General features: G+C 41.1%; 4 protein-coding genes and 1 long non-coding RNA gene across 7 annotated transcripts; 3 read left to right on the top strand and 2 right to left on the bottom strand.

The window, feature by feature from the left end:
• Nucleotides 1-763: 763 nt before the first annotated feature.
• LOC125316576 lies at nt 764-1,519 on the bottom strand. Its single transcript, XR_007199702.1, has 2 exons — nt 1,056-1,519; nt 764-969 (listed from the first exon to the last, which is right to left on the bottom strand). It is a non-coding gene; the product is annotated as an uncharacterized LOC125316576 (long non-coding RNA).
• Nucleotides 1,520-1,762: 243 nt separating this feature from the next.
• LOC115740879 (putative E3 ubiquitin-protein ligase UBR7) lies at nt 1,763-7,523 on the bottom strand. 3 transcript variants are annotated; one of them, XM_048285254.1, is made up of 6 exons: nt 7,185-7,523; nt 6,862-7,067; nt 5,355-5,513; nt 3,811-4,071; nt 2,269-2,922; nt 1,763-2,073 (listed from the first exon to the last, which is right to left on the bottom strand). In XM_048285254.1, exons 2-6 carry the CDS (start codon nt 6,940-6,942, stop codon nt 1,984-1,986), a joined length of 1,245 nt encoding a protein of 414 aa, XP_048141211.1. In that variant the 5' UTR covers nt 6,943-7,067; nt 7,185-7,523; the 3' UTR covers nt 1,763-1,983. The 3 variants fall into 3 exon arrangements, with proteins under 3 accessions (XP_048141211.1, XP_030530378.1, XP_048141212.1); XM_030674518.2 differs by having other exon boundaries at nt 6,862-6,952; XM_048285255.1 differs by having other exon boundaries at nt 6,862-6,947.
• Nucleotides 7,524-14,066: 6,543 nt separating this feature from the next.
• LOC115740792 (RING-H2 finger protein ATL20-like) lies at nt 14,067-15,997 on the top strand. The gene is made up of 2 exons (XM_048285445.1): nt 14,067-14,847; nt 15,597-15,997. The coding sequence occupies exons 1-2, from the start codon at nt 14,067-14,069 to the stop codon at nt 15,995-15,997; spliced, it is 1,182 nt and encodes a 393-aa protein (XP_048141402.1).
• Nucleotides 15,998-19,360: 3,363 nt separating this feature from the next.
• On the top strand, nt 19,361-23,956 carry LOC115740913 (putative RING-H2 finger protein ATL21A). The gene is made up of 2 exons (XM_030674563.2): nt 19,361-20,322; nt 23,287-23,956. Exons 1-2 carry the CDS (start codon nt 19,581-19,583, stop codon nt 23,700-23,702), a joined length of 1,158 nt encoding a protein of 385 aa, XP_030530423.1. The 5' UTR covers nt 19,361-19,580; the 3' UTR covers nt 23,703-23,956.
• Nucleotides 23,957-28,123: 4,167 nt separating this feature from the next.
• On the top strand, nt 28,124-41,689 carry LOC115740791 (putative RING-H2 finger protein ATL21A). Its single transcript, XM_048285443.1, has 2 exons — nt 28,124-28,838; nt 41,604-41,689. Exons 1-2 carry the CDS (start codon nt 28,124-28,126, stop codon nt 41,687-41,689), a joined length of 801 nt encoding a protein of 266 aa, XP_048141400.1.
• Nucleotides 41,690-72,089: the final 30,400 nt, after the last annotated feature.

The raw sequence follows: 72,089 nt of genomic DNA, 5'->3' as shown, positions 1-72,089 counted from the left end.
ATCGACGAGTTGAGATTGGAGCGAAAATGAGAATTTGAAAATTTCTGTAGAATTCGATCTATCTATGCACAATCACGAGAGCTTTTAAAATCACGGCATCGCCTGGAAAAATAAAATCGAGATCGAGAGGGTTATACCGAATTTTTTTTTTTTTTTATGCTTACAAGAAGATAAATCGGCTCATCTTGATTTTTCCTCTAGATTGAGTTGAGAGGATGGAAATTCAATTTCCCGATTACATAAAATCACGTCGCTGTCAAGTAGCGGCGGAACAATGAAGATCGATTACCCGACAGTCTGCCAAGTTTAGGTAGAAGAATGACTTGTATCACCCCCATTTATTAAGTGGAAAACCTTTGTTTTTGACTGTTGGATCACATGCCGACACGCTCATGCAGGACGGACGACCACCTAACAACTGTCCCACCCAAAATAAAGTCTAGAGATCTTCAATTTTAAATTGGGCGATGGAAAATGAATACTCCCGGATATGGTTGGGACTGCGTGTGAATGAGACATGAACTTGATATGATTCCACGACCATACCAAAAAACAATTATTAATGCATTTTCCAACATTTCGATCTTACCAATAATTTCTACGGTCACGACATCCTAGAAAAAAAAGCCAAAAACCGACATTGGCCTGGGTACGAAGACTACGCTTAGCCCCACCTCGACTTCACGATGCTCCTAAATTGAAAACAGCTAATCTTGAATCCTCTTTCAGGGACATGCCCACATCCGAATGGACGTTTTAAGCATTTAATTGGAGATTATGTTGTGTGCTAAATCATTATGAATTTGCATCTTCTATCTTCAACACATTTTCACAAACCTATTCAGCGTTTTGCATCATTGATAAAGAACCAGAACACGACCCCGTTTAACTACGCGTTAATTTGCTCTCTTATTTTGATTCTGCATAAAACGGCATCCTGCATTTGCTTATGTACTTGTATCTGCTTTCCTGAGATTCTGCCGAGCAGGTGAGCAAGTGATAGCAACACAGGCAGCTGCAAGCAAACTCAATAAGGTGCAGTTCAAAATTTATACCGAGTAGGACTTTGCTGTTGAAAGCCTGTTAAGCTCTAATGTGTGTCCAGAGTCTTAACACCGTCAAGCTTGTATTTATCCTTTCCTGACATTCTCTGCTTCTACGCAGCAACATTGCAAGTACGTCAAGCATGAACTTCTAATGAAACAACAAAGTCGGAAAGTGAGCCGCAACTCAGGAAATTGACATCTAACCAACCCCTTGGCTCACCTTCACTCAGTACAGTCACGACGAGAGATGGCCTTCATGGATTACTAATATGATTGGACACTACTTGGGTAACTCGTGGCCAGTACAAGATGCTGCCGTGGCTTCCGAGTTTAAGGGGCAAAGCACCTAAGGACCTAGTTCAAGTCACAACCAACCCTCCTCTTAGCTTACTTCACTGACCTAGGACTTAAAAAGAGAGACCCGACCAGTATGTGCTCTGTCGAGCCAATGGTATAAAGGCAACTGACCTTGAAGTTCAAGGAATTAAGAATGGGTCCAACAGAGAGATCTCTCCTTAGATTGGAGTTGGATCGAGTGATCAAAACTAGAAAAACCATGCAAGTTTCGTGGTTCTATTTTGACACATACACGAATTTGCATCCCAGTAAAGCACGCCCACATCTGGTCATGCAAGTCTACCCAGGCAACAGGCCCGGAGACAATGCCATATCAAACGCACCATCAACTGCTCTGAATAGTTGATGTGGTTGAGGAATTGAAGTGAAAATAGTCAACCTTACGTCAAGCAAACTGATTTTCTACAGAACCAAAAGTCCGCATTCCATGCGTGAAGCATTCTAACTTGACGAAGACTATATGTTACTCGCTGCATAGTTATTTTTAAACTGATCAAAATTTAAAACAGACCATGAAGGGATAATTTAACAGTCATGGCACTACCTGCTCTGCAACAGCCAGAGAAGACCCAACAAGAGCTCACTCCACACGCCTGCGTTTCTTGGCAAGATTCTCAAAAACCTGGTGGATATCATCAGAGGTGATCGGCTTCGATGGATCAAAGGACTCCTACAGAGGAAAAGTATGTACATTTAAGGCCATTGCTACAGTAACCTATGCTAGAAGGACAAACGTCATGAGGAAATGGTAATGAAGCAAGAAAGTCCCAACACACATTGCCTCCTGACAACTCTCCACTATGGACTCAATTGAGTTTCCAAGGTAGAATCAAATCAAGCTTATCATTGAGTTTAAATGACGTACCAGGAAATTACGCATCTCATCCTTCATGTCTGCAATGCCAGTCAAGATCTCCATCTTCTGCACATGACCTAACTTGTTTAATAAACTCTGTTCTACACCTTCCAGCTGCTGCATCTTTTCTTCCCTCTTCTGCTTAGCCATTTTCTCATACTCCATGATTGAGTCCTCCTTGTCAAGCAGAAAACTGATATTCTTCTGATTGTACATATCCTTGCACTCTTGACACTTACAGAGGACATCCCTCCAACTTTTGGAGAGAAAAAGTGGTTTGCAGTCTCCAATGGAGGATTGAAGATCCACATCAGAGCCAAAGAGACAACTGCCATGTTGATCATCCTCCTCCATAGAATTATTTGAGCATATACCATTTGCAGAACTTTCACCATTGCTCACATTAATTTCATGAGAGATGCTTTGAGAACTTGTCACAAAATCAGTTTTACAAGAACTGTCATTCTCAACTTTCTCTGACCCAGAAGCTGCAGGAGTTTGCTTCATAACATCTTTATCCTTCCTAGCATTTGGTATAGCATCACAATGCCTCCTTGAGGCCATTATAGCTTGAGGATATCTTTTCAGAAAGGAACAATTAGCTGAGCATGATTGGCATATGAAGTCCTCGTATAAAGGCTCTCCCTCTTCATCACGAGGAATCTGCGAGTTTGAGGAAGGGTACGTAGTTAAGCGTTGCACATCATTCAATCTAAACAACTATAAAATATCGAAGTACAGGCATGAGAAAGGTTGTCATGTAACACTGGAGAGTGGAGACATTGTCAAACATATAATTCTTTATTCCTCCAAATGAAAGATTTCATTGAAAGCTTAATTCTAAAGGTGGTGTTAATAAGAGAAGATTGGCTATTGCTGGAGGATGCTACATTGAGGTTTTAAATGTGATAGCAACCAGAGAGGAGTAGAACTCGAGAATCTGAAGATGGAAGCCCCTAATTTGGTAAACCATCGAAATGAGATGAAAGGTCAGAAGATGCTAAATGACAGAAAACCAAATGCAGTCACTGTCCTACATCACATCACCAGAATGGCATTTTCTTTTTATGGTAGGAATAATCAGTGGACCAAATGCTACGTGGAGTGAAGAAAACTTTTCAAATCTGCAAACTTACCTTCATATAGCAAAGATGCAATATGTTCAATGTACCATTCATAATTCTAAGGCTGGGCTACATTCACAAACAAAGCAGGAAGTCTCCACTAAAGCAGTCCAAGACAGCAATGATAATACTCTACCAAGGGAATTTGGACAGTCTATGGGTTGGCTCGCTATGAACGGCTCAAGTTTTCATAGAAACTGCTAAGGAAAAAATGAAAGTTCCCAGGATAAATTGTAGTGTAGGTACTCGACAGAACAGCTGAGGTATCATCTTAAAACAATAATACACATTAGTCTGGTTGCCCGATCTCTGTGAAGAAACACGTGATATTGACATCATGCTCAAAGATTATTCCTTTTTATAGTTTTATCATACTCAAAGATGATAAAGTGCATTAAATCCCATCAGCAACAACCCCATTAGTTACCTCATGAGATGAATCTAGACCAATATGCTCCTCATGAAACCAGTCCTCGCATACACAGCACTGTATCATCTCTACTTGATCTTCAACATCAGGATCAGGATAGGGCCGACCACACGTGCAGTATGAACCCTTAAAGTTGTGATTATATGAATTCTTGACATTTTCCACATCCTTGTTTGCAAAAAGCTTGCAGAAAAACTCTCCAAACTTTGAATTTCCACAATCACACCGAAAATTTCTTTTGGTCCAGAGCTCCAGAATCTTGTGCAAATGGAAATAGGAGTGTCAATTCCATAGAAAGAATTTAAAAAAAGTTTGATATCCACTAAAAAGAAGATGTTCAGTGGTTCGGGAGGCAGGATCTGTGTCAGTGAGTCACTGGTTCAGGTACAAAACAGCAAAAAAGACTAAAAATTATACAAATCGTTTGTATCTGCCAGAAAATAAACTCAGCCAGCACAAGAAACGCAGTTGTTACAGTTTCCACTTTTAATGAGCAGGTTAATTTTAGCCATCTCAGAAATGGGATTTCAATTGCCCTTATGAACATCCAACACCAGTAGAAAGCCAGACTCATGGAAAAGCCACCATATTGCTACCCAAAAGAATGGACCCAACATATCTATTTTCACTGCAAACTTGAAGTTAGCTAATTCACTGCAAAACGAAAAAAAACCCATTTATAGTTTATTCGTCAGTGTTAAGTAACATGATATCTATATACATTGTGGACCTATTTCCTAATCGCTCAAGCTATTGCAAATAACAATTTATCTCATGCTACGAGTTTTAATCCCCACGCATCTTCTCATCTTTGTTATATTTGTGCTTCATGCTAGCCTCACGGATAATTTCATCACCCTCATGATATGTTTTATCACCTCACATTGTTTGTTTTTTGTGGTTACATCAACATATCCAACGGCTTTCACGCCAAGAGGAGTATTAAGCAATGTGATGTATACATCATTGTGTGTCTAAGGACAGCCAACTTTTGGTAAAAAAGTTGTCTACAAAAGATCAAGTAAAAAAAATTGAGTAATATCAGCATAGCAAGTCAGAAACTCCAATACTATCATAGCCAGAAGGAATTAGAGACACCTAATTCCAATGACTAAAAGGAGGCGACCTCAATAGGGACAATATTGGGAAAAGCGACTGCAACACATCATGTTAATAAGCAGCCTAGCAGTCTAGTCCAAATTAAATGCCAAATGGTGTATTTAGGATGTGAGTGGATGTTGTTAAAGTTCATCTCTAGCAGGCTATACATGATATTCACAGTAAAAGCTCGGAACGTCAGGTCACATAAGCAAGATATTTATTACAGAAAGGCATATGAGAGCTTCCCTTAGCGATGTCGAAAGAGAATATAACTTCGAAACGACATAGAATCACAAGTAAAATTACTGCTCAAACATATAATCTTTGTTCTTTACACTAGAAAAGGCAAGACAAACTGAACTAAGATCCATATATACACTAATGAAGTAATTTTACCATGATAAACTCTAAAACTTCCAGGACAATATAAAAAGAACTACCTCATGCCCATCGTGACAAGACAAGCTGCAAGCAGTGCAAACTCCAGCATTTCCATCCGGTGTGCACGTCAAACATGAGAAAATAGCCTGCCTCTTCAAATAACCTTGGGAATATGTACAATCCTTACCCTCATCACCACCCAATACCAAATCCGCTTCCTTGCAAGAAAAGCATGAACTCATGGAAAATCAGTGATGAGAATGGATATTGCTAAATATTTAAAGGACAACCCTGCAGACCAGAAAATTCTGATCCCTAATACAAAAATTAAACAGCAAACCAGGTAACATCAACAATCTCACAACTACCACAACAACATCTACAGGTAGATGATAATTACGTGAGTATATTTATCTGAAGCCACAAAGCAGTGCTTATTGCTCAGATAGCCAAACTACCCTCTAACCTAACCAGCTAATGAGGCAACTATGCATGATTCAGATTCAAGGACCATGTTGAATGTCTCCATTCCATCAAACCGATGTGTGATACTAAATAAGTGCAGACTACAGCAAGTGGCTCGCATATATTTTCCACAATCCTCTCTGGAAACCTCAACTCCAAAAGCGTAATAGAGGATTAATAGCATAGGTATATTTATCTGGAGCCAGAAAGCAGCACATATTGCTCGAATAGCAAAACAACCCACTAACTGGGGCATCCTAAAGACCTAGCCACATTCCATTAAAACGATATGTGATACTAGTTAAGTATCGACTGCATAAAGTGGCTGCCACATAATTTCCACCATCCAGCCTCAAGTCTGAGAGCTTTATAGCTATCAATTTGCCTTTTGAGGTGACCTCAACATCGACCACAAAATGCATCTAGATGCACAGAGCTAAACATTTTGCACCATTTGCAACATAGCTTTCTAGTTAGGATATAAGGGCCGTGATATTCTTGCCATCAACCTATCCACTGATGGTATTCTATAGTCATACTCTTGCCATCAACCTATCCACTGATGGTATTCTATATTGACAGGATAGATTTTGTTCATGATGATAATTAAGCACCTCAAAAACTGGTGTGCCTCCTAGTATCAAATATCTACTCTAAGTTTAGTTAACCAGACTGATTCATGGTATGACTATACAGGCAAAGTTAACAATTGAACAGATGATGCAATCTGAAATAATATAGATTTAGCGTTCTGAGAACATCATAGCCCAGAGTGAAATTGTGTCGTATGTTAGCCACAGAGCATCATACCCAAGAAGCCAGATTTTACTCTCCCGATTCACTGGCTTGCATACCATTGAAAACGCCGTAACTTCTATTACTCCTCAGTTTCCTCTTTCTTCGTCTCGACGTGTCGGGAGTTTCATTAACCAGAAAAGATTCGAACTTGCCTATGCAGTCTCCCAAAACATGCATCACGGCGGCAATTAAAAGCAAGAGAAGGAAAATAGTCTGAAACCACGGACGCAAAATCAGATGACCCCATGATCAAAACAACAGCTGATGATTTCGCACGAGCAGGAAAGAGAGAGAGACACTCACCAATTCCTGCTCCTCCACGTCCTTGAGGTACTCCTGGATTGTGATGGTCTGCTCAGCTTCTTCCTCGAACGCGCCGGCCATTTCCACTAGACTACGAAGCACATCAACGACCCGACATCAGCGAAATTACCCAAAAACTCAATCTTCAACGACCCGCAAATCGAAGCGACGAACCCCCGAACAAGCAATCGAAAGATAACCATCACCTAAAAAATGAATAAAAAAAGGAGAACATTCCCCGGATCCTTGAACACCAAACGGAAAAGGGAGGGGGCAAAAGAACAGAAACCTAAGATTGCGAAACAAAAGGTAGCGTAAGTTACCGGGTGCCGTTCCTTGAGAGAATTTGCGAGGTCCGAATCGATAGATGACACGTGAACCGCTAGGGATCAGAGGAAAACAAAAGAAAAGGTGAAGATGGTGGAGTTCCCGGTTCGGAGAGAGAGAGAGAGAGAGGCGCGGGTTCTAGGGCTTTATTTATTTTTTTGGGGGCGAGGGAGGAGGAGCGTACGGACATTTTCCCGCCATGTTGAGATGAGGGACGAGCATCTATCTCACTTTTGCCCGAAATCAAAATCGGTGGTTGCACCCTCGTTTCCCTCCAAACGTGAATCGCATTATGGTCCGTCGATGTTTCGGCCGGAGGATTTGAAATCGCACCCTCTTTGCTTTGCCTCGTGGATGCGTTACAAGCAAAACCTCGGATGGTTGCCCGAATATTGCGTCGCTTTTTGTAGCAGGTGATCAATTGGTTTCGTGAGCGAAGGCGATAGAAAGGGAATCATTGTGATATCCGTAACGTATTCATTAAGTTACTTTTGCTACAGGGTGATATAATAGACTTGATTCGGTAATTGATATAAGATTCGAGTGATAGAGTCGCGATAGATATAAGATCGAACGGAGAAACTCTCCTCCGAGGCGAACCTTCTCAAGCTTTGAACAAAGCATGAAAACCGTACATATCTAGTAGCATCTTGCTTTTTATTTAATAATCCAAAGGCATTGAGTTTAGAAACCGGGCTACAGAATATTTCAACTTCTAATGAAGAGGGTCGTGAAGAATCGTGTCTTAGTTTCTTTTGGAAAAAGAAAAATCTCATGGATTTACAATTTATTTAGTCTTAACTCGAGCATTTAATGTAAAGTAACTTACTCTATAGGCGACACGTTTTATCTTTGAATTTAAGTTACAAACCGATAGACGATTTCATAAGTCACTCAAATTAAAAAAAAAAAATAATGCATTTGGAACATCGCAGTCTCAATTCGCATCTCGCTTTGTCCATTAGAAGCATATTTGATTAAAAAAAATAGTCAATTGAGTATTTCATGGAGTTAAAATTTATCTAACTAAAATGAGTTTATTTTCTATATGACGTCAAAATTTTACCGTAGTAATTAATCTAAGAGTTTTGTATACCATTGGAATCAACGCGTTGACTCTCCACTTGGGGATAGCTTCTCGTTTCTACTCAATCAATAAATGGTAATAAGGGATTTCTGTAGCACTAATCAGCTGAACACCAATCCATCATTCCAAATTTGTCTCCTTCTAGAAGCTTCACCTTCTTCATCGCCTTCTCAGTCCTCTTCCCCTCGCGTGTTAGGAACACGAATCATTAAAGAGAAACAATAAAGAAGAAGACGCACAATTATTTACGTGAAAAACCCTTTCAAAATTATAAAGGGAAAAATCACGGCACCGTACTAAGCAATCTCTTCACTATCACTATTAGTATAGAGTTTCAATGCCAAGGTTACAACTACAAAAGATATTACCCAAATATATAACATGAGTTTAGGGCATACATAGTTGTGATGGAAATTACATGTATGCTATTAGCAACAATAGAAAAGCCCTATTCTATGCTTCAACATGAAAGTTATTAGCGGTGTTTGAGCTTTATTATTACTTTTCTCTACAGACTTTCCAACTCTATCGATCTCTCACTTGGAGGCTGATCTTCAAAATATTAATAGTCTTTCATTGCACTTGTCTTTATGTCCCAAATTGTCCTAGTGTGAGAGTCCTTCATCACTAGCCATGGATGCCAACTGAGGCAATGCACAACCTCAAATTCAAGTGGTGACAACATTTGTTAACTTATCTATTGAACTTTTTACATCAAGAATCTTCTTTAATGACAATGTCCCACCATCTATCAAGTAATGAATGTGACGATATTTCAACTCAATGTGCTTTGTCCTTGAATGAAATATCGGATAATTTGCAAGACAAATAACACTCTGGCTATCACTAAGAAGAACACCGCTATCTTACTCTTTGTCTATTTCCTTCAGAAAATTCTTCACTTAAATCTCATTGCCAGATTTAGATATAGCAACGTACTCTACTTCAATGGTCAAAAAGGACACACTTTTGAAGTTTAGATATCCAATTGATTGTAGTGTCATCTAAGGTAAAAACATAACCAAGGTGTTTTTCTTATTGTTCAAGTTAACACCAAGACCTGCATTGACAAAACCTTGTAAATTTACACCATTTTTCAGGTATCTTAATAGTTACTTTACAGTTTCCCAATGTTATGTTATTATATTAGCCATGCATAAGCTCGCAGCTCCCGCTGCATGAGTTATGTTTGGTCCGATACACACCATGTCATTTGTCATAATGCCAACATCTAGCCCATAAGGCACTTTACTATGTATTTCCGCTCTTTATCTGGCTTTGGCGACTTTCTTCGAGAGCTCGAAGTGACTTCCTAAAGGAGTATATATGGGTTTTGCATTCTGAGCTCTGAATCTGTCAAGCACCTTCTCAATGTACTTTTATTGAGACAACTTTAGAATTCCTTCAAACCGATCTCATGCGATTCTCATCCCGAGAATTTGATTCACTCCTCCCAAGACCTTCGTCTTGGACTATTTGACAATTGCTGCTTCAGGATATTGATTTCTTCTATGTAAGATCTTGCAATGAGCATATCATCCACATACAACAGCAAAATAATATAGTATTTATCAATTTCTTTCAAAGTAACGGTGGTGATCCATTTTACATATAGTGAACCCGTTGCTACACATAAAAGTATCAAATTTCTTGTCCACCGTTTGGGAGCCTGTTTAACTTTTTTTTTTTTTTCGACTTGCAGACATATTTTTCTTTTCTAGGAGCCTGGAATCCTTATGGTTGTACCATGTATATGAACTCCCCCAAGTCACCACGAAGGAATATAGTATTTACATCTAACTACTCTAGATGTAAATTCTCAGCAGTGGCAATACTTAACACTAGTATGATAGTAGCAAATTTCACAATTGGAGTGAAATTTTGCGTAGACAATTCCTTTCTTTTGATGAAAATCTTTTGTAACTAATATTACTTTGTACCTCCTTCTACCATACCGTTCTTCTTTGACCTAGTACATCCACTTGTTTTTTAACGTCTACTTTCCTTATGATGATTGAGTTAACACCTAAGCTCTTTTCTTCTCGAGTGAATCCAATTCATCCCACATCGCTAAATCCCACTCGACAGATTAAACCCGTACTCAAAAAATTTTCCGATTCGCTAGTGTTGGTCAAAAGCAGATAATGCAACGACAAAGAATACCTCTATACAAGTTCAGATGTTCTTCCGGATTTTCACAAGGTTGGTTCGGATGTAGAGAGTTTATAGCACTAGTTTCAGAATTTCTGACCGTAACACTTTTATAAACCCCATAGGATTTAGTCTTTCTAGTTTTCATCCTTTGTTTCTTCGCACTAGATTCTCACACGGTTCTATCATTGTACAACATGTTTTCATTAGATATAACATCACAAATTCTTATTATTTTTCTATTTTGTTCATCCCAAAATCGATAACCAAAATAATCATAATCATATACAATGAAAAACACTTTCTAGCTATTGTATCGAACTTATCTCTTTCTTCGATGTCCATGTGAACATATGAAACACAATAAAAAAAACTTCCGGATGTCACCTTCTTTCCATTCTATTCTTCTTCTAGTAGCTTGAAATCAAGTGAAATAGAAGGTCCTTTGTCAATTAGATATGATGTTGCGTTAATTGCATATGCCCAGGATGTCTTGGATAATCATGCATGCATCCTCATACTTCTTGCACACTCATTTAGAGTTCTGTTCATTCTCTCAGCAACTCCTTTTTGTAGTCGTCTATCGGGAACTGTTCTTATCATCCCGATTCCACTCTCTATACAAAAACGCTTGAATTCCTTGCTATTATACTCACCACAATTATCGGACTGTAGACATTTAACCGTCAGTCCAAACTCATTCTCCACTTTAGTTTTCCATCTTTTAAAAATACCAAAGACATCAGATTTATTTCTTTAAAAATAAACACATACCTTTCTAGCGGGGTCGTCAATGATCATAAATAGTAATGCAAGCCACCAAGGGAATGCACAAGGGTTGGCCCCCACATATGTATGCACCAACTCTAATTTTCTGTTTTTGGTTCTCTACCGATCTTTGAAAAACTAACACAATTCTGCTTGTGCCGAACAACATTCACGTGGGCATATATATATGGACTTCAAATTAGGCAGTTCTCCTGTTTATGCTGATAACTTCATTTCCTTTTCACTCATGTGACCAAGCTTGCGGTGCCACAATTTGGATTCACCTTCCGACTTAGCAATTACTATGGTTTCTCTATTGCATTTAGTCGTCTATAATGTTCCTAACTTTGTTCTCCGTGCTACAACCAAAGAACATTTAACTATTTTTCAAGAGTTATCCCAAAAAATTATTTTGTACCTATATTGTCTAATAGACATATAGAGATCATATTTATCTTGAGTCCTGGAACACATTTGACATCATGCATATCATATTTATCTTGAGTTTTGGAACACATTTGACATCATGCACCTTCCATTGATACCCCTTAGTAGTCTTTACGTGAACTCCGCCCATTCCCCTAATATCCAAAGATTCATCATCAGCAAGATAAACCTTTACTATAGCAATAAAATTTTGCATTCATTCTTTGCATGAGGTAGAGTGAAATGGCGCACCTAAGTCTAGAATCCAAAACTCAATTAGACTGTCAATGATGAAAATTAAAGCATCATTGTCAAGCATCTCTTAAAGAGTTGCATTTACAAATTTATCTTCCTCTTGATTTTGATTAGAATATTGGATTTTCTTCTTTAGGAATCTACAATCTCATCTCAGATGGCCTTTCTTTTTGCAATTCCAACAAATTATTTCACCATGAGGTCTCAATTTGTCTCTCCCTCTAGACGTCGATCTACCACGGTAGTCATTCCTTCCTCGTTGATTGCTTCTCCCTCTGCCTTCGGTATGCAAGGTAGCATCCGACTATACACCCGACTCTCTTTTGAGAATATCTTCACTAAGAATCAAATCTCGGATTTCCTGAAGTTTCTACTTTTTTTTACTAAATGTACAACCGATTGCAGTCACAGTTGCACTCCAACTTTCTAGTAGAGAAGATAACAAAATCAAAGTTTTTACCTCGTCATCGTATTTGATTTCTACCTAGCTCAACTCAATTGTGATTAAGTTTAATTCATTGATATAATATGACATAGAAGCACCTTCGTCCATTTTCAGATTGAAAAGACGACCCATGAAATAAGGCATATTTGATGCACAAGGCTTCTCGTGCATCAAATATGACGCCCTCATCAAGTCCGTTGTTGTCTTCTCCTTGGCTATGTTGAAGGCAACGTTTCGCGCCAACGTGAGACGAATCACACCAAAAGCTTGTCGATCTTACAATTCACAATCTGCTTGCTTGCTCAAATAAGGTTTCTCTCCCGACAAAGACCGATGCAAAGTTGTTCTGGTATGCATCTTCCAAAAACCAATGTCATTGCCATCGAACCGATTTATCTTTACCTTCCCTTCATTCATATTCGTCGCTCCCATTATTTCATCAAATCAGGCTGTGATACCAGTTGATAGGAACGTGAATCGAGTTCATTTCGTGAGGCACAAATGGGAGAATTTGTGAAGAGAAAAAAAGACACAAACTTTTACGTGAAAAACCCTTTCAAAATCAAAAGGGAAGAACCACGGTTCCGCAATAGGCAATCTCTTCATTATAGTATCGGAGTTACAAGCTTCAGGGTTACGGCCGCAAAAGATATTGCACAAATATACCAGACATAGTTATGATGAAAATTACACGTATTGTATTAGCAGTAACAAAAATTCTCTAAACTCTACTTTAACATGAAAATTGCATGAATTTTATTAGCCGTAAAAGCTCTGAGCTTCAATATAATTTTTCCCTATCAGACTCCACAACTTTATCACCGCTTGCCGGGGAAGACCTCTGGACCTGCCAACGCCGTTTGTGGTCTGTCGTGACGGCATGCCACGCTCCAGTATATGAAGTGTCTCTTGCTCGATGGATGATTTGCTTCATTCTTCAGGATACTCGGTCTCTCCTCGAATAGATACTGAGGCTATGAGAATGAGCTTCAGTTTCTTTTCGGATGTAAGCATGTGCATTTACCCTTGAGATGTGAGAACGAAGCATAAGAGTTACTGACGATCTATGCCTCCATACAAGTCTCAGCCCATCGACTGAAACTTGTGCTGAGCCTTGTTATGAGCTCATCCCCATCTAGAAGTTCCCCTTAACGTGACGGCAAAAGAGTCTGCCCCCAAGTCCATTGACACTTACCGTCACAGAGATTTGATCAATGGATGAGACTGAGCAGATTCGGACTTGGTTCACCCCAAAATCAGCACCTGCAGTTCTAAATGCCTGCCCTCGCTGAAGTTGTCAACATGGCGAATCGTAATTACTCTTGTAATTACCGTGAAGTTGATAAAGACACAAAAACACACAAAAAGAGGTTTGCGGCAACCTTGTCTCACATTAAGCTAGAGAAAAAACGCTAGCGTGAGCTTCATTTTCGTTGAGGAATAGAAAACTCGTTAGGAAACGTTTTACTTACGACCCATTTGATAAACAATTAAGAGCGTCTCGTACTAATCTATGTAGCAATGTTGCCATGCAGTGTAATCATCGTGTCGGACTTTTTCATTTGTTTTGTTATGCGCCAGGAGTACAGAGACGAAAAAGAGGCCAAACACAGATGACGAACTCCGACCAACTTGAGCGGCAACATGTCGCTAATCAAATGTGACATTGGCTCTTCTCTCTCGTATTCACCTTCCACGACAGCAAGAAAGAACAACGTCAAACCCCTTAGAAATGTGCATATGGGCATGTCGTCGACAACTCCTCTTCCAATGTCTCTCCTTTTAGAAGCTTCCATCTTCCTGGCGGCCTTCTCGGTTCTCCACCACCCGCTCGCTGCGGAGGTCTTCGAGACTTGCGCCGCCGGCTGTGGGAGCGGTCCCGACATGCTGGTCGCAAGATTTCCATTCTGGCTCCGCGGCGACGGGGGGTTCGACACCGGTTGCGGCCTCACTGGCTTTGCCCTGACGTGCGACCAAAACCGTAGCCAGCTCATCCTCGACCTCCCTCGCTCGGGGAAGTTCGCCGTCCGGCACATCAACTACACCGACCAAACGATCTCCATCAATGACCCGAGCAATTGCCTCGCGAAGCGTCTGTTTGATGGCTTTGACGTCTCAGGTTCTCCATTCGCGGCAGTGATGTACAGCAATTTCACCTTCCTCAACTGCACTTCGAGGCATGTGATTTGGCATGTGCCGACGACATGTATGAGCCGAGTGACGAATGGCATCGCGGTCCTCGCCACGATTTCGCAGGACTTCGTGGAGGAGACGACGAAGTCGTTGTTGTGGTGCCGGAGGATCTCGAATGTGTTGGTTCCGCTTCAGGAGTCGTCAACGGGGTCGGGGCAAGTGGATGCCCTGCAGGCTTCGGATCTCACCGGCGACATTCTCCTGACTTGGCAATTGCCGACTTGTAAGTCGTGTGAAGTGCGTGGCGGGAGGTGCGGGTATGACATCGGCTCGGGTTCGGGCTGGGGTCCCGATAGAAAGATCGGCTGCTGTGACCTTCCTTCTCGGCCTCGAGGTATGTCCACTTGTCCAGTTGTGGATCGTTTAGACTGTCCCGATTTTCAATCACTTATCAAGAAAATAGTGGGATCAACAGTAGCTCCAGCTCAAAGGACAAGTTCGTAGAATCATCGTTCTTATCTTCGTTTAGATCGGGTCTACTCAATACTTTTCTTGCGAAAGGAAAATAGGTTTACTCGCAATTTAGAAAGTGGACAAAGAGAGCTAAGAAATTGATTTTCTTTCGGAGGAATTTATGAACTTGTCTGGTCATACCGTTAACTTGAATCATCTCCTAAATTCTAGTGACATCGCTTTATTCTTTAAGTCGACTTGACTTTGGCTGGTTGACTTGAAAATTGGAGTCTCGTAGAACAAACTAGGAATCATCGCCATGGACCGGCTTTTTTGAAGTACTGGCTAATCACACAATCGGATCATCGCCCCGAAGAAAACGCGTTGGTCTTTTCCTTTTTCCGATCATCGATCGCATGACAAGAGAGAAGCACTAATGGGAAAATTTGTTCAAGTACCGTGAAATGTGAAGCTACATATCTTTTTTCTCTTTTCATTGGTCATACTCTTTCTAATGATTTCGGCATTGTGATATCTCCTGACCAATGCTAGGGACACTAAACTTTCGTTGTAATTTCTATTCGGCATCAAATTTGACATGCTTTGATTAAAAGGAATTACTTACTACATCTATTTCCCCCCTTGTCATGGTTCTAATTACCACGTAATATTTTCCAGACATACCCACAGGTGCCAAATTTGGTACAATCATAGGCGTGGGGGTGCCTGGGCTTTTGTGCATAGTTGTACTCACAATCTTCACCTTCAAGAGAGCAAGGGCTCAGGGTAGGGCCCAACTACCCAACAACACGGATTTGCCCTACTTAATTCGGCCACAAAGTGCGACAGTTTCCATGGGCCTTGATGGGCCCACGATAGAGTCCTACCCGGTGACCTGGCTCGGCGAGAGTGGCCGTTTGCCCAAGCCCAACGACACCACTTGTCCTATATGTTTGCACGAGTACGGGCCCAAAGAGACGTTGAGATCCATACCCAACTATAACCACTACTTTCATGTCAACTGCATATACGAGTGGCTCCGACTGAATGCCACGTGCCCCGTGTGCCGGAAGTCCCTGAACAACTCCTAGTTCACATGGACCGCCTGCCTGCACGCAGTCCACGATGGTCAATGGCATGACGCGTTCGAATTTCGCGTGAATGCCGGCAAAATCAACTTTTTCAACATAAAATCAGTCCACAAGGGCTTTATGTCCCCAACAGGGTAGGTTCATCTCATGTGGTTCAGTTGTCGTTGATTTCTTTGTGTGCATTATGATGTAGGTGAGATTCAATCGTAGTGATTACGTTTTAAGTCTTCTTTTTCGCATGAATTGCATTGGTGGGACGAATAAGAACGTGATGCCGGAATTCCCAAAAGTATGGTGTGACATCGACAATCGACATTAATTTTCCCATACATAGGAATCGCATTAGCGTACTCGTGTCATAGAATAGTACAAATGTTGCTGTTATTGCTGCTGGTTTTGTTTTTGTTTCTAAAAACCCTTTGTCCCATATTATTCTTGAACAAGAAACTCAAATTGACGAGAAAATTAAAAGTACGGAGATTGGAGACAATTGCGAGCAGTCACGTAAAAAGGTATTACAGTGTAAAGATAACACGAAGATAAAATTGAACAATTGTTGATCATTGATTGATTGGCAATCATATGCTCGAATTATCATAATTACTTTTTATAGCTCCTATCGACGGTTAACAACAATTGTAAAGAAAGCAAATAACATCCTGCTTACGGGAAAAGTGTCAAAAAAAGTCCTAAACCTATTGCATTAATGTCAATTTAGTCCTAAACCTTTTGTTGGTGCCAATTCAGTCCTAAATCTTTTGTATTGGTGCTGATTAAGTCCTAAACCATTTATTAGTGCCAATTCAGTCCTAAACCTTTTACAATAATGCCAATTTAGTCCTAAAAATTGTATATTTATGCCAATTGAGTCAATTCGGTCAATTTTGATTGGAAATCGCTAGCATGGATGTCAATTATTCTACGTGGCATGGTTAGCGCCAACGTGGATTTTTTAAAATATTTTTTTAATATTTTAAATAATTTTTTAAGCAATTTTTTGGTTTTTGTCAAAATTATTTTTAAAAATTATTTAAAATATAAAAAAATATTTAAAAAATTCCACGTTAGTGCCAACCGTGCCACGTAGGATAATTGACTTCTATGCCAAAGATTTCCATTCAAAATTGACCGAATTGACTCAATTGGCATAAATACAAAAATTTTAGGACTAAATTTGTACTATTGTAAAAGGTTTATGACTGAATTGGCACTAATAAAAGGTTTAGGACTTAATTGGCACAAATACAAAATGTTTATGACTGAATTGGCACCAAAAAAAGGTTTAGGACTGAATTGACACTAATGCAATAGGTTTAGGACTTTTTTGACACTTTTCCCTCCCGCTTGCTTCCTAACAAATGCTTATATCTACGATTATAGATTCCACTACTTGATGGTTATAGAATGCACCGCTCGACGGTTATCGATTCAACTACTTCATGGTTGCCGATTCTACTACTTGATATTGACTCCACTTCCTTGATAGTTACTTCTTTGACGAATATATCCAAAATTGTCGACTCGATTACTTGACGATTAGGTCACCTCCACTTCCTCTATGGTTACCCCTTTGTTGCTTGCGTGTGAGAATGTTGACTTAAAACTCGGATATTTTTTAGTATCAACAAATGCCCCTTGTAAAAGAATAGAATGGTTTATCAATCATTTGATTCTTTTAAATTCGATAACTGCTGGTCATCATATGCCCCCTTTGTCATCGGCATATTTGATTTATAGCTACCATTATTCATCTTGGTCGAATGTATCATCTAACTCGTATCTTTCAATTGAAGCCACGTTTAACACAAAGTCTTCAAGTGGTCATTAAGTAATTGCTCATACTCATACTTAGACACTCTCGTTGCCAATTGAATAAATTAGTAAAGTCTCCTAGACGTTGTTGTTGCCAATTGAATAAATTAGCAAAGTCCTGGTCCTCAAATTTTTTTTTTTCAAATTAAATTTCAAGCCATTAAAGGCCAAGAGTGAAGTGCAATATATGATCTTAGCCTTCTTGAACCAAGCAATAAACTGGTCAACTAACTCATTGCTGTGTTGATAAACTCTACTGAGGAAGGCAATTGATTTTTACTTATCGTTACATAAAATTGAGAATGTAATTGTTTGTTTGTCTTTGCCCAACTACACATCGAATTAGATAGTTTCAACAATGACAAAAGAATTAACGTAAGTCTTAAAAATTCATCCGTTCTTGTTTCTCCACATCGGGCTATAAAATCAACCGACATGTTCAATGGTCCATTGTTCATCTTTGGTATCCAACTAAAAAAAATTATTCATCTTCACTAGCAAAGTCATGAAATTCATACTTCTAAGCAAAGGCTGGTTATCAACCCATTCAGAATACGATTCAACAAACAGGCCTAACAATTCCCCCATTTAAACCTAATACTTGTTGAATTTCTTCGGCATTTTTTGCGGGGTTTAATTGAGGATTTGGTTGGTCGTCTTGCCCTCTAGGTGGTGATACTAGTCTCGCTGGATTATCTATATTGCCATTGATTGGTAAGTTAGGGCTAATAAGGATGTTGGCATTTAGGAGTGCCATAACGACCGCTGGCCTGATTTTGCAGCTGTCGGCATTTGGTCGGTCTGTCGACCAATCTAGTTTGGAATTTGTAATTTTCTATTTTGTTTCGACCAACATTGTTTCAAGTATTAAAAGCAATGGAACTAGGACCATGCCTCGATAGCATTGGACTGGCTTGGAATGTTTAGTAGCTGATAGGACGATCCTGGCCACAACAGAGCGTCATTCACTACATTAATGACTATTTGCTTGATCACATTTGACACGTGGCTCACTATGAAATTGGACATATCATTGTGCTGTCATTCGGACAGTTTTCTCACATCATAGAATGTAAAGATTACGGGGAAGATAAAAAATTGAACAACTAGTGTCCATTAATTGATTGACTCCTTTATTCGAATTACAATCATAATATTTACACCTACTAACGACGGTTAACGATTGTTTTAGAGAAAGCAAATAATATTATACGCGACTCCTAACAAACGGCTGTAACATAATTATCAACTCCGCAATGCAACGGTCATCGACTGCACTACTCGATGGTTACCGACTAGACTACTTTGATGGTTATATTCGAGATTGTTGACTCCATTACCTGATGGTTATGTTGCCTTTGCTTCCTTGACGCTCACCACCTCTTTATTGGTTGCATCTGAGAATGTTGACGGAAGACCTAGAACAATTCTTTTTTGCGTCGGCACAAACTAAGCAAGGTTTCTTGGGATTGAGAATAGACCGGATCAACTGCCATATGATATAAAATCTGTAGAACTCATTTTTATAATTGGAGTCACCGCAGCAAACAATTTCTCATTTCTTAAGCCAATTTCACTACGCGCACCCTTGCGAATAAGTAATACAACGCCTACCACGACAAAGATTGAATAATGAGAAATATGAAAGGTGTCGCCAGCTCAGTTGTCGTGTCTTCTTAAGTCTCGGATCCTCCCACTGTCTCACGGGACTCGACTCACCGAGTCGAATCGTCTTCGTCGTGCGTCCCCTCCATTTCCACCTCCCGCAACGATGCCATCTTTGCCTCGGCCCAACCTCACGATCGCCTCCCTGCTCGCCCTCTTCACCCACCTCCTCCTCCCCCAAACCCCGGCCACCGCCGTCCAAGTCTGCGGCATCGTCTCCTGCCCCGGCTCCCCCACCAACGACCTGTCCCTGTCCCCCCCGCTGGTCCAATTCCCCTTCTGGCTCAACCGCCAGCGGCAGAGCCCCCGCTGCGGCTACCAGGGGTTCGACCTCTCCTGCACCCCCGGAGGCGACACCCTCCTCCAACTCCCCAGCTCCGGCGAATTCTCCGTCAAGTCCATCAACTACTACTCGACCCAGAGCATCACCCTCGCTGACCCGGACGGCTGCTTCCCGAGGCGCCTCCTCGGCAACTTCTCCCTAACGGGGTCCGCCTTCCGGCCCCTGATCCCGCGGCGGTTCACCTTCCTGAACTGCTCCTATGGCGCCGACAGGTCCTCGGGAACATCGCAAGGGATGCCCGCCACGCTGGTCCCTTGCCTCAGCGAGGGGAACTACACGGTGATGTCGGTGCCGACCAGGTACTACAGCGAGGGTTCGTACCCCTGCGAGGAGCTGGCGACGGTGGTGGTGCCACTGCCATGGCCATTCTGGTCGGACGTCGAGGATGTCATAAGCTTGACGTGGGACGTCCCGGACTGCGGGTCGTGTCGGAAACGAGGCGGGCTGTGCGGGTACAAGAGCGTGAACGGCACGGAGGTCGGTTGCAGCAATGTCCCCGGAACCGGTAAGTTTCCTGTTCCTCATTTTGATTTCTTGCAGTCATTTGTTTATTTTATTTATTTCTTTTTCAAATTCGAGGGTTAGGGATGGTCAAAACTTTTGACTAACCCCTTGATTGATTTTTAAGCGGGGTTACTTTTCTTCGAACCTTATTAGTAGTGGAGACAATTCTCTGGTAGAAATAAGAAAACACCACATAATCTAATATCTTATTTATGGCATGATAATACGATGACACAACACGAATAATCAAGACTAAATGACTGTACAGTTGACTTATGAAATTTATTTGAAAAGTGAAGTATCGGGCTGTTATCGAATGCTCAATAGACTTGTTCCATTTAAAGCTCGCTTGTAATTTAGCGATCACTCTCAATCGTTTTTGAAAGTCACTTTTACATGGAATAATTTTTTTTTTCTTGTTTTCTAATAAGGAGATGTTTGGGCCGTGTGAGCGCTCCATTAATCTCTATTAGTACTAAAGTCGCTTGCTGTAATTGCTCGAAAACACAATTCACAGTGCCCCAAATGACCCTGATGGAATAGCAATTAAAAGTGTTTGGAAGACGAATTCCACATGAAAGCCAGATACAGATAGCGCCGTGCATCCGACGATCCCAATACTGTTGAGCATGATGATTGGGACCTAAGCATTATGCGTGAAACACGGTTAGCACTTTGACTAAACTTTAAGGTGTTGGTTCTAACTTGTGGCATCGAGCGATGCGGGAGAATTGATTGGTCTACTTGAACAGTCCCTTTTGACGGGCGGTGCAGGATCAAAATCAAACTCAACTAGCTCATTTCTTTATCGGTATTCCCGTGGTTAGGAGGGAATCAACGTTTTAGTAAAGTCAGAACAAGTGTACTGAAAAAGACCCTTTGTTTTGTTTTGTTTTGTTTTTTTTTTTTTTTTTTTTTCATTTTTAGTGGTCTGGCCGCCGGCCGTCCTATCGCTTTCATCTTTTAATCTTCAAAAAAAAAAAAAAACAAAAAGAAAGTTCGATAAACCCTATGTGCCCGATTGAGCAACGTAGCGTATTCCTTTTGCCTAAATGGGTCCTCCACATGACCCGACGTTAGCGACAGACCAGCAAACAGTTGTGCGCAAAATGCGGGTGTCATCATTACCGGGGCTTTGTTCTTCGCGGAAGCAGCAGGGTTGGCTTCTTTATTAATTCATTCTAGGATCTCTTCTGCTGGCACTTGTTTGGTTTAACATTTGGCTAAAAAACTTTAAAAAAATGCAAATATCTTTGAGCTAAGCTCTTTTTTAAAATACAAGTAGTATTTGATAAAGTGTATTTGAAAAATACATTTGGAAAACAACTTTAACATAAATGTTGTTTGGTGAAAAATGAACTTTGTAAAATATTTTTACTTTTTGAAAAAAAAAAGTGGCGGCGGCGGATGGCGGAGCTGGGCGGTGGCGGGCTGCAGCGGGTGGGCGGGCGGGAGGGAAGGCGGGCTAGCGGCGACCGGGAAGATGGGGGACGACGGGCGGTGGAGGGCCGCGGCGGTGGCGAGTGGCCAGAGGCAGCGAGTGACAGTGATGGCCGGCAGAGGGGGACGGGCGGGTGATGGCAAGCGAAGGCGATAAAGTTAAAATAAAAAAAATTAGTTGCATTTCACTAAAGTCCTTTAACTCAAAATACCTCTAAAGGTACTTTGAGTTAAAGGACTTTAGAGAGCATTTGAGATGCAATTGCATCTTCCCAAGTGAGCCAAAAAATAAACTAAACATAATTTGCATTTGGCCAAGGGACTTTAGAGCCCCAATGCTCATTTCCAATGCTGAACTAAACGGGGCCTTTATTTCTAATTGTGTTGGAATCCATTCGAAAATATACTTCCTTTCTTGCCCAGAATCATTGAAATCTGACATGAGGTTTAGACATATCTGTTAGCAACGAAAGCCGCACCCTAAGATTTTCATAATTAGAATCTAGAACACAGCAATAGGCTAAGTAACACCAACACCGACACCCGACAAGCAACACGACACGCCAATACGTTATTTTGAAAAATAAAAAATTCGGACACGTCGAGACACATAATGTGTTATAAATTACATGATAATTTATACTAGCGGTGACTTTCTTCTTTTTCTTCTGTTATATTACGATTAGTTTTTTTTTTTTGCCGGCTAAGTACATTAATTTGAGGTGGTGGGGTACATGACTTAGTATATATATTTTTGATAAATTTACATTTTGATCTTTAATTTATTGAAAATGCTTAAAATTGACCTATGTGTGTCTGGATGTTGAACTTGCGTTTTGCTAACGTGTCCGGAGAGACGACCACGGGTCTAACGTATGTCGGGAGAGTGTCGGGATGTCAAAGAGTATCGGACACGATATGTAGACCCTTAGAGAGTGTCGGTGTTTCATAGATAACGGGGTAAAAATGGATTTTGAGCACCCGATTTGGAACTCATCGTTTTTAATGCGGAATAAGACTATCTAAAGCTCAAATACTTTTCCTCTTTTCTCCTCTGTATCACCGGTTCAATGAGACTGCCCGGCATGACGCAATTATGTAATTGCTCCTTATGTGAGACTGTTTGTGCATTAGGATCAAAGGAGAGGCTCGAGCACTATTTATAGAGCTTTTAACCACTAATCCTCTTATCACAAGTTGAGCTTTACGCTGCTCACAGCAATATTTATATAGTTTTCATCTACGGACTCTCTCATAAAATGTCAAGCTTTATTCCATTGTTTGTGGGTGAGTCAATAGTCAACCTCTGCAATTAGAGTAATACTTTCTGCGGTTCATTTTTGATGCCCCAACATCAATCTTCAATGCATGTGTCCATGTGGGTATGAAAGATGCAAATGCTGCCATAGGTGTACAGACAATCGCGAAAGAATATGTCTCTCGTGTCCAAAGATTTGATGCTCTAAGAATAATCATATCCTAAACTTGGTTTTTATTTGTTTTTCCCTGGATTATTTTTCTTCAGGTTTACCTAGAAGTGCCAAGTACGGCGTGGTCCTAGGAGTGGGGATACCTGGGCTCCTGTGCGTGATTGGGCTCGCGTCTTTCGTTTTCGGCAAGATCAAGGCCCACCGTAGGCCCACACGGCCCAATGCGGCTGACGTGTCCAACTTAATCGCCGCGCAGAGTGTAACCATTTCGATGGGCCTAGACAGGCCCACGATAGAGTCGTACCCGAAAACCCAACTTGGCGAGAGCCGCCGCCTGCCCGAGCCCAACGACATCACGTGCCCGATTTGCCTATGCGAGTACCAGCCCAAGGAGACACTGCGGTCCATACCCGACTGCAATCACTACTTCCACGTCGACTGCATCGATGAGTGGCTTCGGCTGAACGGCACGTGTCCCTTGTGTCGGAACTCGCCAGAAGATCCCAGCTAATATCGTCCGGACGTTTGGATAAACCAGATATGTCATTGTTTTTGGAACGACGAGATCAATACAAGACTCCACTCGAGAATGCAACAAGATCAATACGTTTCCCGCATCTATCATGTTTTGTCTTCATCTTCATTGTTTGTACCATCGGAGATCATTAACTTTGTAATTTTGTATTCAACACCATATTGTAAATACTTTACATACTTTTGTGATAGAAGAAATTCGAGTGATGAACAAGAATGGCTTTGTCCGAATTTTGCCAGCTCTTCGTGGAAAGGACAATAGTTTTCGACTTTGGCATCTTTTGGATCTGAATACCTCTCATTTGAAAGTGAAAGGACTTCGAGAAACACATTGTTGATCCAAAAAGACAGTTGGTTGACGGTTTCCGAACAATTTCCCATATTTTTCTCACCAAGGATCTTGGTTACATTGTTAAAAGTTCTACGTCTATGTATGAACATCGGTCGGAGACATAAACTAGGAAAAATAAATGGGGCCCAAGATTGCTCCATCTTCTCTCCACTCCAAACTCCTACCAAATCATTCGAAAGATGACTAGCAACGTGTGGATCCTCTTCTTTTTCTCCTCCTTCTCCTTCCTCCTCCATCTCGGATCTTCCGTTCCCCACATACGCCCCGATGTATCTTTGCCAACCGGGCGAACCGGTCGTCCACTTCCCGTTCCGTCTCAAGCAACTCCAACCTAACGAGCGTTGCGTGTACCCGGGGCTCAACCTCTCGTGCAACGGACCATAAACCTTTCCTCTGCAGGTGAATTCGTAGTAGCCTCGGTGATTTATTCCGAACAACTTATATTCGTAAGAGACCCCGGCAATTGCCTCCCTAGACGGTTTCAGAGCCTCTCCCCTTTGGGGAGGGGGGCCTTGCCAGTGCTCCCTCTCGGCCCGGAGAGGCCGACACCCACTTATGGCTGACGAGGGTGACCTCATCCAAGCGAGGGGGCTTGTGGCCGACCGGCCATCGACAATAAGAATGGGGGAAGAAAAAAGGGGGAAGAAAGAAAAATTAAGGAAAAAAAGAAAAAAGAAAAAATTATTCAAACATTATAAAAAATTTCACGTCAATGCCGATAGTATCACGTAAATCGACCAAAGTCCACGTCAGCTGTTTTCGGCTTGAATTGGATGGATGGACTGAATTGGTACTAATGCAAAAAATTTTACGATTAAATTGATTAAATTGAAAGGTTTATGACTTAATTCTTAACAATGTAATAGATTTATGACTTTTTCGGTACTTTTCCCAACAAATGAGGGGTCCGGAAAGATTCGAACTCAAGATACCATAAAAGATTTTCTAAGACTACCGCAACTATTCTAAAAGCTTAAACTAATTTATTATTTAAATATTCTAACAATATTTGTGTTTAAATTTAGGTTATTTATATTTGAGCCATGATTTTATACTACCAACAGTATCACATGTTTGAAAAACAAAAGAACTGAACTCTTCCCATCTTCACCACTATCGGTGACCTATCATGAGGAAGTTTCTCTAGCTAGTCAAGCGAAATGTAGGAAAATGGGTACATTTAAAAACTTTGTTTATTTTGCAAAAAAAATAAAGATGATTTAAACAATATTTTTCTAAAATGATAGTTGAGTTCTTTAATTTTGTTTTTTTCAACCAAGTCGATTGAGGATCCCTAGCTGACCATCGCCAATCGCGGTCCTCTAGCAAATGGCCACCGGGCGAGGGCCACCATGCTTGACCACTGTAGGTGAGGGCTTTATGGCCCTCGCCAGATTTGGGCTAGGGTTACCGGCCCTCACTTATGGTTGGATATTGTTGGCCGATGACCCTCGTTAGATTTAGTAGAAGAAAGAGGAAAAAAAAAAATAGAAAGAAAAATAAAAAGTTCAATTATTTTAAAAATTCAGAAGATTTAAAAAAGCTATAGAGATTATCTATATCAGCTTGGTCATGCCACGTTAGCACAACCGACGTCTGCTTCAGCAATTTTCGAACAAAATTGTCTGGAAAGATTATATTGGTAAATCGTCAAAAGGTTTATGATTCAATTGACAAATTGAAAAGTTCATGATTAAATTAGCGTTCATACAATAGGTTTAAGATTTTTTTGGTAATTATCTTAGAATCAATTAGAAAAAAAACACCGCAAGTGTCAAAACTTTCGTATAGTGCTCACTTGAGTGCCATAACTTTTTCTTTTCGATCACTTGAGAGCCATGATTTATGTGTGACTTTTACTTGAGTGATATAAATTTTTAAAAACATTCACCACAAGTACCATGCTACGTTAGATTTTTGCACTTAGGTTAACAATTTTAAAAAGTCATAGTATTCATGTGATTAATTCAAAATTATGAAACTCAAGAGATGCTGTCCGAAAGTTATGACACTTATATTATACTTTTCGGGTAGTCATATTGTTTTTATATGCCTTTTTTTTGTGGAGTAGAAAATGCTAGAATGAAAAAGTTTTGATCTCATTGTTCAGTAATAAAATGTTAACATAAACTTGTTTGATTCAATTTCTAGTTGGGTGTTGGTTTTATTTTCTCGAAGGTTTCTGGATACATTTTATGGTGTTTGAAAGCTTGAAGTCATGCTCTATAGATGACAGTTTTGGCACGTTCTTTTCCATACAGCTAACTGACATGTACACGCACCGCGTGTAGGTAGGACATTGAAAACATAAGAAAAATCATCTTATTATGAAATATTTGAAATTTTGAATCATTAAACAATAGGATGAAATTACTGGTAAAATTGCATAATTCAGAAATAATTATCAACTCTTATTCGAGTTATTTTACTCGTTTTTTTTAATCAAATTTCTAATTTTTGCGATCTTAGACAAAAAGACTTATTATGTCATTTACAATTATTTATTCACCTTGCTTATCAATAGTCTCATATTAAATTAGCAATATTTATTTAAGTGACTTATCACTTTTCTCCAATTTAGTTACTAACTGATTTTGGGGTTTTGACTCTCATTTAAGTTACTTATTACTGACTTTTACCAACCTCTCTATTGGGTTACCAACTTGCTAACTTTTTGAATTACCATCTCTTTTTAGATTTACTAATCTCAATTAAAGTGATTACCAACTTTTTGTCGATTGATTCACCAACTAATTTTGCATTATCAATTCGTAGTTCAGTAAATCAACAAGGACCAAAATAAACTGGTAACAAACTCAAATGAGAGTTACTGACCCAGAGCTAGGTAACTTAATCAAAGAACAGTCAATAAGTCAATCATATTAAATTTAGTAATTTCATAAAGAGGTGGTAAATATGAGGTCTATTTGAGAAAGGCAAATAAAATTGATAAAATTTAATAAAATTTTTTAATGGGAGTTGATAACTCAATAGTAGCTTAATGGGAGAAAGATTAGTAAAGTCGCGCTAATTTAGTTAGTAATCTCTAGATAGATATAGTAAATGTAGGGGTTTTGTAATCAAGACAAATAAAAATTCGTCATGGTAAGTTAAAAAGAATAACTAAATGTTGTACGTAATCGAAGCGAGAGTTAATAACCCAAAATTAATCGGTAATTTAATCTGACAAAAGTTGGTGAATCACTCTAATTTACATTGATAATTTGGAATAAGACTTAGATATGTAAGTCAGTAAGTCAATAAACAATGCTAGTTTGCAAATTATCAAAAAGAGTCGGGCAACTAAAAAGAAAAAAACCTAACTGAAGCATGATTTCATTTATTTTATTAGTGATGCATTCCCATCCATGCAATCAAAGATTGGTGTAGTGCGGCTGATCCATGGTTCAACTTTTGCGACTGATTCACCTCTTCGAACAGTCTAGCGTCTTCACCATTTTATTCATGAAGGTACTACTCCTATTTCGGCTCTTATACATGCCGCTATTATGATAGCAGCAAGCATTTTTCTTGTAGCTCGACTTCTTCATCTTTTTATAATCATACCATACATAATAAATTTCATATCCTTATTGGCTAGAAAATCTTCTAGTATGTTCAATGCAATGTGAACATTCTTCTTTGACCTAATACCTATAAAAAAAAAATTAGAGAACATTTTATTTTGTTTCTGAATGAGCAGTCGTAAATTACTAAGATTGCTTCGTAATGCTTCAAATAGATTTACTTCCGTTGACAATTGGCATTAAGACAAACTTTCGCATTTCACAACTTTTTCCACTTCTCAGTTCGGAGCCCCTCTTGCCTCAATTATGCCGATGATGGTGCAACAAAATCATTCGCTTGCCTTGACCCGGAAAGTCCAAATTCTTGCAATGCCATCCAACTTCGCTCACTACATTGTTAACATCTCCACGTCATCGGTCATATCGAATGGAAGGGGACATAACCTAAGGAAACATAGGTATTTAAGAAGGATCTATGTTCTTGTTCCCTTGGACCAGCACCTGTTTCGGGCGCACCAAATGACTAATAATATGCCGATCCTCCTCCTCTTTTCCACCTCCTCCTTCTTCCTTCTCGTTCATCTCGTCTCGCCCCTCTCTGACACGTGCTCCTACAATCTATGTGGACGTGGTGAGCCGGCGGTCCAGTTCCCGTTCCGCCTGAAGCAATATCAACCGGACGAGCGCTGCGTGTACCCTGGGTTTGACCTCACGTGCGACGTTCAGAATCGGACGACTCTACGTCTTCCGACTTCGGGAGAGTTCATCGTGGATACCATAGATTACATTGACCAAGTGTTATGGCTTAGAGACCCCGACGATTGTCTCCCCAAGAGGCTCCAAAATTTCAATCCTTCGGGTTCCAACTGGACTGTTCAACGCTACACGAGCTTCACCCTCTTCAAATGTCCAAAGGTGAGGTCGGTTCCTTCCATGCTCCCACGGGTGGCTTGTTTGGACGGCCACGAGTACTATGTTGTGGCCGTGGCAGTGGACGATTTGTCGCAAGACATGAACCTCTTGTCGCAGCTCCGGTGCGGTGATAACTGGACCATTCAGATCCCGACAGTGAATAGCACGTTTGCATCGCCTTACTATGCGATCGAGTTCTCAAACACATTCGGCCTGACCTGGGCCCGGCCTTCTTGTGGATCGTGCGCAGCAGGCGGAGGAACCTGTTGGTTCGAGGGGAAGAACGGTTTGGAGACTAAATGCACTTACCCGAAATACGATGGTATGCGCCCTTTACTTTCAACGAAACGTTTGGTTAATGATTAGAAATCCTTTTCTCGATTGGGTAGAAATATTTGGTCAATAATTAGAAGTCCTTTTCTTCGTTGGATAGAATGTAGTTTTAACTAAGAATAGCTATATTGATCTGTACTCTACGAGTTATCAAAACTTTGAAATACACTTATTGTCATAAATATGTATAAATTGTCGTTTCACCGTGCATCAAAGAAGGCTCCTTGAAAAAGGTATCCAATTTGACCCTGGTGTTAATCTAAGTAGGAGGCGATGTGATTCGAGTATAGTATCTGGTGAATCCAAACCAAGCATTTGACCGCTTAGTCGACATTGGGAGATTTATTATTACTGTATATTGATTCTTATTGAGTACGAAGATGATACCACCTTGGTGGACCACGTACGCATCAATATTGTCATAGCAAGACTTGGTAAATGATATGAAAGCGAAAGATAACATTCATGTGGCTCTATCAAATTTGTGCGATTACATTTCTAACTTTCATTTGCTTCATGCTTTGGATAATTTGTAGCTTAAATTATGGATTGAAATGTGGGATAAACTCACGTCAGCACGTCTCTTTCTAATTAATATTGTTTCTCTCTTCAAAGCGACTCCGAAGGATGAAAACGAGGGACGGTGGGTCTTCTTGTTCGTCGGCATACCGTGTATCATGGTCATCGTGAGGTTGTTATGCTACATAAGCTGCAAATACTGCACTCGACGCCAGGTTCAACAAGACCAAACCGATCCAACGTCTCCGACCGGCCGAGCTCAAGCCCTTGTGGCTATCTCTGGTATGGACACACCCGCAATTGAATTGTACCCGAAGACTCGGATAGGCCACGGCGGAGTATCGATGCCTCTGGACAACACTTGCTCGATATGCTTGTCGGAGTACAGACCGAAGGAGATGGTGCGGACCATTCCGGAGTGCAAGCACAGCTTCCACGCTCATTGCATTGACCCGTGGCTCAAGAGGAATGGTAGTTGCCCTTTGTGCAGGAATCATCCAGGGTATGTGACCACATCTTATCTACACGGGAATATGTCTGTATTGTTACTAATAGCATTTCATCATGCAAGTGTTAGTAGGAACGCATTTGTCACGATCTCATTTCGAGTAGAAAATGGGGGAAAATAACAAAAAAAAAAAATTGCTAATCAGTCATAAATCTTTCAATTTGACCAACTTAGTCCTAAACCTTTTGACGATTTGTCAATTTAGTCATTATGGCCAAATTTTAATAGAAAATCGCTAATATGAAAGTTTTCTAAAAATTGTGATAATTTTTTATTTTATTTCATTTTTCATTTTTTATTTTCTTTCTTTCCCATTTTTATCTACGAAGTACGGCGAGGGCTGCAAAGCCCTCGCTAGTTACGGCCAAGGGTCGCGGCCCCTGCATCACCTATGAAAAAGAAAAGGAAAAGAAAAAAAAGAAATTAAAAACAAAAGCAAAAGAGAAGAAAAAATAAAAAAAAATTATGAAAAATTCCTTCATTGCGGGGTAGAGCAGCTTGGTAGCTCGCAAGGCTCATAACCTTGAAGTCACGGGTTCAAATGTCATAATTTTTTTTGTGAATTATAAAAATTGTCTACCTCAGCGGTTAAAATTTGCCGGAAGGACTAAATTGGCAAATCATCAAAACGTTCGAGATAAAATTGGTCAAATTGAAAGGATTAGGAGTAAATTGGCACAAGTGAAATATGTCTAGTATTTTTTTGGTAATTTTATTGTAGGAGATGATAGGGCGAAAGTTTGGCCAACTTTTCAGTTCACCAAACAAAATGAATTACGTATGATACTGGTTCGATTAAATGTCTACTTGGGTCTAGGTATTCTCGGAGGTATTCCATAAGTTGTGCTAGTGTTTGAAAGAACAATATCATTATGAAAAGATTATCGTTTCAACGTGTGTGTGTTTGTTTTTTCCATGCCGTTCAATTTTCAAATTACCAATGAGATCAATTTATTCTCCATAGCAATTTTAAATGCATTTATAGGTAGAAGAACTTAGTGCTTATCCTTAAAACAGTCGAAACGAACTAGGCAAGCATGTAAGAGCATTCATGAGGACCGGTTCAAGTTCATTTCAATATAGGCCATTATCTTCCCACGGGTAGTTATCCTTGTCCATGTTACTTAGTATCGCTATGAAGTTGCTCATTTAGTTTCTCAAATGACTAATTCCATTTGGGTTGTGAACCCACCGCATAATTAACCGCGTGATTTTTAGAGGAATAATATTTTTTCTCTTAAGTCCTAACCCAATTTTCATTGGTTTTCTTAGGTCTACCAAGTCCACGATCTCAAATTGAGGGGCACTCTTGAGTCATACCTAATTGAATGCGCGACATTGTGTTATTGTTTGGAATCACATTTGAAGCTAGAGTGTGGCGCCCGTAGTGACATTCTCCGGGAACCAAACGGTGCGGGAGATCGGGAAGTTTCACGCTTTTGTAGAGTTGCAATAAGGCACTTGCTTCGCGCTTTGTATAAACCTAAACCCATCCTCCAGAATCAAATCATATCGATCGACCAAGACGTAAGAGCAACTCGCTCAGCCGGTTGTTGGACTTATGTTAGAGATGATGAGCGTCATGTGGAGGATTCCGCTTTTGAGTTGATAATGAGCGTTCACACGAATAGGTGTCGTGCAGTGAATTGGGGGACAAGTATGAAAAGAAAATATATAAACTTATTGCATTAGTACCAATTTCCAACACCGACTATGTCAATGCTATTTGGGTTTTGACGATCAGCAGCATCGGGCCTCTGAAGCTACCTAATCCCCGTTTGGGGGTTTGCCTGGCCTGAACTTCCACCTCCATTTATATGAGTAGAAGTTGTAGGAACTGTTGGGAAATATGATGATAAAATGGGAAAAAATAGAATCAGACTTTGAGTTGTGATAATACTCTCTTTAAGAATTTTTTTCCACAACAATGCTAATAGCTACTGGCAAAAATCCTTTAAGATACAACAAAGTTCCGGAATGACAATATCATATAACAATTCTGATATTCTTTCAAGAACTCTAAAAGGAAAACAATTGGAAACGAAGTCATTGTTTCTCTTGAAAAAATAGGAAAATGAAAGTTGAAGTTATAAATTGTTCAACAATTTATAGCGACAATCTTTCAACGGACATAACCTTTCGAAGGTTAAGAAGTCATGTTCGAGTAGACACAATGTTCCAAGAGTTGCATTCCTCTGAAATAATCACTAATAAGTAACCGCCAAGTGGGAGAAGACACCTCTTCATTTGTTTTACAAACAAACTACCAACAATCCCCCACTTTATTTGTAAAATAAAATTAATAAAATTTAAAAAAAAGATACAACCAAAATTTTCATAAAATTAATATACATACATAAAGGTCTCTTTCAAGTTAAATATTTATTTAGTGCAAGTATCTCAAAAACTCTATCAAAGAGTCAAGTAGCTGTAGCTTTAAACTCATCACTTTGAATAATATAATTGCATACACCGCACATATACTAAGCTCTTGTTTCAACTAGAAGTTATATAATTTACTCAACACTATTATGGCATTATGCTTGTTTGTGTTTTATAAGCTCTCTAAAAAGTAACCCTAACCTTCATAAGAAGCGGCACCACTTCATTGTCCATATGAGTGAAGTATTTACCATGTGTTTTTGTTACTAATAAACATGTTACCTATTCGTGTTATACTTCATTAAGAGTATAACTCAGCCTCCAATAACTTAACGGATGATTCCGGCTTCTTATGTTTGGGCTAGTACAGGCATCAAACAACCGCTTTAAGTAACTTGTTATTGCCCTTTAAATCTTATAACTAGTGATATACTTGTATTAGGCCGAGTTACCATTATTGTTGATTTTAGTCAAAGAGTTTCAATCCTATTTCTTTTGAGATCTCCTTTACCACATCTCCTAGTAGAGTCTTTGTAAAGGGATCGGTCAAATTCTTACTTGACAGCACATAGACAATTATTATGGTACATTCTGAATCAATTGTCGCACGTACTCATATCTTATACTGATATGTTGAGACTTGCCATTACAAGTGCTATTGTAAACTCTTACTAAAGAAGTTTATCTGTCACAATGAATAGAACTAGGAGGCACAGAACTGGAGCATAATTTGATATCGAAGAACAAATTTCTAATCCATGCAGCCTCTTTCTCGATTGCTGCTAGATCAATGAATTCAGATTCCATCGTTAAATGAGTTTTGTATGTTTGTTTCTTACTCGCCCCATGTACAACATATCTCTCCAACATAAAGTAGAATGTTTGTCTCTCACAGTTGTAATCCAACTAGAATTGATGTATCCTTGTAATAAAACCTAATCATTATTGTAATGCAATCCCAAATTTTTAGTTCTCTTAAGATAACAAAAAATTCTAATAATAGTACTTTAATATTTTATACTTGGATTTCTAGTGTATCCACTCAACTTACATAAGGAAAATAACAATATCAAGTCTAGTACAATGCATCGCATAAGACCCTATAACACTCGTATATTCAAGTTATACTACTGCTTTACTAGTATTATAATTTAATTTAATACTGTAACCAAATGGAGTACACATTTCTTTAAAATCAAGATATTTAAATTTATTTAGCATCTTTCGTACGTAATCACTTTAGTTCAAAGAGTAATCCACACCATGTTTTTCCACTTTAATACTCAAGATATGGAAGAAGAATAATATAAATGTCAAAAGTTGCATACGATGATTATTTTAGTGCCAAAAGTTTCATTCGGATCATATAAGTGTTGAGGCTAGTGTTATCATCTAGAGAATGGATGAATAGGTGATTTCAAAGATTTTAAGAAATTAACATGAAACGTAAACGAGTATGTTTAGAGCTTCGTTCAAACGATGTTAGCTGGTAGGATTTGAAGTATTCTCAAATGCAGCGTCATGTATGCTTTAACTATCACAATACATAATTACAGAGAGTAAAAGAAATAGAATGTGCATAGAGGATTTATAGTGGTTTGGCTTTGTTTAAGCCTACGTCCATTTCTTCATGCTAGCAGCCGATTGGCTGGATTCCACTAGTGAATATCTCGGATGGTTACAATTTGATGAGTTGACTTCTCGTTTATCACTCTTACACTCGCATGTTCTCATTTAAGTATTACAATATATGATCAAAAGTACGTGAAGGATTTGAAGCTCTCTTGATATTGAAATTTTGAATTCTATTCTCTTATATGTGCGCTCTTCAGCCTTGAAGTCTCCTTTTATACTCCTCCATCGGCTTAAGTACACCACAAGTGCCATAAGTTGTGTACGGCGCTCACTTTAGTGCCAAAACTTTCAAATCGATCACTTCAGTGCTAAGTTTTTGTAACTTCGATCACTTCGGTGCCAAAACTTTCAAAACAATCACTTTAGTGCTAAGTTTTTGTAACTTCGATCACTTAAGTGCCAACTTCTTTTAAAAACGATCACTTTAGTGTCAAATTCACCGAGCCACGTCATCTCAAATATTAATAAAAAATACCATGTGTCGAATTTTCGGCAAGACACGTTAGCTCTGGCACTAAAGTGATCTTTTTTAAAAGAAGTTGACACTTAAGTGATCGAAGTTACAAAAACTTAGCACTAAAGTGATCGATTTGAAAGTTTTGGCACTAAAGTGAGCGCCGTACACAACTTATGGCACTTGAGGTGTACTTAAGCCCTCCTCCATCTCCAACTATCCGTTGCAAGATCTCTAGAGGACCACTCTTCAAGACTTCCCTGTTTTGACGAGATTGTATACAAAGGATTTCGTAGCCGTTGAGATCGACAAAAGAAAGAATCCCTCTTTGGATCAAGTTGTCCATACAATTATGATCCTAAGTTTCCATAGATAGATTACTTCATTAGGTGACTCATCCTCGTCTCCCTTTGATCCACATCTTTGATTGATCTTCATGATTGATAATCTCCAAGTGCGAATCCAACTTGATTGCTAGCCATTGTGATGATGTAATGTTTCCATTAAATCATCTTGAATTCATCTCTTGATAATCTAGTCGTTGCATGTGAAATACTCCTCTCAAAGATTGAACATCATTCTAATGTCCGAGCTCAATGCTCCACTTTTGAGCTCAATACGGCGTCCGAGTCCTTCAGAACACCGTATGAGCCTACCTTGCCAGATTCAATCCCATACACCTTTGGATAATATGTAAAATGACATTTCACTGCATTAACTTAGATATAAGAGATTATGGATTGTTTTATCAACTTCAAAATCAATTAGGGATTTTTCTGTACAATCTTCTTCTTTTTAATGATGACAAAACTATCCATATAAATATACCAATTGTTATGTAAAAGATGTGAGTTACATAATGATTTTGCTAAACAAGGATATATCATTTGATACTTCAGCAAAAGATGAGTTCTAGGATAATGAATTTAAGGTTTTGAATTCGTTCTCAAAAAGTGTTTCCGTTTTGCTTCCAGAACTTGTAGAACCTATACCAATGTGTTTGAAACTAGAATATGCATAGGTTCAGAGCATTGATTTTATAAAATATAAAGTCTATATTAGAGCGAGAGTGACTTGTATTAAGATATCTCAAGTATGAACAAACCTCTTTTTGTTGGAGGCAAATTGTTCATTCTCGATCTGTAGAACTTGTATACCTTGCATCAAAGTAATGAGCTCAAAAGATTATGCATAAACTTAGGTATAGGTTCGGAGAACAAAACTTTAAGTTTGAAATTATCAGCGCTTGAAATTATTAGCACTTGTCGGCTTTCTCAGAACTTGTTCCCGTGAGAACGTGTTCTTTATATTTGAGAACTTGAAACCTATTCAACCTATTCGGAGAATATTGTACCATCATTCTCGGGATATGTCTTCAAATTTGATACTTGTTCTTGCAAATAGTTAATCACATCTTTCCATAGATATGAGAACCTATAGTTTATATCTTTCCCGCAGGTCATAATCACACATCTTTTCTCACCAACATGACAATTAAAGGGTATAAATTTCTCCTCCTTTTTGTCATAAGCACAAAAGGATATATCAAACCAGCAAATATATATATTCAATGTAAGCTACTTAGGTAGGTTCATTCAAGATACAATTATTCAAGCCAAATACTAAACATAAAATTGCGCAATAGATTCAAAACCAAAATTCAATGTAGAGGTAGTGATCAAAATTCAAACACATCTAAATCTTAAAACAAAATCAAACTTTGACGAAATAAGGGAGCGAAAACAGCTCTATTTTAGCAGATTTGGGGCTCGATTTGATGAGGATGGGCCTTGAGTAGTTGTGGCTGGCACAAATTCTGAAGATAGTTGAATTAAAGCAAACTTGGATAGTTGAGCCAACTTCAAGTCGATCCTTTCCTCCATTATTTTCATCTCCCTTTCTGCTTGTTCCATCTCAAAGCATGTTAGATGGAATTTCTTATTTATATCATCCCTTAAATTCTGAGTTAACAAAGTTAAATTGTCCTTTATCTAAAGCATTTGGACACAAAGCTCGGTCTTCGATTTTCTCAAATTGTCTTTGGACTCTCCTTGCTTGAACAGATGTCCAATAGGTTCTCTGCATCTGAATTCTTTTCTTGATTCTCACTAGGCTTATCTTCATAAGATGACTCCTTCTAGGCCCTCACTCTTTTCTCGTGTTCAATTTCATCGTCTATCTCCTTGTTTATTTGGGCGGATAGTTTTTCCAAAACTTTTGTCCCTACTAAAATGTAGCTAGGATCTAACTTTTGTTCCTCCACTACCATCCTTGCATATTTTGCTCGTGCCATAGCTTGCTCGTTCTCTTGATGGAATTTCGGAAGATCTTGAACAAAAAAGTTTTCTAAGTTGAAATCTTTAGAATTCTGATCTTCTACGCCATTAACATCCTTTCCTTTTACCGAGGCGATGTTTAATTCTTTTTCGGTTGGTTTGGATGCACATTTTAAAGCTTCCTTTTCAGAAGTAAATCCATTATTCTTGATTAATGCTTTCACAAAATTTTCATGCCATCCTCTCAATCTTGTGTTACGAACAACTTTCATGACAGTTTTAGCAAGTCTAATTTTTCTTTCTAGATAAAAGGCAGCTTGTTCACCAAAGAAAGAATATACCGGACTTATAAGCTATTCAATCTCCTGTTTCATTTAGTGCACAAGTGTTGGACTAGATGTTGGGATAGATGTAGAAGGCACTAACTAAGTCTATGGGAAATTTGATCAGAACGAGCTTGGAAAACTGTTCCGGCTTTTGATTAATGACAACTCTAAAGTTCTCCATCTTCTTGTCCGTGTGTTCCACTTTCGAAAGAAAGGCAAGGCTTGCATTTTTAGGCATGTTTTTCCTTAGCTTCATGAATTCATAAGTCATTTTGTCTTTCATTTCATCAACTTCCTAAAACATGGTCTCGTGCTAGTTTTGAACTTGTAGTTTCATTTATTCCGAAAGTAGAGAATGTCCTTGAGTAGTTCAAAACCAGTATTCTCACTCATCTCCTCTTCTTCTTCTTCAATCCGAGTTTTCATAGTGTCAGTTGACTCCCCCTCAGGTTGTGCTTCTTTCACTTCAGTAGGATCCATTTCATCTCCTGCGACATCTTCCCTATTCTCATTGAGGAAGGTATGATATTCATTCACCATCTCCTTATGGTATCTCTTCTTCTTCTTCCAGCCTTGTCCTTTCACGCTCTGCTTTTATAGCAGCTTCTCTTTCCTTCTGAATTTTCAATATGAATTGCTCAAGGGTGAGATGATTCTCATCTTCTGATTCATTCACGGTATGCTTTGAATGATTAGAGAGATTATTCAGATCTGTGGCACCGATTAGAGCTCTAGGATCTCTAAGCTCCAACCTGTCCGAGCGACGAGCACCGGTCGAGGGTTTCTTTGTAGTAGGGGAATTTTTGGGTGCCATGAAGGATTTTGAAGGAAAAATTTGAAAGATTTTAGAACTTACAAAGTTGAGACGCAAGAGAAATTTGAGAGAAGGTGAAATTTTTTGAAGAGAGATCTCGAATGAGACGAATGGAAAGTGAGTGAAAATTGACTATTTGGCTGAGAAATTTAAAGAGTAACAAAGTAATACAAATTTACGAAATTGCTTTTTGACAGAAGGAAGATTTGAGATTTTATTTCTAAATAAAGATTATAATTAGTCACTTAAGAATATGCTAAAGATACTCAAAAGATTTTAGGTATGATTTTTAAAAATAAATATTTGAAAAGGTATAAATAAAATAATTTTGAAAAAGAAATATTCACACAATTCAATCACGATAATCACATCACTCACAACATTTTGCAAAATATTAAGAAGATTGAGATCGTGCGTACATTATTTATGCCAAAAATAACTACTTACGCGCCAAAAGTTTGAATGATCAAACTTGATGTGAGTTTTGTTCAGATGATAATCTCCTCGGATAATGTATTAGATCTTGGATGTTTATACTTTCCTCGGGTGTTGCATTTTGCTCAGAAACAATATTAACGTATCTAAAAGATAACTCAAACATGCATAGAAGTGATAACCAATTTTTGTCTAATATATTTAAAGGAATCATTTTCAAGAGATTTTATGAATATATCAGCTAATTTATGTGTTGAATCAACAAATTGAATATTAACATCACCATTGTGCACGTGATCATGAATGAAATGATGCTTAATTTCATTATGCTTTGCTCGAGAGTACAGAATTGGATTCTTTGTGAGGTAGATTGCACTGGTGTTGTCGCACTAGATTTCCACATTTGATGTCTCAACAACAAAGTCCCTCGGTTGTTGTTTCATCCATAATATTTGAGCACAACAACTCTCTAATGCCACATATTCAGCTTCAGCGGTTGATAGTGCCACAGTATTTTATTTTTGTGAGAACCAAGAAACTAGCATCAATCTCGGAAGTGTCATGTTCTTGAGTTACTTTTCCTATCTAATTTGCAATTTGCAATATCGATATCCGAATAGCCATATAATGTAAAGTCCGATATCTTTAGATACCACAATCCCATATTAGGATTGGTTCCAATATATTTTATAATCCTCTTTACTATAGAGACTTGTGATTTCTTATGATCCGATTGGAATCTAGCGCACATATACACACCGAAAATGATAACAGGTCTAGAAGCGGTAAGATACGATAAAGAACCAATCATGCTTCTATATAACTTCTTATCAACTTGTTTACCCTATTCATTCTTATCTAGCTTGGATGAAGAAGACATTGGCGATTCTCTTTTTTTTTTTTTTTTTTTTTTTTTTTGCAGTTTTCCTAATCAAATTTCTTCACAATTTCTCTCTTATATCTCTCTTGATGTATGAATGTTCCCTATTTATTTTGATTCATTTATAGTCTAAGGAAGAATGTAAGTTTTCTCATCATGCTCATTTCGAATTCGCTCTGCATGAACCGAGAGAAATTCTTGCAAAGTTTTTCGTTAGAAGAACCAAATATAATGTTATTAACATATATTTGGATAAGCAAGATATTTTTACCTTCCCTCTTGATAAATAAAATTGTATTTACTACCTTTTTTGAAACCTTTTCCAACAAGAACGCGGTGCTTGCTTGAGTCCATAGAGAGCTTTCTTAAGCTTGCAGACATGATCTAATTCCTTTGGGTCTTCAAAGCCTGGAGGTTGTTCCACGTATACTTCTTCTTTAATGTAGCTATTCAAGAACGCACTTTTGACATCCGATAAAGTTTGAAGTCGTTGTAGTTGGCATAGGTGAGTAGTAATCTGATGGATTCTAATCTTGCTATTGGAACATACGTTTTATTGTAGTCAATCCCCTCTTCTTGATAGTATCCTTTTGCTACGAGTCTTGCCTTGTTTCTTATAACTTTGCCCTTATCATCTAACTTGCTTCTGACTACTCATTTGGTTCCAACAATTAGATGATTCTTTGGCACAGGCACAAGTTCCCAAACTTCACTAAGTTTGAACTAATGTAGCTCTTGTTGCATTGCTTCTATCTTGCTTTCGTCTCCAAGAGCCTCCTCAATTCCTTTGGGCTCAACTTCTGAAATAAGTGCAAATGCATTTATGGAATTTTTGAGTTTGGATATGGTTTTGATCCCCTCTTCTATGTCCCCAATAACAAGATCTGTAGGATGATTGGATTTATATTTCCAGTCCTTGTTGAATTTTTCATGTTAATCTTCTGGAAATTTATTTGGATTTTGTCTTTAGAAGATGTAAACGTTTGAGTGTCTTCCATGTTTTGAGTAGCTTCGCGTGATCTTGTGTCTTTAGATGTTGAAGTTTGCTCGGATAATGGATTCTGCTTAGTTGATGAGTTTTGCTCGGATGATACAATGATTTCTGCTCCCGAGTTCTGAATATCATTTCCATCTTCAAATCTCACATTCATTGATTCATCAACTGTTTTTGAACTTTTGTTGAAGACTCTATATGCTTGTTTCCCAAGAGTGCGGGCATCACAAAGTTTTACTTGCTCAAACTTAGCATTTGAAAATCCTCTCACATCCTCGGATGATGTGTCTAGAAAATACATATTACCATGCCTATGTCTTGTGAATGAGCACCTGTTGTCTCGGCTAACACATGAGCATTTATCCTCTACAAAAGATATTTTATATCCAATATCACATAATTGGCTTATACTTATGAGATTGAAATTCAAACTCTTAACCAATAACATGTTATTGATGAAGAGATTGCCAATCTTTACAGTTCTTTTGCCAATAATTGTTCCTTTATTATTACCACCAAAGGAAACACTTCCTCCATCGAACTTAGTTACATTGATAAATGTTTTGGAGTCTCTAGTCATGTGTCTAGAACATCCACTATCAAGGTAACGTTGGTTTCTTCTTTTCATTGGTACCTGCAAACATTAAAAGAATTAAAGCTTTCTTTGGTACTCAAATCTCAAATTCATCCTTAGAGTCTAAGTTGGCCATTAAACAGATGTTTGCATATTCCTCATCGCTTTCTCATTCCGTGTCACTCCAAGTTTTTGCCTTCAGAGCTTTCTTGGATTTTTCATCCATTCCTTTCTTCTTTAGGAGAGGACAATTAGGTTTGATGTGTCCTTTCTTTTTGCATTCATAATAAATAACATTTTTGTCCTCATCTCTACCACTAGATGATCTTCTTTGATAATATTGTTTAAAATATCTTTTGTCTTTATCATTTCTGTCTTTCTTAGCCATTCTTCTAAACTTCTTGACCATTAGTGCTTGTTACTAATCATCTTCGTCTTCAGAACCTAAGACATCAGAATCGGTATTAGATTTCAAAGCAATATATTTCTTACCTTTTGAATGAGTTTCCTCATTGATTCTTTCATCCTCATAGGATTGAAGAGTTTCAATGAGTTCATCCATGGATAAGGGTGAGATCCTATGAGTCTCTCGAATGGATGTTTTGATATTGTCCCATTCTTTTGTGAGCACACTTAGAAGTTTGTTTACTCATATTGGCCCAGACACATGTTGACCATGATAGACGAGTTCATTCACTATTTTAGTGAATCTATCAAATATTTCTTTCATCGTATCATTAGGCTTCATTTTGAAAGCTTCGTAGTAGCCAAGAAGTGTGTTAACTTTGGTCTCCTTGACTCTGTTTGTTCCCTCGTAAGTTATGTAGAGCTTGTCCCATATCATTTTTGAAGAGAAACAATCTGCAACACGTTTGTATACAGCGGGAGATAATGCACTATAAACAGAATAAATAGCTTTAGCATCTAGAGCATCTCTTTTTGCTAATTCAATGGCAGTTAGAGCAGTTGTGGGAGCAATGCTGGTGTTGTCCCATGCATTTGAGCTGCCTGAAGTGCTTGCAGATGGATCAATGCCTCTTTGAACAACGTCCCAGATTTACGAGTCTTGACATATAAGATATAACTTGAATTTATTCTGCCAAACATTGTAATCCTTTTCTTCGAAGTAAGGTGGTCTATTGTTGATTCCTACTTTAATCCATGTGGGAGAAAAATTGCTAGCCATAGATATCGTTAGCTCAAAAGTAATAACACTTCAATAAAAGTACTTTGAAAATTTCAAAACTCCACCTCCACCGGTTATACATGCATCCAATGGAATCCAAACTACTCAAAGAAATAAGGTTTTTCTTCAAATCCGGGATGTGCCTAACATCTGACAAAGTTCTTACTATCTTGTCATGACATTTGATTCGCACCGTGCCAATACCTTCAATCCCGCAAACCGTATTGTTTCCCATCAAAACCGAACCATCAGTTACTTTATCAAATGTGTGGAACCAATCTCTATTTGGGCACATATGGTATGAACAAGTCGAATCCAAAATTCATTCATCATCTACACGACAATCCGAAGATAAAATAGTAAGAACATTATCCGCATTAGCAGAGTCATTATCCTTCACCAGGCTAGCCGAATTAGAACTCTCCATTCACTTTTTCCCCTTAGCCTTGAGCAAAGGACACTAGTTTTTGTAGTGTCCAAACTTGTGACAATAGTAACACTCAACTTTTTTCTTGTCTTGGCCTGACCTAGACTTCGAACACCCTTTACTATTACTGTGTCTATCTCGATAATTCAACCTTCCTCTAACAACTAAGCCATCGGCTTTATCTACACTACTACTCTCATTTAGCTTTGTACATATCTCCACGGAATTCAGTACATATCTCCGCGGAATTCAGTGAGGCCTTCACATCCTCAAGAGTCATGGATTCTCTTCCATACAACATAGAATTCACAAAATTCTCATACGAGCTCGGTAGCGAGCATAATACAATTAGGGCTTGATCTTCATCATCTAATTTCAAATCTAGATTTTTCATACCCATAACGATTTTATTAAATTCATCTAGATGTTCTTGGATATGAGTACCTTCTTGCATCTTTAACGTATAAAGATGTTGTTTCAAGAATAATCTCGTCGTAAGAGATTTCTTCATATAGAGACTCTTTAGCTTTTTTCATAATCTCGCAGCCGTTTCTTCATCAGCAGCTTCACGAAACACCTTGTCAGACAATGACAATTGGATGGTACTATGCGCCTTCTCTTCCATCTCCTCGATCTCTGCTATAGTCTTGTCGTCGGGATAATTCCCATCCAAGGCTCTAACCAAACCTTCTCGACGCAACAAAGCCTTCATCTTGATCCTCCACAGCCTGAAATTATTTTGGCCATCGAAGGGTGCCACTTCGAACTTGATAGATGCCATCTAGAACAAAAGACCGAAATTCCTTCGCTCCGATAAATGCCAAGAGATGCGCAAATTCAAACGCGAAATAGCAAGGATGAAAGTAAAAAAAACATGAGACATGATATACGTGGAAAACCCAAAACGGAAAAAACCACGGGGAGAGAGAGAGGGATTTCACTATCTTCAATAACAAGTACAGGCGTACAATCAAAGATCCGACAATAAGAAAGTGAAAAACAAAGGGTTTTAGGAAAGAAGTAAAATGCTCTATGGCAAAATCAAAAGCAAGCGTTGCAATATAATATACAACATATCCTTTTTATAGCCCTCTCTAAAAAACCCTAAAATAAAATGAATGGTTCAAAAATAACCTTATCACTAATTTGAAAGTCAAAATATAACAATAGTCGTGTACAAAGATAAAAATCAGTGACGATTACTTTCTAAAATGTTAATCTATCCCGAAATTATTGGATGTATTTTAGCAACTGTTGCTCTTATCCACCAAGTGATTGAACTTTGACTTCATTTCTCCTCCTTACATGGTGTCATGTGTCGACCATCCAGCGTTGTCGATGTTTAGTACCCGATCATCGGCAGAGGCCGGCGCTTTAGATGCCGACATGCTCTAGACACAATGGGCCCTCAAGTCAACAATGTTCCGCTAGCTTTTCTGCCTATCAAGGCCCAAGTCAATTTTGAGTGTCAAGAAATATTTGCGTAATGAAAATAGTTTTCTTTCATTTATCTTTTTAGCGATATAAATGATCATGCTTTGAGAAAAGTTTTTCGAATCACTCATTTTCTCGAAACAAACCGAGTGGTACGTTTGTTTTGTGAAAAATAAATGATTTAAAAACTACTTTTATATATTGATCGCTTGAATCATGTACAAAATTGAACGAACGAAAAATATTTTACTAGCCACGAAAGTATTCAAACACAAATCATTGTCAATAACGAAAATATTATTCAGTGGCTAGTTCTTTCAATTTTTATTTTGTAGAAAATACTTTTTAAATTATTTATTTTTTGCAAAACAAACGCAAATTTTTTCATTTTCCAAACTTGTCTTCACCATGTTGGCACGACGTTACCATGACATTCACCTCCAAACAAATCATCGCTATTGATACGGATCGATTATTGCCGTATACAAGTAGTCACAATCAATCATCACGTTGGTTAGGATGTCTTTTTTGCACGTGTTGAATAATGAAAAAAAAATATTCCTTACCTTGGTAACTACGAAAATTATGTAGAGAATCCCTTTTCGGACGCAAAATCAGAATTTGCGAGGTTGATGCTTTAAGTACCTTGTTGACAATAGGCTTAGAGATCATCGAAGTTTTCTTTTTCTCTTTTTATAATAAGTAAGAGTGGGGAATACCAACGTCAAACTAAATCATTATGGACGAATCCGGCCTATAATTTTTATGACATGCATGAGAGATTTTTTGGCTAAAATTTAGGTGTCAACACCGACTATTCTTCTTTAATTTCAAGTGAGTTGGTGATTGTTGCACAATGGATGCTAATTGATGTAAAGTCAAAGTTATCCCTATACTAAAAAATAATTAGATGTTGGCAAAAAGCTCAAATTGAAAACAAATTTGGGATTAAATCCTGAATATTGGTGTGCCTAGTGAGATGATATAACATTGAGAGGACAACTTCCGTGTATATGTTATGTATATCGACAATTATATCTAACATATGACCCAAGCCACTAGGCATCCGACCTTGCTGTGTGGGGTTGGAGTGTTTTAGGGATCGAACCCCCGAATCGGCCAAAAAAGTAACATGCGATTGACCAAAGCATGATTTCCTTCTCGTTTCTACATCAATGGTCCCTTCCCTTCCATTCAATTAAAGATCGGTTCGGTGCGGTTGATTTACGGGTCGATTTTCGCCATTGATTAACCTCTTGGGATGATCCGGCGTATCCAGGACGATGCTCCAAGTTTTCCAATAAACATATTGCGGTTCTTAATCGGGACAAGCGCATGATCGAGAGCTTACAACCAATTGGTTTTTGGTAAAAAAGACTAGCTGCTCATTGCGGAGCTCAGCATTACATGTCGGGCGGAAAGTCTTCTCGTACGTGCTAAATAATATGAACATTCTTCCTTGGAGTGTCACCACCCCCGCTAAATTATTTAGAGAACATTTGTCGTTGTTTTTTTCCTGAATGAACAGCCGTAAATTGCTAGATTGCTTTGTAATGCTTTAAAATAAATTTCCTCCCGTTGATAGTCGGCTTTAAGACCAATGTCGCATCTAAATACCTTTTTCACTTCTCGGTTCGGACCCACAACCCCGCAACCATCGTTTTCGTTTCCTTAATAATGCCGAAAATGATACAAGAAGATCATTCGGTTGTCGAAGGACATTTATCTAAAATCTTAAATTATGTTAGTTCAGTCCTAAGCATTTTAATTATACTGTTGCGCGTTGAAATCCCTCGACGGGGCTTTTGCTGGTTATGGGTTCTAGGCCCAAATTGACTATGGCCCAAAGAAGGTTGCTTACGCGAGAATCTTTTTTCGAACTTAATCCGTTCGTTTTCCGAAAAGGAGTTACGGGTCGATTTTGGACAGAGAGTGTCAAATGCAATAGATTTACACAAAAGGGCGTGTTACAAATAGGCTTTCGACAACTTCGACGGCCCAATGTGCGACAAGAACAATATGTGACAAACTTCGATGTGACCTTGGAATTGAATCGACAGGATTTGTAGGACACAATGCTGGAATTCAATCAACAAAGACTGACGGGGGATTGTAGGACACAATACCGAAATTGAATGGACGGCATTGGACAATATGGGTGAAGGGTGCAACACCGGAATTTAATCAACGGTGCTGAACCTAACGAGTAGACGCCGGAATCTAATCGACGACACCTAACTCTGGATATGATACTCGTCGGAATTGAATCGACGACGAGGATCCGAAAACTACAGCTAGGCTAGGCTAAAGGCTAAAGGTTAAGAGCTAAGAGCTAGTTTTGAAAATGCAAGTGTTTTGGATTTGTTGTGTGTGTGTATCTTGCTATTGCGAGGTATTTATAGGCAAGCTCTTTGGTAACCGCTGAGCGGTTTCTTCCTTTGGCCCCACGCTTTGCTCTTTTCCATAAGCCACGTGGATGACGGTTTCCCAGTCTTTGCGCCTTTTCTTTTTACCTCGTGGGGATTACCGCCAACCGCTTCGATCGTGGCCTCCCTCCGCGCGCTTTTCTTGCTCTAAAAGGAAGTGGCGCCAGAATTTACCCCGACACGTGGTACCTTTCTGATTGATACGTTTCTTGCCTCGGTGTCCCTTCCCGTAGCCGATTATCGCTTCCTCACGTGCTTGTCACGAGTCTCTCTTGGATTATTTTAAGTTTCAACATATGCCCCCTTAAAAGATGTAAATCGAAGATTTACCTCTTTTAAAATATCTTCCTCTGGTTTGGTGATCTCCAGCTGTGCAAATGATGATTACGCTTTCCCTTTGATCTCTTTTCCCGAAACGCAACCTTTTCGACTTCGTACCGTGCACTGGCCTTTTTCGTCTTCGCTTTTAAGGATCTTGAAAAAGCTCCCAATTGTCGTCTTTCTTCATCAAAGTTTTTCCTTAAACCCTAAACCCATTTCTCCGAGCATTCCAAGCTTTCATGGCGACCGAAACCCCCGAGTTCCTTCCTCACCATTTCATCGCCCGCTTCGATGGAATCATCAATAGTGATGATGCTGATCACTGTTTTCTCAAGTTATTGAATACTCATCGAGAGCATACCGGTCTTATTCTCGGACCCGGTCTCCATGATCACCATCACATTCCATCATCTCTTCGGTCTTGCTTCCCAATGCGGGCCGACGAGCGGCTTCCCATTCAAGCTTCTTCGCTAAAGGACATCTGGTCCATGCCGGCTCAACGATTTATGAGCTTCCCGTCATTTGACGACGGGGCTTATACCTGGTTCCAAAGGCTTTAAGGGGATACTTCGACGGTTAGTCTCCGGGAAACGGCGCAGATCGGGACAGCCATTGAGATCAGCATGTTGTCCCATGATTTGAATAGAGGTTTACTGGGGTCTGTCACAAGCTTCTGGTCCTCCTCCATCAATTGTTTTTTCTTCCCGTGGGGTCCCATGTCCGTAACTCTTCTAGATACTTTTGCCATAGCCGGCTTCTCCCCCTATGGGGCTTCGGTCAAGAATCTAGGAAAAATCAAAGATTGCCCCATTTCTGACGATACCCTTACTTACGGAAAGTTCATCGATGCCCACCGTAGAACATCCGGGGAAGTTTCCCTCGAAGAACGAACAGCTTTTCTCCTTTTTTGGCTGTCGAAGTATCTATTCTTTAGCCCAACCCTCAAAGTGTCCAAAGACTATTACGACCTTGCCTTACTTTTAGCCAAAGGGAATCTTGTTGCTCTTGGCCCTCTCGCTCTGGCATCTCTGTACATGAGCGTTTCTTACGTTGCTAGACTAATGTCGAATTCCGAAGAGGATGGTGTCTTGTCGGGTCCGCTCTGGATCCTCCAAGCTTGGGTCGCATTCTACTTCCCTTTCATGTTTGAGAGCGTCCCTTCCTTCAATCCCAACATGGTTCCTTTGAAGCTTGGCATACGACTACTCCAAGCTGTCCCCTCAAAGGTCCCCGGTGATGTCCAACCTTTTCGGTTCTTCCTTCGACAGCTTCTGTCTCACGAGGCCGATCGAATAGATTTCTTTCCTTACCGCTCAGGTGAATTTAATTCTTGTTTCAGCTCTCGAACCTTAAAACGGTTCAACCATCGTGACTTTTGGACCTTTGTCCTATTTCCTCGAGACCTTCCACTCCGGCTATGTCTTAAGGGAAGGTTCTATCCCTGTTTTGAACCATATTCTCCTCAATACTGCGCCCGAGCGTTCGGCCTTCGACAGGCGGTGCTTATGCCCATCCCTTATCTCATGGATTTCCCATCGATGGACAAGAAGATCTATAACATCAAGCTCGATGGACCATTAACTCGCTGTGCCGAAATTACCACCATTCCGTATCGGTGGTTTTCGGGGGACATCCCATTAGCACTTCGCTCTAGTCCTGGCGTGACTTCCGAGTTTACGACCTGGTGGACGTCCTTTGCCTTCGAAAGCCCTTTCGAAAATGCCATCTCATCCATCCTCCGGAGTAGCCGGATACAGCCCTTTGGTCCTGCTTTGAAGAAAACTAGGAAAAAGGGTGCCACCGGAGCCCTCTCGATTGGTGGTCGCAAACGTCCGACGACTGTTTCAGGTGGGTCTCTTTCTTCCCGATCTTCGCAGTAATACTGGCCCAAGGTGATTTTTGCTTTACTTTCGCTGTTAGGTGACGATTCCGACGACGAAGGCGATGAAGAGACGCTCACTTCTCTTAAACGGCGAAAGATGGTAGCGAAGAAGAGCAAATCTCCGGTGGAATCTCTGGTAGTCCCTCGGCTTGTCGAAGCGTTTCCAACCGTTCGTCCCGAAGATTCTTTGGTAGATCTTGATCCACCCGCTGGAGGGTCTAGTAATATTACCATTGCTGAGGGTCCGTCCGAACCCGCGGCTCCTTCGCCTACTGAGCCTCAAGGGGAACCTTCTTCGATGGCCCTTGCCATTGTCTCGACCCCGATAGTCGAAGCTCCTTTAATAGCCGAAGGTCTCTCAACACTTGAAGACCCTTCATCTGCGGATATTATCTGGGATCTCCCTGCTGCTTCTCTTCTTTTGTCGCCCATCGAAGACGCTCAAGCTCATCTTGCTGGATCTTCTCGCTCTTCGGATCATCCGAGTATGCCCGAATCAAGCAGCTCACCCGACTCAGAGGTTTTCAGCAAGCTGGGAATCATGCTATCTTGCTCCCTGGACCTCGTTCATTCAAGGGTAGCCTCCTTTGTCGACAACCCATCGAATATTCGAAACATCCAATCCGTGATGGAGTGGTCGGTCAAAGAGGAAATCAGCGCAAAGCTTCCCGAAGGCCTAGTCCGCCGACCGAAAACAATCTTGGAGCACTTCCCTACTCCCTTTATGCATTTTCGACGGTGTCGGGACAAGGTGCTTGCTCTGTCGAATTTTCCCGAACAACTCTTTTCTCCTAGCTCTGAGACCCAAGAGGCGAGGCAACTTGTAACTCAAGGAGAACAGTCCCTTCAATCTCCTGTCGACAAGCTTGCTGCTTTAGATAAGAAGGAGGCTACCCCGGAGCAACAAAGGCCGGCGATAGAGAGAGAACTAGAGGAGACTCGAAGTCAGCGATCGACAGTACTTTCCCATAGATCCTCTATAGAATATCAATTGAAAACGTTCGCGGCTTCTTTAGAAGAGAGGAAACGAGCCGATTGCGCTCGGGTTATGCAAGCAGAAGTAGACCGACGTCATACTAGGAATGTGTATATAGATAAAAATAAGAAGTTTGAACGTTTACTCTGCGAGCCGCTTGAGGGGATCAAGACGGCTTTGTATCCCGATTTTCGTCAATAAAATCTCCCCTTCTTTCTCCTTATTTTCCGTATTGCCTTCCGCCACGATCCATGTAATTGCCCACGTCCGAGTAATCGCCATCATAATCCCGAGTCGGTTACTTCAAAATCCCTTATAAATAATGATTGCCTCCAAACGCCAATTGATACGAACTTTGCTATCAAGTTCACATGAGTACTCGCGCAGCTCCTTACTTGTCGCGCTTCGACGCTTTCTCTCACAATGAAGCCAAAAGGGAACTTTCTTTATCCTTCATGGATCACCAACCCAGCAATGGTCACATAATTTTGGGTCCGCATCTCACGAGTTTGCCACCCCCCTCTTCACCGATTAAATGCTTTCCCATCTGCTCTGAAGAAATCTTACCCTTCGAGCAATCTATTATTTGTACCTCTGCTTGGTCGTCGAGTAACTATAGATTTTCTTCATACCCAACCTTCGACCATCGGTTTTACAACTGGTACAAACGATTAGAAGGAGAAGTCGCTACCATCCGGACACAGGCCGGGATAGATGTCCTATTGTCCTTTTGCGGCACATCTATTGATCCCTCGGAGTATGGCCTCGTCGGTAGTTTGTGTTGCTTTTGGTCACCGTCATCGAACTGTTTCTTTTTGCCTATTGGTCCAGTGACCCCTACCCTTCTTGATATTTGGTTTCTGACCGGTCTTTCTCCATTTATCGACGGTGACCCTCGACCTCAGGACGACCAATTTTTCCTTGATATGTCCTGCTGCCTTGACCTGCCATATGGCGAATTCATGGATCGCCATGCTAAACCTTCGGGACCCATTCTTCTCGAGGAACATACAGCCTTCATTTTATGTTGGCTTTGCAAATATGTCTTTTGTCTCCCCACATATCGAATTTCCTCGGAATTTCTTGATATGGCCTATGAACTGGCATGTAGTGTTGATGTTGGCCTAGGCCGGATGTTCCCGGCTGCATTATATCGGGGATTGTCGGATGCTCAATCTTCGCCGATGGACAATCATCCCGCCCCCTTTTCGGGTCTTTTATGGATTCTGCACTATTGGGTCCGAGTGTACTTTCCTCATATGTTTTTTGATCAAGCGCTCACTTCGACAACCGAATCATCGAAAAGGGATGACGTACCAATGGCGTTCAATCGGACCCTTCACTGTGCCCCCGACAATCTTACCGCTTTCGACGACTTCCTTATTGAACCGTTGTCTCTCACCAGTTTTGGTTTCTTCAGGCTGCCCGTCGATAATGATATCTATAACTCCTCCAGTGCAGATCCCGATTCTCGTCTTTTACGGATGAGCGTGTTAGTCCCAAATGATTTAGCTATGAATTTGTCCGGCGGCGGCACATTCTCATCGGGATTTGAGATCTATAATCCTCATTATTGTGCTCACCAATTCGGGCTTACTCGGGGGATTCCAATGCCGGTGGTGTATTCCATGAATTTCCCCTTTTCTAGTTGCAAGAAGGAGGTAACCGACATGATAGGCCATATCGAAGTTGTACATGCTGTCCTCGGGCGCTTTGTATTTGTCAGCTTCTCTGACTATCCTTGTAGCACCTCACTTTTCGACAAGTGGTGGCTTTCCTACCGCTCCTCTTTGTTCTCAACCAGTGCAATGGACGTTCTCTCGAAAGTCCGTCGACACTCATTGGGCTTGCTGCATCCTCTAAGAAGACCCGCTTCTTTCGTTATACCGAGCATTATACTTGAGCAACCAATCGATGAAGGTAAACCCTTTGTTAATATAAACAATCCGATAATGGAAGGTGGGTACTTCTCTGTATTCTTGCTTGATGTAATTATTGATCCGACTTTCTTCCCGGATGATTCACCGGCTTCTGATGGCCGCACGGATGACTTACCCAACGAATCATGGGTTGTTCATACGAACATGGCGAGTGCCTCGGGCGGCCCATCGAATACTCTTCGCTGCGACTATTCATACCTTCGCGGCAAGTGGTCACGCTTGCATGACTTACTAGGAGGAGGATATGCCTACATATGTAACCAAACGTCCGTCGAGGACGAGATCAAAGCTCTCCTTGCTTTTCTGGGCCATTTGCCCTATCCGGTCCAATATCGTGCCCTTGGATTTGCCATTAATGAACTCTTCCTCACATTTGGCTCGACTTTAAGGTCCTTCAGGATAAGGCAGCGTGAACTTGCGATTATCAACAAGTTGGAAACAGATTCCCTTCTTGCCGACAATGAGTTGGCTTATCAACGTAGTGTTCTTGATACCCTGGAAAGTGACGGTTGTACCACCCTGCAAGCACTATATGCACAATTGAAGGCAATCAAACAGCAAGAGGCAATTTGCGAATCATCGCACCTTGACATGATGCGGGCCGGTCATCGAAAGGAGGCAATTGTTGATGCCAACTCGCAATGTGAAATGCAACTTCATAGTTTCGTCTTGAGTCTTGAACAAGACGTATTGTAGTCCGCTGTTGCTAGTTCCATATTAATGCCACCTGTCCTTATCGTCTTATTCTATCATTAAACTACCGGTCTTAGTGTCAATTCTCCAAAGTTCATCATGACATGATCTTCTCAGGATCATCCTTTTTCCATGCGGCATTTAATGAAAGACGTCGTTTCCGATTCTCCTTCCGAATTCAAATCGTCATGACAGTTCGTCGTGGTTAATAGCCAGCGGGAAACCCGCCACTCGCGTCATTATGGTTACTTATGTGTTTCACCAATCGCGATATACCGTCTCGCCTCGATAACCGTCCACTAACTTTTACCGCCTCGATCGTCGGAAGGTCGTGGGCGGATACTCGGCATCGTGGGACGAACCGTTCCATGGCCTTTATCTATAAATAGGGTTACTTGCCCGGAGTGCGTCTTCATCCAAACCCCTCTGCCTTTGATTCTTAGAGAAAACTTCTCAAAGCCTTAATGGAGCGTGCGTCTTCTTCTACGGCTTCATCCCCCCTACATACTTCAGTTGTGAGTTCTCGGCTATCCGGAGGGAGATTATCTCCATTCCGAGTTATACCTATACCATGCTGGTGGTGAAACCACGGGCCCTTGATAAGCTGCGCACCCCGCTCAACCGTTCTGCGCCCCAAAACCTTCCCTCCGACCACCCGTTCCGGTCGGACTACGAAGAGTTTGTCACGCTCTTCGACTACGGGCTGGATAAGTTTCGCCAGAATCCGGCGACCATGTCTCGGCATGATCTCACCGAACATGAAGTTTGGTGTAAGATCGAAGAGATTGAGAACGGCGAAGTGGTGCACAAGGAACTCTGCAACGTCCGGGAAGCCCTTCATGCCTCTCACGCTAGCGTTCTCCAACTTCGGAACATTGTTTCCGACCGCCTGACTGCCGCCCAGCGACACCTGCGCGAAGGCCTCTGAAGGAAACCGAGCAGCGGGAACATGAACTGGCTGAAGCTCGCGAGACCCGTTCCTTAGCTTCCATCGGGGCCCCTTTGGAGGGTCTAAAGGCCATGTTGGACTCTACCAATGGTCTTCTGCGGGGTCGAAAAGAGCACCTTCAGCGGCCGGAGGGCGAGAAGGACAGCCTGGAGGCGGCGCCGGAAGAGTTGGCTGAAGCTCATCACCGCGCGAGGGAAGAGAACGCCAAGTTGGAGTGCCGGCTGCGAGGCTTCGTGGTTCGTTTCAGGGAGCACTTCCAGTAAGGGCCTGCTGGGGCGAGCGAGCAAGAGGAAGAGAGAGGGAAAAGGAAAAGAAGGAAAGAGAAAGAGAAAGAGAGGGAAAGGGAGAAAGATTGTAAAAAGTTTTCATTGAATGAATGGAATTGATCTTTCTTACTCTTCGCTTTCTGATTCTCCCCGCATTTCCCACATCGATGGATAGAATTTTTTCAAATACTTTCCGTTGATCAAGCGTTGTAGTTTTCTTCCATCGATTTCCATTACTCGATATGCATTCCCTAGGAGGGCGTCCGTTATCAAGTATGGTCCTTCCCATTTTGGCGACCACTTGCCAAACTTCTCGCTATCGAGGTTCATAGGCAAAATAGTCTTCCACACCAAATCTCCCACGTCGAAACGCTTAGCTTTCACGTGCTTGTTGTAAGCCTTGGCAACCCTTCGCTTCTGAGCCATCAATTTTTCCAGTACTGCGGCTCGATTTTCTCCTAATTCATCAATGTTGGCGTACATCATTTCATCATACTGCTCTTTAGCCATACCATCCTGGAGTTTTACCCTTAATGATTGCACCGTAATCTCCAGGGGTAACACGGCCTCTTGTCCATATGTTAGCATGTAAGGAGTGACTCCAGTGCTTGATCTTTTGGAAGTTCGATAAGCTCATAATACTGCCGACAACAATGAGTCCCATTCCCTTGGGTTGTCCTCCAAATGATTTTTAATCAATCCAATGATTATTTTGTTGGAAGCTTCTGCTTGGCCATTAGCTTGAGCGTAGTAGGGTGTCGAATGAATCATCTTGATGCCCCTCGACTTAGTAAAATCCCGTATTTCTTGACTCGTGAAGACCGTCCCTTGGTCGGCAGTGATAGTCTCTAGAATCCCAAATCGATGAATAATTCGCTCTTCGATGAATTCCCTAACCGTTTTTTGTGTCACGCTTTTGTATGACGGCGCTTCAACCCATTTTGTGAAATAATCCGTGGCCACTAAAATGAAACTGTACTTTTTCGACGAGGGAGGATAAATTTTCCCTATTATGTCCATTGCCCAACCTCGAAAAGGCCACGGCTTGATAATTGGGTTCATCGGTGCGGCCGGTACTTGCTGGATTGGTCCATGCCTTTGGCATGATTGACACCGCTTCGCGTAATCGATGCGATCTTGGGTGATTGTTGGCCAAAAATACCCATGTCGCCTTAACAACCACTTTGTTTTCAATCCACCCTGATGCGCACCACGAATCCCTTCATGGACTTCCGTCATGACTAGCATTGCTTCCTCCCGCCCCAAGCATTTGAGAAGCGATCCGTCGATTGTCTTTCGATACAACTCGTTGTCGATCAACAAATATTTTAAAGCTTTCCTTTTGAAGTCCCTACTGCCAGAACCCGGGTTCTTCAAGTAGTTTACCAAAGGGCTTCTCCAATCTTGTTGGCCGCTGGTTTCTCCCGAGCTTTCAGATTGCTCAATCATCATTACCCGAGCATCTATCGATGGTAAGGTCCTTACCTGGGTAATGATGTGGTCCGCTAGTTCCTTTGATATACGATATCCCGACGCCATCCGAGCCAATTCATTAGCTTCTGAATTTTCACTCCTCTTGACATGGATTAGCTCGTATTCGACGAACTTCGACAACAATTCTTTTGCCAGGTGGTGATGCCTAATAATGTTTTCATTCAAACATTGATACTCACCATTTAGCCGTTTGATCACCACCTGAGAATCGCCCTTCACTTTAATTGACCTGATCCCCATGTCAATTAAAACATTCAGATCCACGATCGGGGCTTCATATTCGGCTTGGTTATTTGAGCATTCAAAGTCAAGCCCGAATATGAGTTTTGTTTTCTGTCGAAAAGGTGATATAACCATGATTCTCGCGCCCGCTGAATCGGATGCCACCGACCCATCGAAATATAATATCCAAGGCGCAATACCAAGATAATTTTCATCATCCTCGACTTTTAAACCTGAAGGGTATTCGGTAATGAAATCGGATATTGCTTGCCCTTTTACTGCTTTGAGCGACACATAAATTAGATCGATTTCTATTAGAGTGAACGCCCATTTTGCAATCCGGCCCCTAATGATTGGCATGGACAACATGTACTTAATCACGTCTGTTTTACAAATTACATGTACCGTAGTCGGCAACATATAATGTCGTAATTTTGTACAGGCGTAGTACGATGATAAACATAGTTTTTCGATGGACGTGTATCTCATCTCGGCATCGTTGAGCATCCTACTTAGGTAGTACACGACCTGCTCTTTCCCTTCGTCGTTTTCTTGAGCCAGCATACTCCCGATCGTTGTATCGGCGGCCGATAAATACAACTTCAATGGCCGTCCCGCCTTTGGTGGCGTCAATCTTGGTGGCTTGATGAGATACTCTTTTAACCTGTCGAAAGTCACCCGATGCTTCTCTTCCCACACAAACTCTCGCTCATTCTTCAATTTGAGCAACGGGGAGAAAACTTCGGTTTTTCCCGAGAGGTTAGCTATAAAGCGCCGCAAGAAATTTAATTTCCCGATTAACATTTGCAGCTGTTTTTTATTATCGGGAGATGGCAATTCCGAAATAGCTTTAGCTTTATTCATGTCTACCTCTATACCTCTTTGATGAACTAAGAAACCAAGGAAATTGCCAGCTTTTATCCCGAAAGGGCATTTCAAAGGATTCATTTTTAACTTAAATTTGCGCATTCTCTCAAAAGCTTGCTCTAGGTGGTCCGGATGACTTATCTGGTCTGTCTTGACGATGACGTCGTCGATATAGACCTCCATGAATTCCCCAATCATATCATGGAAAATGTAATTCATTGCCCTTTGATACGTAGTACCGGCATTCTTCAAACCGAAAGGCATGACGACCCATTCGAACGTACTAATGGTCCCGGGGCATCTAAATGCTGTCTTGTGAACATCCTCCGTCGCTATAAATATCTGGTTGTACCCAGAATGTCCGTCCATGAGGGACATCATTTCATTATTGGATGCCGAATCGATCAACATATTGGCGATGGGCATCCGGTACTCGTCTTTCGGGGTGGCCGCATTAAGGTCGTAGAAATCAACACACACTCGGAGTTTGCCATTTTTCTTCTTGACAGGCACAATATTCGACAACCATTCGACATACCTTGCTGATCTTATGAATCCGGCCGAAAGGAGACGCTCGATTTCCTCCTTGATTTTAAGGATTACTTCGGGAGTGAACCTTCTAGCAGACTGTTGGTGTGGTCGAAATCCCCTCTTAATTGGCAACCGATGCTCAACTATGCTCCTCGAAAGACCAAGCATCTCATGGTAATTCCAGGCAAAACAATCCTTATATTTTCTCAACGGGTTTACCATTTGAACCTTGTATCGCTGATCGAGTAGTTGGCTCACATAAGTAGGTTGAGGACGGGCCTCATCTCCGAGATTGACCTCTTCCAATGGGTCTTCAGCTTGAATTACCTTGTCGTCCTCCTTAATTGGGGAGTCTTCAAAATCTAAAATGCCGTTTGCAAGCTGTCGGGCTTGATCACTTTGCTCGGCCCTATAGGCCGCATACCTCTCGGCGAGATTTTGCGCAAATGATCGACTTTCCATCGAAAAACCGGTCGATTGGTTCCACCGGTTCCTTTCTTGGGATCCATTCGGTACTCCCTTTGTCGAAACGACAGAATGCAATATCTCTTGAGTCCGCTTCAAGCGGCTTAGATATGCGAAGGCAATCATCCGGCATCACTTTGTCCCGGCCGGATATACGGGTCCAGGTAACACAAGTCCGGGGATTTGCTTTTACATATTCCACTTTGTCCCCATTCCAAAATGCTAGCATCCGGTGAAGTGTCGATGGGACACATTGGTTTCCATGTATCCAATCCCGTCCCAACAGCAAGTTATAAGATCCGTCGGCGTCGACAACGCGAAAGGACGTCCTCGATGTTTTAGATCCGACGGTCGTGTCGGCGACATATACTCCCTTTACTTCAGTAATTTCGCCGGTGAAATCAGACAACCGTATATTCGATGGGATTATTTCGTCATCATTCCTTCCTATTTTCTTGAAGAAGCGGTATGGAATGAGATTTAACGTTGAACCCCCATCCACCGGTACTTTCATTACTGGCCGCCCGTTGATCTTGGCATTTATATTGAGCAACCTCAAATGATTTGAGAGATCCTCCATGGGTTTTCTGAATTCCATGGTTTCTTCATCGCCGAAGCAAAAACGAGCCCCTTCCTTTTCTTGTGTCGTTTCCTTGTCGCCGCCGTCACCTGAGGTCGACTCAAGTCGAAACTCGTGTGGTAATTTAACTCGTACCATGCAAGAGCTTAGGGGGGAAACCGACCTGCTAGCGGGGGTTTTAAATCGGGATTTAGGCGCAGATGTTTTCTGTGTCTTTGTACCATTGTCCTCTTTTTCTTGAGCTGGGTGTGCCTCTTACGGTCGTCACCGCCAAACCAGATTTCTCGGCCTCCGCAGTTTGGTGTGGTTAGAAGTCGTTGCCATCGAGTCATGACTGGCTGGAATCTCCTGTTGTCGTAGTATGCGGACCCTGTTCTTTCTTTGCACCCTTTTCTTCCGAGTTCGGGTCAAAATTTTCTCCTTTTCTTGGTCCTCCGTTATCTCATACCACGATCCCTCGACGGGGTTGCTTGGTATCTTAAGAGTGCGTCGACGATGTGGCTTATGAAGGTCTTGTCGAAAATTTCTGTCGAACTCTTTTCCCTATCCATAGTGGATTCTTTCTTGAGGATGTGGGGTTGGTGGACCATAGCTCACGTAATAATCAAACTTGCCACTTGGCTCACCTAAAGTACCAATTGTAGGGTCCCCCTCGTCGTATCTCCGCTTAAATGACTTATAAGTTCTCCGATAGTTGGGATCTCTTCGAGGTCCGGTACCTTCGACGTGAAAAAGCATCTTGTCCCTCCGACTAATTCGACCGCCCTTTTGGTACCCTTCCTCGGGTGAACTCATGTTTCCCAATTTTCTCCTGCAATGAGCGCATAAATTTGTTGACGTATGCCCTTTACTCGATCGCTTTAAAGACACCATTCCGGTCATTCTTGGAAAAGGATCGGTGTCCACATCCATCGGGGGTTTCCCTTTGTCCTCAGCAAATTTGATCTTTCCTTGTCGAATTGCTTCTTGAATGTTCTTTTTGAGGACTAAACAATCCGATGTGTTATGGCTCCATGAGTAGTGCCATTTGCAATACTTTTTCCCTGCTAATTCTTCTTTGGACGATATCTTCCGCCCTTCAGTCGGCCTGATTTGTCCGTCACCAAAGAATATGTCGAAAATTTCTTCCGCCCGATTCGCATCGAATGAATAGTACACTGCCTCTTTTGCTTTAGCCATTATAGTCGACTTTTCTTTCATCCTTGCTGGTTTCAGTGCTTGGCAAGTGTATGGCTTGTCGATGGTTAATTGGGCGACGGCTACCTCGACAGGCTCCGTTGACTCTTCGTCGAAATCGGGTGGCTCGACAAAACTTACATCTCCTCTTCGGGTATGCCTTTTGTCTTTTTCCTTGAGCAGGCTTTCGTGCTTTGTTGCCATCGTGGATAATTCGAATAGATCTGCACATGGATGTCCCACCATCCTATCTCGTATTTCAAACTTCAATCCGTTGAAAGCAAACTCAGCAAATGTCTTTTCCGGTAAAGGAACTAAGCATTTGTTCCTAGCCCGTTTAAACCTTGCAATAAACTGGTCGACCGTCTCGTTTGTCATTTGCTTCATTGTCGACAAATTCGCTCTCGACAAGTTCGACACCGCCCTTTGAAATTGGCCATGAAACAAACATTCCATCTGCTCCCATGTCAACACCGAATTGGGTGGTAGTGCGGTATACCATGTAAAGGCTGTTTTTGACAAAGATAATGGAAAGAGCCTTAATTTCCAGTGATCCGCATGTGTAGCATCCCCACATAGTGCTAGAAAACGATTGATATGTTCATACGTGAACCGATCATCCTCGCCAGTAAAAAGTGTGAACTCGGGTATTTTAAACCCTCTTGGATACGGGATCGTATCCATCCAATTCGGGTACAGTTTACGGTAAACATTAGCCCGGTATCCTACTATTGGGTCGATGTATACGGGTGCCTGGTCGAACACCGGCTGATGGTACTGCGGTTGATATGACATTTGATATCCAGGTTGTGGCGGATGATATATGGGTTGCACAACAAAGTGAAACATTAGCTCGGGACCTGGTGGTTGTAGGGCCCGATTCATCTGCTGATATCCAGGTCGTATGGCCCGGTGTCCATCTTGTCCTTGCCCCCTGACTTGGGGTAATTGGTCTTGCCCCCTAGCCTGCCATTGCCCCCTAAAGGGCGCTGCCCCCCGATTTTCGATAATCATGGATACCGGTTATTCATTGATAGGGACAGGATTATGTTGGGCGGCTACCTCCCGACGAGCAATATTCTCGTCTTGTCGAACAGGGTGTCCCGGAAACATAACGGTATCCGCAGGTATATCTTATCGAATAGGATGTCTAGGGAACATACCCGTGTGCGCATTTACCGGGGGTCTAGGTTCGTTGGCCGGTAACGCCTCCCCTCGTTGCAGAATCCGCGGAGGTGCTAAAGGCTGAGTATTACGTCTCGCAAGGCCTATATTTGGCGGTGTTGTTCTTGGTAAACCGCCACTTGCTGCTGGTACGAAACCATTCCCTTCTTGAACATGAGGTGGGTTAATTGTAATCCCATGTTGTCCTGCAGCACATTCGTGATACGTGTTGATGATTAATAGCCCGACAACCTCGGTCATCCGCTGGACCATGTGATCAGCAAACTCGTTCTGGACTTCTTCGATGGTCCGCCTTATCGATGTTAGCATGACATGCGTCATTTCTGGATTTCTCCTTGGCTCCTCAACGTTACGTCGAGAGACCTCGACGTCCTCTTGATGGGCCGTGGATGACTCCATTCGTTGTATTTCTTCCTGGGGTTCGTCTCCACCACCGTCTAAGTTGTTACGTCCTCGCGTGCGTGGCATAGCACTTCTCTCGAACCGACACCAATGGTCCCACCGGGCGTGCCAAAAAAGATTGTTGCGTGTTGAAATCCCTCGACGGGGCTTTTGCTGGTTATGGGTTCTAGGCCCAAATTGACTATGGCCCAAAGAAGGTTGCTTACGCGAGAATCTTTTATCGAACTTAATCCGTTCGTTTTCCGAAAAGGAGTTCTGGGTTAGTTTTGGACAGAGAGTGTCAAATGCAATAGATTTACACAAAAGGGCGTGTTACAAATAGGCTTTCGACAACTTCGACGGCCTAATGTGCGACAATAACAGTATGTGACAAACTTCGACGTGACCCTGGAATTGAATCGACAGGATTTGTAGGACACAATGCTGGAATTCAATCAACAAAGACTGGACGGGGATTGTAGGACACAATACCGGAATTGAATCGACGGTACTGGACAATATGGGTGAAGGGTGCAACACCGGAATTTAATCAACGGTACTGAACCTAACGAGTAGACGTCGGAATCTAATCGACGACACCTAACTCTGGATATGATACTCGTCGGAATTGAATCGACGACGGGGATCTGAAAACTACAGCTAGGCTAGGCTAAAGGCTAAAGGTTAAGAGCTAAGAGCTAGTTTTGAAAATGCAAGTGTTTTGGATTTGTTGTGTGTGTGTATCTTGCTATTGCGAGGTATTTATAGGCAAGCTCTTTAGTAACCGCCGAGCGGTTTCTTCCTTTGGCCCCACGCTTTGCTCTTTTCCATAAGCCACGTGGATGACGGTTTCCCGTTCTTCGCGCCTTTTCTTTTTACCTCGTGGGGATTACCGCCAACCGCTTCGATCGTGGCCTCCCTCCGCGCGCTTTTCTTGCTCTAAAAGGAAGTGGCGCCAGAATTTACCCCGACACGTGGTACCTTTCTGATTGATACGTTCCTTGCCTCGGTGTCCCTTCCCGTAGCTGATTATCGCTTCCTCACGTGCTTGTCACGAGTCTCTCTTGGATTATTTTAAGTGTCAACATATACCCATTGAGTTTTAAATATTTTCACGTTTTGCCAATTGAGTCTATCCAGTTAATTTTGGCTGAAAATCGCTACGTGGAAGCCGACGGTCATACGTCTTATGTGGGCATTTCTAAATATTATGTAAATATTTTTCATCTTTTCTTTGGTATTTTTTCTTAAAGTGGCCAGCAAGGGGCGTCCTACGTGACACAACCGGTGCTAACGTGGATATTATTGAATATTATTTATATATTTTTAATTTTTAATTTTATTTTCTTTGTTCTTTTTTCTTAAAGTGGCCGGTGAGGATCGCTGCAGTCATCAACCATGGTAAAAATAAATAAATAAATAAAAGAACACAATTATCATTTTTAAAAAAAAGTATTATAGCATTATTAAAAGTTGACATAGTCGGCGCCGGCCATGCCACATAGGATGACCGGCGTCCACATCAACGATTTTCAGCCAAAATTGACCGGGTGGACTGTATTGGCAAAACGCGAAAAGATTTATGACTCAATTGACAAAATTAAAATGTTTAAGACTGAAGTAACAAAAATACAATAAGTTTAAAACTTTTTGGATAACTTTCCATTCGGCTGTCTTGATTCGAAAGACCGAATTCTTGAGATCTCTGTCTAACTTGTCTGAATATCTACCATCCGACTTCGCTTATGACATTGTTAACACCTCCATATCATTAGTGGTATTGGATGGAAGAGGACAGGAAACGCGGGATTTAAAAAGCCTCCCACGTCTATGTTCGCTTGGACTCGCACTCGTTTCAGGCAAAATCAAAGGGCTAACGACATGCGAATCATCTTCCTCTTTTACGCCTTCTTCTTCTTCCTCCGCGATCATTTCCCCCTCTCCGAGACGTGCTCCAGTGCATTTTGCAAACATGGCGAGCCGCCTATCCGATTTCCGTTCCGCCTCAAACAATTCCAATCAGAAGAACGTTGTGTGTACCCAGGGTTTGACCTGTCGAGCGATGCTCTAAATCAAATGACTCTAAGCCTTCCGACGTCGGGGGAATTCATCGTGGATGCCATAGATTACGTTCAGGCTGAGAGATCCCGATGGTTGTCTCCCCAGGAGGCTCCAGAATTTCAGTCATCCAGGCTTCAGTTGGACTGTTCAACACCACACCAACTTGCAATTCTTCAATTGTCCAAGGATGCACTGGACCTTCGCTCCGTTCACCCGCATCCCATGTTTATATTGCCGAGACTACTTTGTTGTGGCCATGGCGATGGACGAGTCGTCGCAAGATAGGGTTAGGAATACCTTGTCGAACCTTGATTGCTCCGACGACAGGACCATTGAGTTCCCGACCGTAGATAGCTCGGATACGTCTTTATTTGAATTGTTGGGATACACAGACACTTTTGGTTTGACGTGGGCGGAGCCTTCTTGCGGAGCATGCGAAGCAACCTCAAATACGTGTGGATTCAAGGGGAAGAAGGGTATGGAGACTAAATGCATTATCTCGCATGACCCCGGTATGGGCCTTTCGACTAGGCCTGTCCTCATAGAATTATGTAGGGATTTATCAAATATGCTCGCACTACTTAACAATTAAGATAGGTATACGTCATAGCTAAACTTGGTAATTGAAGTAAAGAGCGAAACATAACATTCGTGCGGTTTTATTGATTTTTTTCTTTTGCGGATAATATTTCTAATTTTCGCTTGCTCCGTTCTTCGTATAAATTTAGCTTCAATTTGTTGATTACGACGTAAAAGTCCTAAACCTGTTGCACTTTTACTAATTTAGTCCTAAACTTTTTAATTTTGCCAATCGAGAGATAAACCTTTTCATATTTTGTCAATTGAGTCCATGTCCTACGTGGCACGCTTAAATGGACAATTTTCAAGAGTTTTTTAATAATTTTTTTCTTGTTTCACCATATGCGGATCACTCATGTTTTTCCTTTTTTTTGCTTTTTAAAAGTGACCATCCAACGTTGAATTAGAAAATAAATCGACATACACATACGTATCTCTTTTTTAAAAAGGAAGAATTATCTCGGAAAAAGTCTAAAAAAGTCTTAAACTTATTGCATTTGTGCCAATTCAGTTCTAAACCTTTATTGGTGCCAATTCAATCATAAACCATTTGCATTAATGTCAATTCAGTTCTAAATTTTTTGCATTAATGCTAATTCAATTGGCCGATGCAAAAGTTTTAGAACTGAATTGGCACCAAAAAAAGATTTAGGACTAAATTGACATCAATACAAAAGGTTTAGGACTGAATTGACACAAAAAAAAAAGGTTTATGACTGAATTGACACCAATGCAAAATTTTTAGGACTGAATTGACACAAAAAAAAAAAGGTTTAGGACTAAATTGGCACAAATGTAATAGATTTAAAACTTTTTTGACACTTCTCCCTCTTTTCGTCATAGCGAGTTTAAAGACCCATTGGTGGATCTTCCTGCGCATCGGCGTACCGTGCTTTATGGTAGTTGCCAGCGTGTTCAACTACATAAACAGCAATTTCGAGCTCGAGGCCAGGCTCAACGAGAACAAACCGATCCACTGACTCCTACTGGTCGAGCTCAAGCCCTCGTTATCTCTGGTATGGACACAGCCACAATCGAACTGTACCTGAAGACTCAGATAGGTGTCGGCGGAGGATCGATGCCTCGGGACAACACTTGCTCGATATGCCTGTCGGAGTACAAAATGAAGGAAGTGCTGCGGACAATTCCGGAGTGCAAGCACAGCTTCCATGCCCATTGCATCGATCCATGGCACAGGAGGAATGCTAGTTGCCCTTTGTGTAGGAATCACCGGGGTACGTCACCATATCTTCTCTATAGGACTACTAATAGCATTGCATCTTGCAGGTGTTAGTAGGAACGAATTTGGCCCGATAGGATTTCTCTTTGGCCGACGACGCAATCTGATTTGAAACATTTCCAGATTAACCACGGGATCTTAGTAGGGGAATAAGCATTTCTCTTGTCCTAACCCATACTTGTTGCTTCGCTTAGGTCTGCCAAGTTCGTGGTCTCAAATTGAGGGGCACCATCGACTCATCCTTAATTGAATGCGCAATCTTCCATTATCGTTCCAAACCACATTCGACGATTACAGTTCCATACAATCCCAGTAGAATCCAGGTTCGTGTTTAGGGGTAGCGGCTGCAGTGACATTGTGCAGGAACCCAACAGGACGAGAGATCAGGAAGCTTTGTGCCTGTTATAGGAGCTTCTACGCCCCTGTACTTGACAGTTGCAATAAAGCACTTGTACCTTCTGCCCTAGTAAAACTCTTTCCATCCTTGTCTCTCTAGATTTTGACAGAAGTCTCTTTGTATAAACCGAAAGCATTTTATTGAATCGGATCGTGCGACAAGGACGTAAGAGCGACTCGCATATCTGGTTGTTCAACATGTTTGGACTTTGAAGCGACGAGCATCATGTGGAGGATTCGGCTTTTGAGTAGATGATGCGTGTCTCTTCACTTCATAACGAGTGCAGATGGTGAGACCGCCCATTGGTGGATCTTCGTGGGCATCGGTGTACCATGTTTCATGTTCATCGCGAGATTGTTTACCTAAATATGCAGCAAATTACGAGCTCAAGCCCCGGCTCAACGAGACCAAGCCGATCCCTCATCTCCAAACGGTCTCCAAACGGTCGAGCTCAAGCGCTTATTATCTCTGGCATGTAAAGGAATTGAGCTTTTGTGATTATTGTATTTCACACCTTCTTGTATTGTACAAATGTATTGTATATATAGATATTACAAGAGCCCTAAATTAGGGATGATTGAGGATGATTAAGGTAAATAGAGAGATTATGGGAGCAATATTCTTAAAATAGATACAAAAGATAAGATTGCTGACTAGGAATGTTATCACCCTCCCGCAAGCGAAGCATTATCGACAATGTGAAGCTTGGACTGTAAAAGACGAACTCGTGTTGATGATAGTCCTTTGGTGAAGATATCTGCGATTTGATCACAGGTATTGATGTAACGAATGACAAGTAATTGGCGAACCACCAATTCACAAACATAGTGATAATCTATTTCAATGTGTTTAGTGCGACTATGAAAAACTGGATTCCGAGTTAAGGCAATGGCAGAGATATTGTCACACCACAATACAGGAGCGCGGGAAAGTGGAATCCGTAGTTCCCGGAGAAGAGAGAGGAGCCATTGAATTTCAGTAGCTGTTTGAGCAAGACAACGATACTCTGCCTGCAGAGAGGAACGAGCAACGGTAGGTTGCTTCTTTGCACTCCAGGAAATAGGGTTGGCCCCAAGAAATAAACAATAGCCACTAGTGGAGCGGCGATCAACAGGACTGCCGGCCCGGTCAGCGTCACAATAGGCATGTAAAGAAATAGGACCAGGTTGAAGTTGCATGCCATAAGAGATAGTACCTTTCAGGTATCGAAGGCTACGCTTCACAGCGAGCCAACGGTGTTCTTCGGGTGCTTTGAGAAATTGACAAGCCTGGTTCACAGCAAGGCTAATGTCGGGACGACCGAGAGTAACATATTGAAGTGCTCCAACTACACTCCCGTATAAAGTAGGATCCGAGACAGGGTCACCGCTTGAATGACCAAGTTTATCCGAGGTAGCGGGGCTGGAAATAGGCTTACAGTCCAGCATCTTGGTGCGATCTAAGAGGTCATGAATATATTTCGCCTGATTAAGGAATATATGATGGGGGCTACGTCGAACGAGCTGAATGCCCAAGAATAAGTCAAAGGGCCTAAGTCCTTCATCTTGAATGATTGGCGAAGTTCCTCAATGATGGCGAAGATAGCGGCGGAATCATTTCCTGTCAAAATAATGTCGTCAACATATGATAGTAGATAGATGATGGTAGAGCCATGATTGTAAATGAAGAGCGACGGATCCGAGATAGTGGTTGAAAAACCAATGTTTTCGAGTCGAGCTGTGAATTTTTTGAACCAAGCGCGAGGTGCTTGTCGTAGGCCATAGATGGATTTGTGCATTAAGCAAACAGAGTGAGGAGTAGCGGGATCAACGTAGCCTAGTGGTTGAGCCATATATACAATTTCCTGGAGATCGCTGTGTAAAAATGCACATTCGTCGTCAAGTTGTTGAATCATCCGTCCATAGCCGACCGCCAGCGTGAGAATGAGCCAAATAGTAGTATGCTTTACGACAGGACTAAAAGTGTCGACAAAGTCAATGCCAGGCTGCTGGTGAAATCCTTTTGCTACAAGGCGAGCCTTGTAGCGATTGATGGTACCGTCTGGGTTTTGTTTTATCCGGTAAACCCATTTGCAGCCGATGATGTTCATGGTTGGATGAAATGGTACAAGGGACCAAGTGTGTTGTTCTTGTAAGGAATTAAATTCTTCATCCATAGCTTTTCGCCATTGAGGTGATTTGGAAGCTTGAGTGTAGCATGTCGGCTCCAAGGGAATGGAAGAAGTAAGAGCAATGGGGTAATGAGCAGTAAAGGTTTTTGGTTTGAAAATGCCGCGTTAAGAATGTGTGATCATGGGATGAGTACGGATGGGAGGTGGCGGGGGAGGAGGTAGTGTGGTGGCGGATGGTACGGGGGAAGGTAAAGGGAGAGATGGGGGGTCAACTATGACTAACGGAGCAGAGGCGGCACTGTCGGCGGGGCTGATAGTGGGCTCAACCCATGCGGTATCGGTAGGGGCAGTAGTTGATGGTAGCCAGATGGAGATAGGACCAAGAGAGGGCAAAGTGGTAGGGGCTAGTGGAGAGGTAGAGTTTGTGGTAAACGGGTAAACAGATTCGTCAAATTTTACGTGATGAGATATGTAAACTCGATGACTTTGCATGTCATAGCAGCGATACCCTTTATGAGAGGTGCTATAGCCTAGAAAACAACACGAAAAAGAGTAGAACTCCAATTTGTTAAAACAATAGGGACGGAGCCATGGATAACAAAGGCATCCAAAGGCTCGTAAATGAGAATAATCTGGAGCTTGTTGAAACAGTTGTTGATATGGGGAAATTTGAGAAACAATGGGCATACGACTAATGAGGTATATAGCCGTATTGAAGGCTTCAAACCAAAAGCGAGAAGGCATACCGGCATGAGCTAGAAGAGCAAGACAAGTTTCAACCACGTGGCGATGTTTCCGTTTGACGACACCATTTTGTTCGGGCGTATGTGGGCAGGAAAATTGATAACGAATGCCATGAGTATGAAGATAAGATTCAAGTGCATCACTAGTGAATTCGCCACCAGCATTGGAGCGAAAAAATTTAATTCGATGGTTAAATTGATTTTCAACTTGCGGTTTGAAAACCAGAAAAATTTCATAAAAATCATATTTATGACGCATTGGAAATATCCAGCTGTAACAAGAGAAATCATCAACAAACAGTACATAGTAAGAAAATTTTGAAATAGAAGACACCGGGGCTGGTCCCCATACATCATAATGAATTAGTTCAAGTGGAAATTGAGTGTGTGTCTGAGACAACGAAAAGGGTAACTTGCAACTTTTGCCTAACCGACATGCAGAACGGAGAGAGTTGTTACGCTTATTTGATATTTGAAGCTGTTTAAAAATAAGATTTTGAATAGTTGCGAAAGGGTGGCCGAGACGATGATGCCAGGTGGAGGAGGCAATGTGGGAAGAAAATGAAGCTTGAGGTTTGAAGCAAGGTTTGGGGAACCGCATAAGATAAAGCCCATTCTCGGTCCAACCGTGGTGTAGAATTTGCCCCGTTAGCTTGTCCTTCACAAAAAATTGAGAATCATCAAATAGAAAATAACAGTTGTTGTCTTTAGCAAAACGGCTAACTGAGATTAAATTGGTAGATGCTAGAGGACAACGAAGTATATTAGTTAATTGCATGGAAGAAACGGAATGTGAGAGAGAAGTGGAACCAACATGAGTAATAGACAAACCTTGGCCATTTCCAACCCGAACTTCATCAGAACCACTATAGGGAGTGGAGATGGAGAGATTACCCAAATCGGATGTAATGTGATGGCTAGCCCCGATATCAGTATACCAAGTGCCATCGTCGGTAGGTGGTGCAATAGCCATGGCAGCAAGTTTTTCAGGAGGATTACGACCTTGGTACGCATAGTTCATGCGATGATAGCGATCGATGGCACTATGGCCATGCTTGTTGCGCATCCGACGGATCAGGCGACCGATATTCGATCGACGACCTTGAGGTCGAAATGATGGAGTAGGGAGAAGACCGGCTTGATTAGAACAACCCCCGCTGCATCCCCTATAACTATTGCCACCCCTATAGGGATGAGGTGTGAATGAGTGTTGCCTAGGAGAGAGAGTTTGGTGTTGCCGGTTTGCAACAAATGTAGTAGTGGTTTTGAATATTGAATCATCGGTGATGCTCGGTTCTTCAGAGAGTAGGAGATTGTGTAAATCTTCAATAGTGATGGAAGTTTGGTGAGCACGAACACGAACAGAGGATGCAAAGGAGCGGTAAGCAGTAGGCAATCCATCAAGAATTCATATTAGGAGATCATCATCACTTACTGGGGATCCGCAAATTGCGAGTTTATCAGCTAAAATTTTGAATTGTTGGAGATATTCTTGCATAGTGAGGTTGCCCTTCTTAAGGTGATGTAATTGTCGTTTGAGAGACATTACATGAGCAGGAGTGAGAGAGGCATAGCAACGGGCGAGGACATCCCATGAAGCTTTTGCAGAAGTAACGCCTATGACATAAGGAAGGGCAGATTCGGAGAGAGTAGCGTTGATCCAGGAGAGTAGCATCTGATCTTTTTCGATCCATGTCTGGTAATTTTCATCAATTGAAGCAGGCGCCGGGGCGGTTCCATCAATGTAAGACATGAGATTGTGGCCTTTGAGAATTGGTTTGAAAAGAGAGCGCCAGAGAAGATAGTTCGAGCTATCCAGTTTGATGGGTATCAAGTTGGATATGTTTGAGATGACAAGTGAGGGAGATACGACAGGTGAAGACGATTGAGATGATGAATTAGAGCCCGTTGACATTTTCTTTGGGAAGAAGGAAGACGATGAGGAATGAGATGAGAAAGAAACTTCGGGATCGTAAGGCGGATTAACCCAAATGCGGCTCTGATACCATAAAGGAATTGAGCTTTTGTGATTATTGTATTTCACACCTTCTTGTATTGTACAAACGTATTGTATATATGGATATTACAAGAGCCCTAAATTAGGGATGATTGAGGATGATTAAGGTAAATAGAGAGATTATGGGAGCAATATTCTTAAAATAGATACAAAAGATAAGATTGCTGACTAGGAATGTTATCAGTATGGACACAACTGCAATCAAATTGTACCCGAAGACCGGGATAGGAGATGGCAGAGGATTGATGTCTGGGGACAACACTTGCTCGATATGCTTGTCGGAGTACAAATTGAAAGAGGTGCTGCAGATAATTCCAGAGGGCAAGCACGGCTTCCACGCCCATTGCATCAATCCATGGCTCGAGGAATGCTAGTTGCCCTTTGTGTAGAAGTCACCAAGGGTATTATCATCACTGTCTTATAGGAAAAATTATCCATTTTGCTGAAAATGGTCATTGACAAAATACCTTTCACCGAACGTCATTTCTTCAATTTTTATTAAGAAGAGACGGGTTACGTGGCGATTCCGGATAAGAGGCTCAATAGATCACTAGGAACGAATATGCCTCATCAGAATTTAATCGAGAACGAAGCACAAAATAATTTGCTAGAATTTAATCGACGACGAAGTGAGATGATAGACAGATATGACACCGGAATTTAATCGACGACAAAGTAACCAAAAATACGACTAAAGTACAGGAATTGAAAGATGCGGGAATGTAAAGTTGTGGAATAGGTAAATTTGCAGAAAGTAAAGAATATTGAGTTACATCATTAATTGAAGGGGCTTTACAAAGAGTACACTTGGGTTATTTATAACATTACAAACGGCGGTTATACATGGCGGTTACTAAATTAGAAAGAGTAACTCTCTTGCGGTGGTTACCGGAAGTTACTGCACGAGCGGATAAGATATAACCGACCAACGGTTATCTTCGCGTCCGTGGTTATCTGAAGTTACTTCATAAATGGATAAGCCATAATTGACCAACAGTTATCTTTGCGTTGGTGGTTATTTTTTAGGTAGTAGTTATCTTCATGTGTGTTGCTCGCCGTCACTACGATAAATTTACGAAAAACTTCAAGACTCTCGTTAGCAACTTCACATCGTATTGTCGGTGACTTTACTAGCGAGTTGCCGACTTCACTAAAGAGTTGATGATTCCCTTCAAATTATGGGTAACTCTGTTCATTATTGACCAAACTATGCTCTTATCGGCTAAGTATGATACTTGCAAATACCAAGAGTTGATCACTTTTGGGTGTCAGCATTATCAAAAATGTCTTAAACCTATTATAATTGTGTCGATTCAATCTTAGACCTTTTTTTTTTCCCAACCGAGTCCTATAAATTTTTTTTTTTTACCAATTCAATTCATCTGGTCATTTTTAGCTGAAAATTGCTAACGTGGATAATTTTTTATTGTATTTCACTTTGTGAATTTTTTATTAATTTTTCTTTTCTGATTTTCCCTTCAAAGTGGCTAGCGAGGGTCGGCGGGACCTCGTCAACCGCGGGCAAGGGTCGAGACTCTCTCGTTGGCCGCTAGTGAAGGCTGCAGGCGAGAGTTGCGGCCTTTGCCCGACCTCACCCAAACCACAGTGGCCTTGCCCACGGTTGTGATGGCCTCTCCCGTGACCGATGAGAGCCTGGCGACCCTTGTCCAGTGGCCCGTGAGGGTCCAACGACCCTTGTCGGCCATGGTAAGAAACAAATACAAAGAAAACAAAATAAATAAATAAATAAATAACTAAATAAAAATTCAAAAAATATTAAAATATGATTAAAATTGGTTGCGTCACCGTTGGTTGTGCTACATAGGATTGTCGACGTTCAAGTTAGTGATTTTCAGCTAAAATTAGCCGAATAAATTGAACTGACATAAATGCAAAATGTTTATGACTCGATTGACAAAAAAAAAAAATGTTTAAAACTTTTTTGATAATTTTTCCATGTATAGTCACTAATAGTATTTCAACATGCAAGTGTTTGATTATCCTTTTTGGCTGACGGCAGGATATGATTTCACATATTACCAACTTAGCCACATAAGTTTAGGGGAATAATCATTTCTCAAGTCCTAACTCAATTGTGTTGGTTTACTTAGGTCTACCGAGTCCCACGGTCTCAAATTGAGGAGCACTCTCGAGTGTCGATTCATACGAAATTGAAAGCGCAATCTTCTATTGTTGTTCCAAACCACATTCGACGATCTCAGTTCTATACAAGCCAGTAGAGTAGAATTCGGGTTCGTGTTTAGGGTAGCAAGAGAGATGGGGAACTAGTGCGCTTTCTATGGTAGCTTTTACGTTGTCGTACTGCACAGTTGCAGTAGGGCACTTGCTTCTGCACATGTAGAGCTCTTTCCATCTTCCCAAATCACATCGGCTGACAAGGATGTAAAGTACCGACTAACGTAGCTGGTTGATCGACTTATTTGGAATTTGAAGCGACGAGCATCATGTGGAGGATTCTGCTTTTGAGTAGATTATGCGGGTTCGCACAATTAGGAGCTGTGCAGAGAACTGCAAAAAAAAAGCGTAAATCTATTACACTTTAATCAATTTATTCTTAAGCCTTTTAATTTTACCAATTGAGTCCTAAACATTTTCACGTTTTATTAATTGAATTCATCTGGTCAAACTTTTTGTCAATTGAGTTTATCCGGTCAATTTCGACCGGAAACCATTGACGTGAACGCTGGCCGCTTACTTGACATGGACATTGCCCGCGTGAACACTTTTTGACATATTTTCATATTTTCTTCAAATTTATTATTATTTTATTTTTTTCTGTTTTCCTTCTTTACTTTTTCCTTTTCTTTTCCTCTTCTTTTTCATTTTTCCCCTTTTCCCTCCACCGACCATCGTCGGGCCTCATTGATGACCCCC

This window comes from Rhodamnia argentea, chromosome 9 (assembly GCF_020921035.1).
Source record: "Rhodamnia argentea isolate NSW1041297 chromosome 9, ASM2092103v1, whole genome shotgun sequence".
NCBI classification, from domain to species: Eukaryota; Viridiplantae; Streptophyta; class Magnoliopsida; order Myrtales; family Myrtaceae; genus Rhodamnia; species Rhodamnia argentea.
This window is presented reverse-complemented; position numbering and strand designations above follow the sequence as displayed.

Coding starts and splice junctions, on each gene's coding strand:
- LOC115740879 (XM_048285254.1), bottom strand. CDS start 6,942: ATGGCCGGCGCGTTCGAGGAAGAAGCTGAGCAGACCATCACAATCCAG. Junction 4,072..5,354: donor CTTGTCACGATGGGCATGAG/GTAGTTCTTTTT, acceptor CATTTGCACAAG/ATTCTGGAGCTCTGGACCAA. Junction 2,923..3,810: donor GTCTAGATTCATCTCATGAG/GTAACTAATGGG, acceptor TCAAACTCGCAG/ATTCCTCGTGATGAAGAGGG.
- LOC115740792 (XM_048285445.1), top strand. CDS start 14,067: ATGTCGTCGACAACTCCTCTTCCAATGTCTCTCCTTTTAGAAGCTTCC. Junction 14,848..15,596: donor CCTTCCTTCTCGGCCTCGAG/GTATGTCCACTT, acceptor ACATACCCACAG/GTGCCAAATTTGGTACAATC.
- LOC115740913 (XM_030674563.2), top strand. CDS start 19,581: ATGCCATCTTTGCCTCGGCCCAACCTCACGATCGCCTCCCTGCTCGCC. Junction 20,323..23,286: donor CAGCAATGTCCCCGGAACCG/GTAAGTTTCCTG, acceptor ATTTTTCTTCAG/GTTTACCTAGAAGTGCCAAG.
- LOC115740791 (XM_048285443.1), top strand. CDS start 28,124: ATGACTAATAATATGCCGATCCTCCTCCTCTTTTCCACCTCCTCCTTC. Junction 28,839..41,603: donor CACTTACCCGAAATACGATG/GTATGCGCCCTT, acceptor ATTCAATGGCAG/TTAGAGCAGTTGTGGGAGCA.